Consider the following 72,089-nt stretch of genomic DNA (forward strand, 5'->3'; position numbering starts at 1 on the left):
CACGCTGGCCGGCTCGCGCGCGGGAGCCGTGTGGTTGCCCGCCGGCCCGGTGCTGATGAAGCACCACGTGCCCGGCCATTGCACGGAGTAGCGGCCCACGCCCAGCACCGGCAGCAGCGCGAAGGCCAGCACCGCCAGCCACACGCCCAGCAGCACCGCGCGCGTGGCGCGGGTCTTCATGTGGCTGGCGTACCAGTGAGGGGCGCGGATGGCCAAAGCGCGCTCCACCGCCATGGCGCTGGCCACCAGGAGCGAGGACAGCCCAAACACCGTCATGGTCAGCCCGAAGAAGGTGCACAGGCGCCCCGAGGGGTCGAGTTGCTCCCAGCGTCGCTGCGACAGGTACACGAGGATGACAACCGGGCTAGTCAGCAGCTGCCCCACCAAGTCGGTGAGTGCCAGCCAGCCGATGCACAGCAGGAAGGACTTCTTGCGCTTGCTCTCGCGGCGACGGTAGCTGCGCGACACGAGCAGCATGGCCAGCGCGTTGCCCACGAAGCCGGTGGCCATCATGGTGATGGGGAAGGCCACGGACACGGAGCCGCAGTCCTCGACAGCCCTGGACAGGTTTCCGTGCGCTTCGTCGGAGAGCCCCGGCTCCCACATGCCTGCCGGAGTGGCGGGGCCGAGGGAGGGCGCGCGGGGCCGGGGCCTCCCGGCTCAGGTGTGGGGCAGCAGCGGCGCGCGCCGGGGCACAGCGCGGGACCCGGCTCTGCGCTCCATCGCCCGCCGCAGCCCGCGCCTGGCTGCGGGGCCCGGACAGGCACCGCCCGCCGCCGCCGAGCGAGGCTCCTCCCGCGCCCCGGAGCCCGAGGGGCGGTGCCGCCAGGGGGCAGGCGGAGGGCGGTGTCAGCCGGGATCACCTGCCTGCCGCCACGCACCCTCGTCCCGCACTCGCCAGCTCCCGGCGCTGTAAGGTGCTCACAGCCTTCCGGTTATCTGTGTGACACCCGAAGAAAGTTAAGGTTGAAATCCCAGATCTTAGTATCTGCGTGAATCGCAACGTTGATTTCTTCCCAAGTTTGGCTTTCATTAATCATGTTGTATTTGTTTTACACACACACGCGCGCGCGCGCGCATTGCTTACAATGGTACCCACGGCTGGGAAAGAACAGGGATGTGTTTTAAGTTTTCCTCAAACTTGCCTTATTTACTTTGGACTAATCCCTTACTCATATTGGAAAAGAGTTTTTCTAGGATAATATCAGTTTAAAAGTGTAGCAACAGTTGACGTCATTTTTGTATGTAGAAGGAAGCAAGCACACGGGAGAGTACTTTGCAAATTCACGTTTTCATCAATGAGTGAAATTCTAGCGTAGTGAAATATTTAAAATTTAAGAGCATTTCAGAATCCCTTCGTCAAAGAAAACAGTGCAGTTCTCTAGTTCTATCAAACATTTCTATTTAGCTGTTGACCTGTTCGCTTTGAGGCTGCAAGGGATGCTTTCCCGCTAATCTGCAGGAGTCAACTTGCAGTTGGTCTGAAACAACACTCCCCTCTAGCGACTAAAAGGCTAACATGCACTATCCCATATTAAAGACTTTATTTTTTTTTTTAACCTTGTGTGTGTGGGTGCCATTCCCCTTGTGGGGGCGTCATCTCCAAGAATGCTGCTCATCTCCTTTGAAATGGAATCCTCATTTCCTGAAGCTCATGAATTGGGCCAGAATGTCCTCAGGGATCCTTGATTCCCACCCTGCAGTGATGAGATTGTGAATCCACACCCGTGGACAAAGCATTTCCACATGAGTTTTGGGGTTGAGCTCAGCCCTGTTCTTGCAAGGATCCCCCCCCCCCTTGCACTATTAAAGACAGCTTCCCAGGAGTCAGTCAGTCAGTCACTATGTGGTTTGCTCAGGGACTCTCAGATCTAGTCATTAGTAACAGTAACCATAGTCCACCTCTGCTTGAGTTCACAAAATTGCATGTCTGATTAAGCAATAAGCCAGTGGATACTCAAACCTTCATGTTTCAAAAAAAAAAAAAAAATTAAGCTTATATTCACCTATCACTATCTTAAATTCTTCTCTAAAATATTTTAATACACAAATAGTTTATCTCATTTGTGTCTTGTTTTTAGATTCAACCACATTTCAATATCTAACTAATGCATACAAATGTATTTTACCATATTAAACTTCCGCAAAAACTCTGGCCTAAGAATTAGACCTATTGTTGTTAAGAACCTGGCTCTGTTTCGTGGAACTAGTAGGGCTTCATCCTTCACTCGTTAGGTGAGCACTTGCCAAGTACCTGGTCTTTCAGACACTGTCTTAGTTTTAGAGATACCAATTAACACATGAAGCCTCTACAAGTTATCCGATTTATATTTTAATATTAAACTGGCACTTTTTGCATGTAAGGTTGGGCCTTCCTCACCCCTGCTTCCCGGAGTGTGTTCAAGGAAGTTGAGCAGTGCCTCGTTCCAACAACAGCTCTTAGTTCCAGGTTCCTTTTTTCTTTTTTAAATTAACCTCTGATTGCTACATGCTTTTGATTGCTTTCTACGGAGATTAATCCTTTAGCAGAATTTAGTTTTTATTATTTTAAAACTAACATTTATTGTGATCTTCAAGACAGTGTGATATCGGCATAGAGAGACATTGCTGTTCTTAATGTGTCCTTTCCAAAATCCAAGCATCAAAAATTTTCATGTCGGTTTGGAAGTAGAGTCTATACACCATTCACATGGAAGGAACTAAGACAAAGGTCAGTGAAAGAGAATGTTCTAGAATTATGCATATAACAGATACATGTATGAACTTTTTATTATATATAAACATACCACAATACACAATACTGTAATCTTAGCATTTGTGAGGCTGAGGCAGGAGAATTTCCATGAGTTTAAGAACCCTGGTGAAAGCCACATGGCAAGATCTTGTCTGAAAAAAACAAACCCTCAAATCAAAACAGGTTATCTATCTGTATGGAAATAAAAATAAGCATGACCTTCACCACACGTAGAATGAACTAAGATTTAAATGTGTATTTGAACTAACAGACTAACACAGAACATTTTTTATAACTCTTTTCTAACATTACTAGGGATCCCCCTGCAGCATATTTTGTTTAATAACATATGATCACCCCTTTGGTCAACATGCATGGAAGCCTTTAATCCTTCTTGAATGCTAGTGATCTAACCAATTATTTTGGAATGTACATTATTTGGTAGTTTATCTTCAAGTCAGTATGTCTGGGTTTATTAATCTAGGACACACATCTTTGGGTGTGTCTGTAAAGATGTTTCCAGAGAGGATTAACTAGGGGTGGAACACTCACCCTGGGTGTGAGCAGCTCCACTCAGTCGGCTGAGGGCCCTGACAGAGAAGGGAAAGCAGGAAGCCAGCTGATGAGAAGTGTTAATCTACTTCCTGATGTGCCTGCAATGTTACCGGTTAGTTGCCTTACACATCTGCCAGCATGGCTGCAATGCACAATGGCCTGTTTCCTTGGTCCCACCCCAAACTGTAAGAGGAACACTTGAATTGCTTTTGCTGAGTAATAACAATGAAAGGTAACTGATACAGATAGGTGGTTCTGAGAAGTGGGAGCATCATTACTGTGATTTAAAGATGGGCCCCAGCGCTGTGTGCTGGCAGAAGCAGAACTGTAGGGGGATTTGCCCAATCCTGCCGGGTGCCAGATGAAGACAAGTGCTTCCAATATTAGATGAGGAACTCTAAGATTCAGTGTTTGATGTGCTGGGTTTTGGTCTCATTTTTGCCCAGTTTTCCCATTCCATGCCCCTCTGCCTTTAGACTGTGAATGTTTACTCTGTGCTGGATATTAGAAATATTTGCTTTGGTTTTGTAGGGGCTCACAATTAAGACATTGTATTGAGTCTCAGAATAAAAAGGACATTTGTATAACCCTGTAATAATAGACTGGGAACTTTTAGAAATGAAATGTACTTTGTACTATGAGATGAACATGAGTCTTTAGGAGACAGGAGTGGAATATTATGACTTAGTGTATTTGGGATGTCAAGTTGACAAGGGGTAAGCTTGTTAGGATTAATCTTGTTAACTTGCCTGCACTTAGAATCACCTAGGAAAAATACTCCTGGGTATGTCTTTGGGGATATCCCAGAGAAGTTTGGGATAGCTATGCTGAGTGTAGGTAGTATTGCTCCACACACGGCCTGGGGGCCTGGAGTAAGAGAAAAGAAAAAAGCTAGCTGAGCACCACTATTCCTCTCCCAGGCTGAATGTATCTAGATACCTCAAGCTCCAGGTGTCTTAACCCATGATACTGTAATCTTTCAATCAGTCAATCAAACAGAAACTTCTAACTTAAGTTGCTTTTGTTATTTTGTAACAACAATATAAGTTATTTCTACATTTTGCTAAGAGAAACAAAGTTTCAGTGATACACACCCATGTATTTATGGGACTTTTTCAGGCAGTCAGTCTCTATGAGTGAGTGGCTGGCTGCTCTGGGCTGAAGCCTCCCAGATTTGTCTCTATAGCATGGACTTTGCCTTTAACACTGACAGAGTTCAAGAGACCTTCAAGATTCCTTCCCAAGCCTGTGTTTGAGTCTTCACAGTCTCAGTATTACTAACCATATAGCCATTCTTCAATCTTCCAGTAATAGTAATTCTAAGTTCAAAACAGATCTCATACACATTCATTTCTCACAATCTCTTTACCTACCATGCTGGCAAAATTTCAAAATCTTTTAATCTTTTAAAAATTGCCTTGATTTTTATAAAATCAAAGAATGAAACAGCAGTCTACAGATTGGGAAAAGATCTTCACCAATTCTACATCCGACAAAGGGCTAATATCCAAAACATATAAAGAACACCAACAACACCAAAAAATTAAACACCAACAAACAAAATAATCCAATTAAAATGGGGTACAGAGCTAAACAGAATTCTCAACAGAGGAATCTTGAATATCTGAGAAGCATTTAAAGAAATGCTCAACATCCTTAGTCATCATGGAAATGAAAATAAAAACTCTGAGATCCCATCCTACATCTGTCAGAATGGTTAAGATCAAAAACTCAAGGGACGACACATACTGGCGAGGATGTGGTCTGGACCACTCCACTGCTGCTGGAAGTGCAAATTTGTACAACCACTTACTTTGTATAATCTGACACTTTCTTGGAAAACTGGGATAGCTCTGCTTCATGACCCAGCTATACTACTCCTGGGCATATACCCAAACGATGCTCCACCATACAAAGATGTTTGCTCAACTAATAGCAGCTTTATTTATAATAGCCAGAAACTGAAAACCTAGAAATCCCTCAATCCAAGAATAGATAAAGAAAATTGGGATATTCACAGCATAGAATACTACTCAGCTATTAAAAATAAGGCAATCATGCATTTTGTAGGCAAATAGATAGAACTAAAAGATCATCCAGAGTGAGGTAATCCAGACCCAGAAAGACACACGATATTCACTTACAAGCAGATTTTAGCCATTATAATACAGGATAGACATATTACCATGCACAGACCAAAAGAAAATAAGTGATAAGGAAGGACAAAGGGAGGATGCTTAAGTCCTACTCAGAAGAAATAGAAGAGACAGTGGAAGTGGCTGAAGAGAGATAGAAGCCTAGCATGGGTGTCCTCTGAGAGGCTCCACCTAGCAGTGGATCCAAACAGATGCAGAGAGTCACAGCCAAACATTGGTTGAGCCATAGGGAATCTTGTGAAATAGTGGAAGGAAGGACAGAAGGACTTGGAGGTGCCAGTAGTTCCACAAGACAAACAGAGCCACCTAATCAGGGCCCAGAGAGGCTCTTGGAGTTTGAAGCACCAACCAAGAACCATGCATAGACTGCACCTAGGCTCTTGACATATCTGTAGCAGATGGGCAGCTCCGTGTGGGTCCCTAGTAAGGAAAGTAGGAACTGTGTCTGAAATGGACCCTATTGCCTGCTTTTTGATCACTCCCCTGGCAGAGGAGTGATCAATGGGCCACAGGGAAGAGGATGTACTCAGTCCTGATTTGACTTAATGAGCTCGGGTGGGGTGGGGTGGGATGGAGTGGGTGGGGCTCCCCTTATCTGAGGGATAGGGGACAGGAGAAGAGAGAGAAGGGGTGGGACTGGGTGGAGAGGAGGAAGGGGGTCTATGATAGGGATGTAAAGTGAATATATAAATTAAATATTTTAAATTTGATTATAAAATCATTTAAACGAATTAGGCAAGTTTAAAGGGCATTTAAGAGTATTTCACTTCCAAATTAAGCAACATGAAGAGATTGGGGCATTTTCTTTTACATTAGGACATTATTTCTCCTTTAAAAAATGCATGCTTCTACCTTTCTAGTGTTAAAAACACTCAGTGTAATCTGTGTGGTGTATTTTATTGTTGACTCTAGTTAAAAGACATTCTCCTCTGTTCAATGAGGATTTCCCTGTGGGACTGTCACTGTCCTCATCTGCAGAAACTCTGCAATAGACATGCCTTTTCTCAACTATCTGCCCTACCTTTTACCTTTTTCTTTGTGGTTTTGAGGAATTCTGGGTGAGGTGTTCTCTGAATTCCTACATGAAACTTAATTTGGAGTTTTTTCTTTCTTTGTAATACTTATGTACTAGGGGTGGAGTCAGCGCCTCAAACCTCACACATTAGGTAAGTGACTGGTTACTGAGCTATCCCTATCCCAGATAGGCTTTAGTCTCTCAAGTGGCTATAACCAAGGATTGTGCAGACAGGCCCAGCTCAAAATTGAATTTGAAATGTTTACTTCTTAGTAAATGGTAATGAGGTTTTAACAGGCATGACTAGCAGCATTATTAATAAAACATAATTTTCCTCTACACTGAAATCCACTAAATACTCATTTCACTTTCAGACGTTGGTTGCAAGTAAACACTCTTCAGTGGGAACAGTGGGGATCTTGGGAAGATGGGCACTCTATGACTACCATGTGCTCCAGTGCATAAGGATAGGATGGCCATGTCAGAAAGACACAAGTGTCAACTTTTAAGTGCTGTTGCCAGGGTAGTATTGCATTGTAACCTGTGTATAAGGTAAATAGATGTACATTCACATATTCATAAGTGATTGGAATACGAAAATTCACATATAACACCATCAGAAAAGTGCTCCTGCTCATCAGTGTGTGCCCTAAACCATTAATTCCAAATACAATGAGAAATTACTTCAGAGAAAGCTAACACAATCACTCATGCAATGGCTCTCATGCACTTCATGAGATGAGAAAATGACAAATCAAGACTGAGGATTATTCTAGATACAAGACCAAGGTCCCAAAAAAACCAGAAACTGTCACAAGTCAGAAGAGAACTAAATGTTTACTAAATTAGTGAAGTCTGAAGCTTAACAATACAGGTTTCTTAGACATTAATGTGTTTTATAGGGAAAACCTGTGAGTGCATAGGAAAGTCTACTGTCTTTGCGACCTTTCTTTGAGCTTGGAGTCTCCCATTATCTTCATATTCAGTTTCAATGTTTGTATTTCTAAGGTGGGTACTAACATCCAATACAGAAGTCCAGAAATATTAATCATATGTAGCTCATATTTTTACACAAGCACACACAACTGTCAGCCATCTAGATTGACATACAGTTCTGACTAAACAAGAGAATGTTTGACCTCAATCACTAAGCACTGCCTTGATTACTTAAGTAATCATTTTGATTTCTGCTGGTGTAGCTAAAATCAAAGTCCTTATATATGGTCTAAACACAACTCTGCAAAATCAGTTGGGTGAAAGGTGCTTCTGGGACATGCACATTGGGGATTACCCTGATATATTAACTGGGTGGGACAATTAGCTGAAGCAGAAATTACTGGACTGTGACAGAGGGAATGGAGCAGCAGTGTGCACTGTGGCTGTCTGCTGATTCTCAGTGTTACCAGCTGCTTTGCCTATAAATTGAACTGAGCCCAGCTAACCCATCATTTAAAGCTATTGTGCAGGTATTTTATCACAAGGACAGTTTATAGTCCTAAATATGTACTTGAAATGGCATGTAGATCCTTTTGCAGTGTTCTTTGGTAACTTGGGCCAGAGCAGGTGGTCAGTTTTCAAGTCTTGCTATTTTTCTACTTAATCACATCAGTTATGACAAGAAACCTGAACTTATCACCTTTGCAGCTCATTTTTGCTTTATATTCTCAAGATAAATACATGCAGTAATGAAAGGGTTTTCAACCCCTTGATCTTAAATCATTAGTCACAGTTTTCAAATACACCTCAGAGGCAAACTCATTTTTCCCCTCATATTGTTTACTCTTAATTTAGAACCTGTTTCCACTTAGTTTAAGCAAACAGGACTATCTTTAACGAGGGTGTTTGTTTGGCTTTAGTAAGAATACTTTCCAGTGGAGTATGCAATGACATCTTTCCCTTTCTCAGACTCACTTTTAGTTCCATCCATTTAGAAGCTGCTTTAGGGCTCGGTGTATAAATTACTTACCTTCAAGTGCAGAATACTGAACAGTACAACCATTTTGCACACGTACATTTCAGCTTCTCCCTTCTTCAACAGCAGAGTTACATGTGACTAATACATACAAGCCCCACCACAGATTATGCTTGTAAACATTAAATATATTCACAAAGATCTTGTCCTATGCCATTAAAACTAAATGACAAAAGCACATGTAATAGGCTTTGCTCATAGAAATAGTGAATTCTTTTAGCTCTTTAATATTGGTACACCTATACTCCTGATTTGTACTTTTATGTTGGCACACCTGGCTTGCCATTCATCACGACTTAATCTTCCATCTACTTTCTTTTCAGTGGCAAAGAGAAACATAAGACAATCTGAAGGAAAGCTGGATGATATAAAGCCATCTAAGGAGCAAAATAAGTAACAAGTGTGGGCAAATGAAGATATGACCAAATGAAAAAACAAGTATTAGGAAGAATTCCACACAGGTCTAGAGAACATCTCCAAGAGATGGATTTTGCATTTCCCATTCCTTTACTGGTGGAAATACTTAGTATTACTTATGAAGAATGTTAAGGATCAAATTGTTTTACTGTTGGGTTTCACTCTTGACAAGACACTGAAGTACTTACATAACATAAAAGCAGACCTGGCCTCCAGGATCTCTGACCATCCCTTAGTCCTTACCAGCCACAGGGGAAGGCCGAGATATCCTACCCTCTGTCCTGAACTTTTATGCCCCGGGCTGGGCTTCCCCTCACCCAGCTCTTCACTATATAATCCAGATATTTTCTCTGTCACCCCTTAGCTCCTGCTTTTGTCTCCCTGGTAACTTTCCTGAAAGACGTTCCCCCCCAACACCCCATCCCCGTGCTGTCCCCAATAAACCCGACTTTATACTTTCGTTGGACTTGAATTCGCTTATTTTATCATCAGAGAAAAACCCAGTTAACTTTCCCGGAATGTCATACATAGTAAGCTTCATAGATCAATAGGGTGCTTCTCCTCTGTGGCCGTCTTTGCAAACCACAGCTCTAGTTCACAGGGAGAAAAACAAACCTAATCCAGTGGGCATGAAATAGGCATGTGTGGTGGTTTGAATAAAAATGGCACCCACAGACTCAAAGAAGTGGCATTACTGGAGCTGTGGCCCTGTAGGAGTCACTGGGGGTGGGTGTTGAGGTTTCCATGCTCAGGAGAGGCAGTATTCTCTCGTCCTGCTGCCTGTTGATACAGATGTACAAGTCTTGGCTTCTTCTCCAACACTATGTCTGTGTGCTGTCAAGCTTCCCACCATAATGGAGTAAACCTGTAAACCAGCCCCAATTAAATGGTCTCCTTTCTAAGAGTTGCTGTGGTCATGGTATCTTCACAGCAATAAAAACCCTAAGACAGTATGACCTAGGCAGAATCCTTCAAGAGTGTCAAGTTAACAAAGACAAAGAAAGAATGACAAACTATCAGAGTAGAGATAAATAAATTATTATAATTAGCGTATCTAAGAAAAACTGAGAAAGATTAGGTTCCTGGCCTCCCTCCTTCTGACAAAATGTGACCTGGAAGTGTAAGATGGAGTAAAGTTCTTTATCCTCTGAACTGCTTTTGTGCATAATGTTTTATCACAGCAAGAGAGACCAACAGGGACTAGAATGGGGAGCCATTTTCTTCAGTGGTTTAGCTGCTGGTAGACTGCCCATGCTCATGCAGGCAGCATATACTGGACTCTGTGGGATAAAGAAAGGATATGAAGGCAGGAGGGACTCATGTTAGTGGTTTCCCAAGGGACTTGTACATGGACATGATCAAGATCCTTACATGCATGTATGAATACTGCGGGTGGAGGGAATACAAACAACAAAAGACAAAACCAGAATATAACTAGTATACCAGAACTGATTTCTTGGTTCTAACAACATGGATTCACAATGTTAACATATATTAGAGTTTATGTATAATCTTTGCAACTTTTGTATAAACAGCTATCCTAAAAGTGCTCACTCACAACTTCTTCATCAAGTTATGCCTAACAAATATTTGAACTAGGTCACCAACTGTAGAAGTTGATTTGGTTTTTATAAGACATATTACTGAAATCTGTCATAATACTGGGATCTTCTGGTTCCTGCAAACAAGTTTTTTACTGCATTGTGCTTTAACCTTCCATGACTGTGTAGTCTGCCTGGTGATATGGTTCAGTGTGTAAAAGAACTGGCCACCCAACAATGTAAGACTGATGACCTGGAACCACAATAAAGGTGGAGAGAAGGACTCAAAGCTAATCTTTGCCCTCCACTTCCATACTTGGTAAGTGTACACTAACCCCAACATCATATACAATAATAACAAATAAAAAAAAAAAAAAACAAGTGTTTTCTATTTTTAGAAATAATACAACTTCCAGGTCAAGAAAACCATGATGACACTCTCTCTTAAAAATATATTAACACCCAAGTCAAAAAGGGCAGACAGTAGAGCCCTCCTTAGACCCTACCAGGATCTACAACAGTGGTCCTGGACACCAGACAGCAGCTTTGTATGGACAGTTGTTCTGCCCAGCGGAATCCTAAGAAACCACTGAATGACAATCAGTATCAGCTCCTGAGCAATTTTAGGGGCATACTCCATAGTCTAACTGACCCCAGGGAGTGAGGTATGTAATGTCCTGGTAGCAAGCATATACAAATGAAAAGTGCAAGTACCCCAAGTTGTTGTCACTTTGTTATGTCTGAAAGTGCACGATACAGTGAACAGTAAAACAGAATTATGAACTTAGAACATTCCATCAGAACTTAAAAACTTTCTATTTTATTTCTAATAAACAACACCTGATGCTTGACTCACAGATTTTATTTACATTTGTCTACAGTATCATTTCCTTATGAAATGAACTAGTACAGCTCAATTAAACCAAATCAAATCATAATCATCTGAACTGTTTGTAAACTGTTAGCTAAATTTATAATCTTGTATTTGCCTAGTACAGCCCAAGTTTTAAATACAGAAAGCACAAGAACAAACCAAGGTTAACAGGTCGGATCTAGAAGATCTGGGCAACTCAGAAAATCGACTTTCAAGAAGTCTGAGGCACAATTACAAGAGAGTAAGAGTTCATGTGCAACCTACAGTAAATGCAGCAAGGAAAATAAGACAAAAAAACACAGGAAAGCTTGTAAAAATATTACCAAAATACTTCTACGTACAATATTTTGTTTTCATCTTTAGATCAGTTGAGGAGAAAAACACTCTAAAATAAAAACATTTTTTGTTTGATCTGTCTACTATACATCTTAGAATGCTTTATTTAAACTGCAGCAGACAAATACTAAAGGGGAGAAACAGGAAAAGTAATTCCCTAACAAGGAGCCCAGCACAACTGTCAGTCCCTTAGATACTTACCTTGCTTTGCTGCTGAAGAGACTGTTAAGAGAAACGTTTTAACTTTTAAACTAGAGAACAAAATGGATCTCAAGCGACCAGATTTTAATTTGAGAAATAAAACTCTGAAAGCATTTTAAGCCATATGTTTTTTTTCCAGGTGAGGAGAAAAATGATTTTGCTTAAATCATGCAGATATAAAAAATTCTTGTTAGATATCTACAGTGTTGAAAAATGAGACATCTCAAGGCAAATGTTCACTTAAATTCATGTCTCTATCAGCCTGTCACTGAAAACAGCCTTCAAAAGCTTTCTTCAATTTGCTCATTAACTATGATTTATCCTTTTTTAAACCTTTATTAATTAAATACAACATTTAGTAACTAGATTTAAAGGATATCCACATTTCTTAAACGTCTATCTCAGAGGCATTTTGCAATAAGATGTGGATAATCTTTCCCATCTGCAATTGCTAAGATCCTCTTGCATTAAAAGTGGTGTACAGCTGATAGGAGAGACAATGATTCTAAGGCACCCTCAGCACAGAGAATTTAAAGTTCTCAGTTGTCAGCTTTGCAACGTAGTTAACTTCTGGTGAGAAATTACTGGCCCAGGTAAACAACATAACCAGGTTGACTACTACTCCCATACGAACATGAATTGGTTGTTCCAACTAGTTTATTACTCTTGCCTATGTGTCTGAAGTTCAGGCAAGCCCAGGGCAACCCCATCTTTGTCAATAGCACATTTAGGAATGAAAAGGGTAAGGATTTAAATTAGGAAACAAAGTACTCTGTAGCTATGATGGTTTTAAACGAAGCAGATGTTTGTAAATAATGAACAGAACATTCAGCTGGGGAACAGTATGGCTTAAAATGCAATTTACTTTCAATTTCACAAATAAACAGTTGTATTGTTTTGAAAATCAATAAAGGCATGCACCTCTACTAGCAGATGTAGCACTTCTGACCAAATGAGACATCAACTTCCTAAAAAATATGCTTCATGCACTGTACTCAATGTTCTGTAAAGATGTAAATTTTAATACATTATTTCTTTTTTGAACTTGAACGGGAACCAGAATGGGTTGATCCGGAAGACGACCTGTGGTGCCTGTAAGACATAAGAGAGCAGCACAATCTGTCAATAGCACTAAGCTAAGCTTCTGTTTCTAAGACTGCAAACACCAAAAAGAGCAGAGGAAACACTAGGTACCTTGATGCTCGAAGGAGTAATTAAAACCTAAAATAGCTTACATACACTTTTGAATGTGAGCCCAGAATTGGTGTGACTTTAACTCAAAACTCTACAATTGAAGAATAGACACTCATTTCAAATATAGCCACCTCTCAATTATTCAAGATAATGAAGGAAAAGCCTTGAAAAAAAAAAAAAAAAAAAAAAAAAAAAAGCCCATACTGATATACACGTACAAGGTAGGTGTGTGATAAAATCCATGTCAGCTGTACCACAGAGAGCACACCAGGTCTAACACAGCATGGCTTCTGAGTGCATGAGAAAGTACATTCAAAGCAATGACGTTCTGGAAGTCTAGTTCACAGAAGGTGACTGTACAGTTAGCTAAAGTGCTAGAGTCATGCAGCCAATATGAGTAAGTCAGTATCAACCTGGGCAAAGTGGAGGTGTTCCGTAGGGGTTGGCCCTGGGCTCAGGGTTGTTTAGTACTTTCACCAATCACCTGGCTTATGGAATAAAGAACATGTGCATTAAGTTTAGATGACAGCAAACTAGGGGATTCTATGTGTCTAAGATAAAAATTTGCAGAAGTGGGTAAGAAGGCAACAGAATGAATCTCACTCAGTACAGAGTAATTTTCTTATAAACAATGCAGGGAAAAAAAGACTGGGTATAATCTTGAACTTCAGGTGTGAAGGACATCTAATTCTGCGGGAGTAGCAATGACATGATCCTACCCTCTGAACCCAGCCGTCACCAGTCTCTAACGATCATTCTTTTCTTTCACAAGCTGAGAGGATATGGAAAAGTTGCCAAGATTACAAACGAAGCCACAAATCATAATTAATACATTAAGAACCAAGAGATAATTAGTGAAACCAAGTAATCAAGTTTGTTGCAGAAAAGGCTGACACATGACTAGTGCACTCTAGACACAAGGACCCAGGGAGGGTCCTTTTCAAAAGGGAAAAATGGATCTGGACTGTAAGATAAAAAAGTACTGACTACAAGGCTAACCTCCATGTGAAGGGCATAAAGTAACTTGCTATGGTAACACATGTGTACGTACTTAAACAAGGACAGACCCCAGTGGCGTTGCAAGTTAATCCTGATCAAGTATCCTATCATTTCTAATATTTAATTATTAAAAAAACACATGTAAATTATTTCAACATACAGCTTTTGGGTTTCAATATTTAAAAACACAAAAATAACCGAGAGTTGGCTATAATAATATACATGGAAATAAAATTCAAACAATAAAATAACCAGAGAATAGTCTGTCCTGTAACTTTTTCTAAAGTTAATAAGCAAGCTAAACAAAGTAACCTGAATTCTGACGTTTAAAGATGAAAGGTAAAATTTAAAGAACAAAGTAGAAAGAAATCTAGCCCTCGCCTAGAAAGTCCACCTATTATATATGTAAGAACACCCATTCTTATTCTACAGAAACCCAAACCTTTCGGGTGACCGTGATCTCGTTCGTCTTTTTTTGCGAACAGCAGGTGAAGAAGGCCGAGAGCGACTCCTCTTCCTGTCTCTCTCGGGAGATGATGAAGAGCTCGAGTAAGATCTTTTTCTTGGGGAGGAAGAGCCCCTGTGGGACCTGGAGCTGGATCTTCATTGATTGAGAGACAAAGCAGACGCTTCATTAAGGGCAGAAGTGGAGTGTGCTCAGTTCCCAAAAGCAACAGGACTGTGACTACAAAGATCTTGTAAGAGGGAATACTTACTGCTTACTCAGCAGAAGGCTTCTGGTCAAGCATGAACATGTTCTATCTATGCACAACAATTTTAATTTCATCTTTAAAACATTCTAAATATCCCTTGGCAATTAAAAAGCAACTTACTGAATTAAGACAGAATATTTTTATAACCGCTTATAGCTTTCCAATTTAAAGTTCATAAGTAGTGAAATCAAGAGGTAACTTCAATTTTGTGACGTTGCAGTCACAGAGAAACAGAAAATTTGCCTCTTCTGTTTGTGGGGCAGATCCATGTTACAGAAAGTTTGCTGAGGACAATGATGACAACTTCTTACAGGTAAGGTGCTACAGAGAACTGAAGGACACAGCCCAGACAGAACAGTAAACTGCAAAGCCTGGCAGCTTTAAAACTTGACTTGTGCTTAGATCTGTGCCTTGAAGTATGAAGTGGCCACGTTCACGTGTTTTAGGTGGAAGTAAATGTGCAATTTAAAATGAAAATTTATCTTCAGCTACGGATTTTGGTTGAAGGAATTTAGCTCAAACTTCCCAAAAAATTCACCTTTGGGCTTAAAACAAAATGAGAAAGCCCAAAAGGAGAATTCTTTGGAAAGTTGCAAGCAATTACAATGTTTGGGAAGGATATGAAGGCTGTTCTGTATACTCAGTACCACAGTTCCCGAAGGGAGCACACTGAGATTCAAGGGCTGGAAGTGAGCACCAGCGTGGTAATAACACACATGAGCACCTTTGCACTGCTGTGCACTGGCTCAGCGAGCGCACCACCACTCTTCTCAGTGCGACTCAACGGGATCTACCCTCAACTGCTAGAATGGGCTCAACTAAGTGAGCCTTTCTCCAGGAGAGCGGCTCGGAAACGTCAGTGTGAGCCCACAGTGAGATTTTAGAGGCTTTCGTATTAATGCTGCACGCCTGTGGTAGACAACAATACAATGACGTAACAGAAAGGCAGCATATTCTGATAAAGTACAGAGTTTTCCAAGAAAGTAAAAAGCTAGTGTTTCAGTTGCTTCTTTAACAATCACTCTCCTTTGATATTTGGCTAAACACAACCATGTTCACAGCATGGATTATATTAAACCCTAGCTGATCTAACATCCTACTTGACTTAGTTTTAGGAGGAACGTTTGTTACACGGATAACTTGAAATATTCTTTAAAGTCAATGAAATTGATTAAACACACACAGCACTCCATAGAAACTCTAGATAAAATCCACCAAGCTACTTCTGTAAGCATTTGCTTGAAAACAAAATCTACTTTGAAGATGTATAACGGACTGTTTGGTCTTCCTTTCAGCAGTGACTTTTCACTTGCGTATCATATTTAAATTAACAACTGAAATCATAGTATCAATATACTAGCTATCTGAAGCACAAGTTGGCTTCACCTTCCTACATCACACATCTTAGCTATGGATACAAAGCTGCCCCTTTTATTCAACCATGGAAATGTCTTGGCACACTACACAATGGAAACATTTTGTGGTGAGTTTCAGCTGAGGCAAGTATATTAGTTTCCTAGTGCTAATGAAACTGACAAACAGAAGCAGAGTCATGAGGGAAAGCAGCGGTGCCTTCTGAAGCCTGTAAGTACTTTCCTCTCTGCTTTACAGAGAGGTGCTACCTCATTCACCTTGATTTCGAACCACGGGATCTGGAATGTTCTCTGGAGCCGGAGTGAGACCTTGACTGGGAGCTGGAAGAGCTTCTTGAACGGGACCTGGAACAACACGGAAGCATTTTTTTCCCCTAGGACCACATTTGTGAACTTTGTGATATGAACACTGAAAGAAAGACATATATTAAGAGTGCACTTTTCACATAAAAAGGGCCTCTGCAAGATACACATTTTCTAAGCAAAAATACTCAAAGCTTCTTATTGTAATAAAAATTAAGTTAAAAATACTCAGTGACCATTTTCGAAGCCTGATTAAATTACCAATTGCCCCCAGATTGTAAGCTACAAGCACCACCAATTATTAGACAATGTTACAGTTTACACTTAAATTCTCCATAGTGCCTTATTATTTTCATCTGAAAACTCCTGTTTCCAGTGTCTATTAGGCAGAAAGTCCTAACTGCTGCATCTTTTGATGTTCACTCTTCACTTGCTTGTCTGAGACAATTAAAGATATAACAACCAGGGCTCCACATTAATCACATTGCTGATACACTGTGGAGCCAAGAGAAATAGAACACTTATACTCTGAAAACCACAAATGACATCTCTGACATAATCTTTACTTTGTTCTCACAGAGAGAGAGACACACACTTTTATCTCAGAATTAAGGGTTTTTTTTTTTGTTTTTTTGTTTTTTTTAAGCGATGGAGGAGAGGACTAGGTATTGAGCCTAGGCTCCATACATGCTAGACAAACTTCTATCACTGAGGTATATTCCCCAGCCCTCAAAATTACTCTAAAAGTAGTAATTTTAGGCTTTACAGTTCTAATATAATAGCTGGCAATACATTTTATTTTTAAATACGATTAAAACAATTGGTCATTAATTCTGAGCTGTATGAAGCATTATTTACTTTTGATCATGTTATCAAACACACGTTCACAACAACTGAATATCCTGGACTCTTTAGATGCATAAGCATCCACGGCTGGATTTCTTCCTTTATTCAGAAGACTGATACCAAAATAAATTATCAAAAATTGTGCAAATATCATTAATGCCCAGAAAAATGTAAGAGCTAATCCTCTAAACAAATAAATAAGTCTTTACTCGACAACATCTGATCATACACTACCTACTTAGACATACATCCTTACACAGTACTTTTATACATAAGTTACTCTAGTCTAAGCCAAGAGGATGACACAGAACAAGCAACTTCTAAGGTGTAGAATTTCTGAAAATACAGGGCAGTATCTGTAGGACACAAAGACAAAGTCTAGCTAACATAACTTGATTGAAATATTTGAAATAAAAAGCTTATTTAAGTTAAGTAGTAAAATAAGATTTATAAGTAAAAAGTTAGATACTGACATTTTGACTGGTGTTACCCTTCGCCTGTACCCGTTTACCTGGACCTGGACCTTGAACTTGAGGGGGAGGATGAACGTGATGAAGATCTTGAGTGAGATGACCGAGACTTTGAACGACTCCGTCTATTGGTTTTCTTTTTGTTACTATCTTCTTCTTCACTGGCATCAAGATTATATTTTGAGAGATCAGCATCATCTTCATCCTCGTCCTATAAAATTTTAATCCTATTTAGACATTTATATATTAACAATACTCAACAAAAAGGATAGGAACATTTTTCAGATGGATCTGTTACCAAATATTTAAAGGCAAGCTTATTTTCAATTTGGGAGTTCACCCACCAAAGTCATCTGACAGAACAGACTTGTGAACTGTGTGGACTGTCCACATAGGATCCTAGGAGCTATCCCACTGGTTCTCGTAACATACACCAAACTAACAACAACAATTTTCAGTTCTGTCCAGACTCCTTGGTCCACTATGACCAGCCTTGTTTAGAATACTGTTTTCTCTATATTACAGTAACGTTTGTGTGTTTCTGACAGTTAATGCCTTAGTGTGCTGACATAACATTGAAGAATAGGCACCTAGCTCCTGCATGAGCTTGAGGGTTAAAAACACGTAAGGAAGAGGTAAATACACCATTTGTTTCTTAAAACATTCACTTTCCAGGCCCGGAGAGCATCTCCACCGAGTAAAAGCTGTCCTCCTCATTCCCAAGCCCTGGTGAGACAGTAGAATATGGCCTCCCTTCTCCTCACCTGGTGGAGATGTATGGCCACCAATGCTTCAGCTGTCAAAAGCACCTTGTGCTTCAGAATAGTGACAGTAAGAAAAAGAGGAGCAAGAACAGGAGATATTACCTCATCCAGCTTATATTTAGACAGATCTTCATCCTCATCCTCTTCTTCTCCCTCTGATTCTTTATCTTCGACTTCCTTTAATATAGACGCAGGACCAACTGCCTTTCCCCTGTATTTTTTCTTTTTACGTCCAAACTAGAAAAAAAAAAAAATTCAATATTTCCTTAGGCTGAAAACACGAGTTATTTTATTTTCAAAACCTACTCGGATCCATGTAGAAAGGTAGCATGGAAATCTTTGCCTGTATTCCCTGTACTTGCAAGTGGAGATGGAGGATCCCCCATTGGTCAGCCAGTCCAGCCAATGGTTAAATTATAGCTTCAACAAGACCCCATCTCCTAAAATAAGACAACCAGTATCAACTATAGCCTCTAGAGATGCACAAAGGCATACATACTCCCTCTTCTATAAGCATACACACACATTCACAGTTGTTTTGACTCTAGGTATTTATTAAATTTCTCTAACTTAAAATTTAGTCTGCCCACACCCACTGAGAGCTTACCTCATCATATTCCCCATCAGATTCTTCTCTTTCTATATATTCAACATTTTCTCTTTCATTAAAACCACCTCCATATCCTTTAAAGAGAGGGCATAAATTGCTGTAACAACTCAAGTAACAAAATTATTATGCTCACTTTTCCTAGCTAACAGAAAATGAAAATCTAATCAATGATGGTTATTTATTACTAGTTTTTTACGAGTTAAAAATCATGATAGAGAATAAGTCAGATCTATTTTAGCTGCACAGTTATAGCAGTACTTACAAATCTTTATAACTCAAAACTTTTCCATAAGTCATTTATGAAATATATATGCAAAACATCTTTATCTTCTGCTATGACAAAGTTTTAAAGGGAATTTCCTCTCCATTATAATTCTTCAAAATCTGGGCTTATTAGAACCATAGGTTAAACTTATATTTTATATCAGATAACACAAAATTGAAGGTAGAGTTGAAATGAACAAAGAGCCAGGAAGCAGCAAACCAAGGGGCACATCCTGATATGGGCAGCATTAATGACAGACACACTCTTCAAAAAGTGAGGTCTTAGGAGAAAATTACAAATTCAGTTAGGATATAATGAATCCCACAATTACACGACACTGTAAGATAAGGAGCTCTATATAGGTAGTTCAAAGAAATCTGATCTGGAGATACAAGTTTGGGTAATATAGTATATCTACTGATACTTTAAAACTTTGGTTTTAGAAGAAATTATACAGAAAACAAAAAGGAGAGAGGGACCGAGGAAGGTCCTTGAAGAATCCGAATACTTAGTGGAGATGAAGTCCAGACTAATCCAGGGAGAAACACAGAGCACCGAGGGAGGAGGTGGTGACAGGGCGGCACTTGCAGAAAGCGAAGGTGTAGTTGAGAGTTAGAGCTGTAATCCAAGGGATGGAAAAGAACATCCAGGATGGTAGGTAATAAGGCTCTCACACATCAAGAATTAAAAAAAAAAAAAATAAGCAGGTAGACAGGAGGGAGGGGAAGGAAGCCTGGTAGGACTTGATCTAAAAGGTCTCCCTACCTCTAGGTCTCTGATCTCCAGAAATCAAACAGGGACAGTGCTGTGCACTCAGGGAAAAAAGGCAAACAAGAAAAGCAGCTTTACCAACTCAGGAGCCTCACATGCATGTTGAGTATGTGCACTGTCTGTTACATAATCACATTTCAACAAGATAATGGTTTGGTTAATTGCTGGCAATGGTAAAACCATATTCTGCCATAGGCTCACCATCGACAGAAACCACAGTGATCACTTAAGTCAACAATTACCAAATACCATCCACACAATTACTAGAGTTTGGGACCCACTCCCAAGGAAGCCCAAGAGCTGATAGAGTATCAAGAGTTTACAGACAATATGATACTCTCATGAGAAGCACGGCATACTTTAATCACAGGACATGGAACAATCAAGCTGGTATCTGGAAGCTTTATCCTTCCTACCTAATTTCATAGTGCTAGAAGATTCTAGGCATAATACCAAGGGAAGAAAAGTAATCAAAGTCTTGACTAAGCTGCAAACCCTGCTGGTAATAAGGAGAGGCCTTTCCAGATATGCCAAAGCTGTTATGGAAATAACTAACCATGTTTTGATTGGACTTACAGCTCTCTCCAGAAGACAGACTCAAAGATGGGATTAACAGGGGAAAAATTCATGGCTGAGTAAGCACAGGCTCTGGGGGAGCCCAATACAATGGGCCGGTAAACAGACACAGGTAAGGAGCACACACTGCCTGTGTTCTTTTTGTTTGTTTGCTTGTTTGTAGACACAGAGTTTCTCTGTGCAGCCTTGGCTGTCCTGGACTCTCTCTGTAGTCTAGGCTGGCCTCCTCTACCTCCCAGAGTGCTGGGATTACAGTTGTTTGCCACTAGGCCTGGCACCGACCGTGATCTTACCTTTATACCCATCTCTTAACCATCACTAGAGAAGCCTCTTTTGTAATAGATGAATACAGAAGTTGACAGTCAATGTGCAAGAATGTGTGAAGTGCTCAGCTCTGAGTGGCAGGCACATCTATACCACAACCTTTCCTAAGACTCAGTGACCATCAAAAGGGGATTGAAAGACTGTTAGAGACATCGGGAGTGGAATACACTGTGGTAAAATGGTTATTTGCTGTACTGCACAGATAGCATGGGAACTCACAATGGCTGTGGACTGTGTGCACAATACTCTCAAAAGATCAAGCTGCCAAAGTCCCAGCATGGGGGGAGGGGGGGGCAGCAGCAACTCATGAAGTCCCATCCAAGCTGGGATGTTCTTCCTGTAATCTGCATGCCCACGGATGCTACCCCACAATCTAGTACACAGATGATCCCATACACATACAGCCACCACTAACTGTACTCGGTAGTTTAAAGAGGTTGAAAGGGAACATGATGAAGCTGTAGGTAAGGGAACATCTGTCCTGTGAATTTGATCAAAACACACATTCACATATACAGTTCTTGAACAGTAAAAAGAAAATGCAAACGAAACAACAGCAAAAGAATTACAGTTTTATGCTTTGTAGTTTGTAGTTTCTCTGATAATTCTAAAATGTGGCTAACGTTAAGAAGTATTTTTTAAGCTTAACAGGATGCCTTTAAAAGTACCCTTTACCTTTTTGACACACTAGGTATATGCTATCGTTACCAACTACAATCCATCAGCAGAGGGAGGCAGAAAGGATTTATGCAAAGTATCTTAGAAACCCAAATGCTAGTGCTGAGACTAAACCCTATTTGGTAAACTAAAATTATGAAACATTTTTTTTTTGAGTGCTAAGGGGAAAAAGAAAATAGTAAATAACATAATGTGTGCTAGTACACACTTGTAATATTAGTACACAGGAGAATGAGGCAAAAGCTGAGGGGTAAAAGCCATCCATGGTTATACTGAGTATGAGGCCACAGCAAGGGCTTACATAAACAAAACACACAACAAAAACAAACTAAAGGAGAAGATACACATTCTCTTTTTTTTCCCTGTCCTTTCCTGAGAAGGCAGTATAATAACTGAGTCTTTAGAATATTGCTCTATCTTACCTGTTCTTTCTTCTAATTTAGCATACTTTGGAGTATTACACATGTTACATTCTGATCTTCTGGCCCAATTCACATTACTGCAACTACAATTGTAAAAAACAAGAAATCAGAAGATCCCCAAACATTGAAAAAATGTTACTCAAAAATTTGCAATGAAAAATTAGTACAAAGCAATGTTCATTAAGTAATCATGTTAAAAACAAACAAACAAACAAACAAACAAACAAGGGAACAAAACATTGTTCTAAAGAACATATATTCCCAGAACAGACACACCTATGCACGCAGAGAACAAAATCTACTCAATGTAAATAATACTTTGGGAAGTGACATAACTAGAAGTTCTGCTCCTCAGGGGGAAAACATAGCATTTTAATTAAAAGTTCTACTACTTGTCATCTCTGAATCTGCCTTAGAGAGTAAGGTCTCACCTCCAAACATGCTTGCTGTTTAGTGCCCTCTAAGAAATCCTCTGCAGTACACTAAATCCTGTAACTTACGTTTGTTCCAGATGGGTTTTCTGTACAGAGTCAAGGTCTACTATAGGACCAGGACTTTACCTAAGACGACTTTCTGATCCAGTGCTCTTTCATATACGTAGGACTTTTTTTTTTACATAGCACAAAATGTGGAGATTGGGAAAATCATTACAAAATGAAATATAAACTTAAAAGGCAATAAGATTAAGAAATCTAACGTGAAACACTTTTTTTATGGAACACAACTTAGGGTTTCAAAGTTACTTTCTTATAATAAGAGACAAAACAAAACAATCCCACAGCAAAATTACGCAATTATTTAGTAACAAGAAGTAGACTGCAGGACCTTCAATGTCCCCATCTCTTGGTTATCAGCTCATAAACATCACAGCAACAACTGGTAATGATAAAACTTACAATTTCCATTTCACTATACTTAGACTAAGGCCAATAAATGTTTGGCTTAAAAGGGCGTATAACATCTTGTCACGTAAGAAAGAGTTCACCATCTTGCTGAGTGGTGATGGAAACAGTTTTGTTGCAGTAACACACAGCAATCTGAAGCACATACGTTTTGCATTGCCAGTCATTCGCACTAAATAAGCCCCGGCTCTTCTCTGCCAGCGTCTTTCCTATTTCTGTTCCCCCAGCTTTCATCATCTTGGCCTCAGTGGTCTTCTCTGAAAACAGACAAATTGTGCAACTTAAATCCTGGGAAGAAATGGTCTGCATACACAGCAGGAAAGAACCACCCTGAACACTCACCCCGGCCACATCTGTTACAGCTGGTTCTCCTAGCGAAGTTTACATTTCCACACCTGAAAACAAAACGAGAAGCACTTAAAGTAGTGTTCTAGATATCTAAAATGTTTACATTTTACACTGTCTTCACTTCACTCTGGAACACAGAACAGGCTTACCTCATGTTAACACCAGTTATCAGCAGGGAGAAACAAGAGCCAGGTAAAAATCTAAACCTTGTTTTTACAGCTATGGTAACCATTTCGGTAGCTGAACCTTGCTATCTTCAGATTAGCATATATCACTAGTTACATTAAATTCCCTTGTTCCAAAGTGTCATCAGATTTCCAACAATTAGACAAGATATCAGAGATTAAAACAAACAAACAACCCACCAAATTAATTTTCAGGACAAGTTAATAAATTTGAGTTTTAGAAGAAGCACAAAAATCAAAGCTGGTTGGTGGTGGCACACACCTTTAATTCCAGCATGGGGAGGCAGAGGCAGGCAGATTTCTGTGAATTCCTGGACAACAACGGCTACACATGGAAGCTCTGTCTAGAAAAACAAAACAAAACAAACAACCCCAAACAAAACCAAAAAAACAACTCATCTCCTTCCAAATCAAGGGATAGATCCACCAGGCAAGAACAAGTACTGAAGGACTCCAAAGAACTGATGAAATGCTCTTTTAGAGGAAGGAAGTGGGGTGGTAACAATGCTTAAATAAAAAACGAAAAAAACGCCACCACCGATTAAAAAAATTGACTGAGGTAAAGAACTGAAAGGCAGTGTAACGACTCCATACAACTTGCTTTTCGTGTATATATATACATACATACATATATATATATATATATATATGTATATATACACACATACGATCCAAGCAACTCTGAAAATATATTCCTAAAAACGGTCTCCTTGACTTATATATTCAGTAGAAATAACATTGTTTCTGCCGAGTTTAGGTGTTCAGGACCAGGAAAGAAGAGTCCTTCCAAAATATCTGGGTGTTTTTAGTAGGAACAGAGCACATTTCTTAATCTCTGGCCAGTTCCAAAGTGTCACAGTTCCCTGCAGTGACAGCCCAAGAGGGCCTCGCTAGTGCTCCGCTGACTTAGTGTGCTGGAGTCTGGTAACACCGACCGACCCAGGCGGTTACCAACCGAGTGAATAGGAGCGGCATCATTTCCTTGCTCTCCACACGCTGTGCCATTTCGGTGTTAACTGTAAGCAAACAATTATTTCCTAGCAAAGACATTCCAAGTTAGGCGCTCTGCGGGAAACAGAACTGGCAGCAGACCCGGGCTTCCTCCAGCCAGCTTTGGCTCTGGCTCTCTAAGAACGCGAGCTAGTGCATCACGGTTTCTTTTCTTCTAAACAGGGACACCCATTCAGTGCGATCTCCGTGGCCACCAGCCGAGCACACCGGCTTCCCCGCCACGTCCGCGCCCGGGCTTCCTGCCTCCCGGCAGCAGGGTGCGAAAAGCCAAGTCACTGGGGAGGGTCAGCAGGCCTGGAAGGCCCGGGGCCGCGGGGAGGGGACGCAGGTCTCGGCGAGCGGCCGCCGCAGCGCTCCGAGCCGGGCCACCGAGCCGAGCGCCGAGCTCCGAGCTCCGCGCGGGGTCACGTGCAGGCCGCCCGCGACCGCTCAAGGCCGGCGGCGACCGCCCCGCCGTCCCCACCAAGGCCGCGGCCCCGTCGCCGCCGTCCCGAGGGCCGCCCCGCGCCCCCGGCCCCCCGCCGCCCCGCTGTGCTCACTTCTTGTCAGGGCAGATCCAGTCCCCGTCACTGACTCGGAAATTCTTGGTCGACATCTTGGACGCCAGCAGCACGGCCGCCCGCAGCGACGTCCCCCACCGGAGCCGCGGGGCCTCGCGCCGGGCTGTCCGCGAGCCGCCGGACCCGCCCTCCGCTGGGGGTGGGGTGGGGGGGGTCTCAGGCCTTCCGACCGCGAGCCCGGAGCCGCCGTGCGGAGACGACGTCCGAAAACCGGTCGTCCGACCTGAGGGTCTGCCCCGATGCGACCTTACCGCGTTTCCGAGCAGGCGCCGTGCGGACACCCCGGCCCGGCGGCCATCATGGCGCCGCAGGCGCTGCAGAGCCCCCCGCGGACTGAAGGACCCCAGAGACCTGAACTTCCGTTTCCGGGGCGGGGCAAGAGGCACGGAGGCGGAAGTGACTCCGCAGGACTCGGAAGCATGGGCTTCCGTGTTGCCTAGGGTTCACTGGGGCGAGTGAAAAGGTGGGCGGTTCTAGTCTTTGGAGATTTTATTTTGATTGTTTTGGGCAGAGTCTGAGGCTTAGCCCAGGTTGTCCCGGACTTGACTGTTTCGTCCAGACCGACTTCGAACCTCTGTCAGGTTTTAGTAGGTTACACGAAAACAGCAGACATTTCCCTGTGAGAAAACAGGGTCTCACATTTGGCTCCAGTTGGCTTAGAAATCCTTGTGTAGCCACGCTGCTTAATATTTGGATGGAAAGGTCATACTAATGAAAGAAGACAATTCACCTTTTTGGAATGTTGTTTAAAAACGTAGCTTTAAAAATGTATGTGTAAGAGTTAAGCCCTGTACTCCAGGGAACATCCAAAGGTTTTAGAAATAGGACATTGTCAGTATTGATACAATTACTGGTGTCTTATGATTCCAGTTCACTGCCTTTCCGAAGATTTAACGCTGACACTTTGAGTTTATAAGATTTAGCTCATGTACTGCATACTTATTTTTTAAAGTGAGAAATAGGGATAATTTGTTATTGTAGACGAGTTGTTTTCAGTTCAGCTTCATTTCTGAGTTTGCAGGTAATTCCATGTCGCTCACCTTTATATCAGTTACACATATGGTTAATAATTCCTGTGACAGTTGAACATTAAATCTTGCACTTTGTCACAACACCCATGCAAACATTCTAAGAGTTAATCCTCATGCTGAGTTTTGTCATTGTGATCAATATGTAAGTGAACATTCTTGCACACAGGTTCTTGCATATACGTGAGAAACGTTTTCTAGCATATGACATATCCAGGAGAAAAATTGTTAAGCTATATTTTGGTTTTAATATCTAACACTTTAAAAATTATAACATCTTGGTCATCTCATTTGGAAGCTCTTGTTTGTATTTTACTTTGAGATAGTTGTCCATGCCTTCCCAGTTATTTTGTATCCTATAATCATTAATGTTTCCCTGGATTTTTATCTTGGATAATGTGCAATTTTTATTTTCTTTTAGCAAGGAATCCTTGGGTTGGCATCACAGGCTCAGTCTTGCGTGTGAGTACTGGTTCTATATCAGTTAGCTCCTGACTATTTGCTGTGCTTTAAAATAAATTGTATATGGGTGTTTTATCTGCATGTACCTTTGTGCACCACATGCATACTGGGTGCCCTTAGAGGCCAGGAGAAGGTGTGGATCCCCTGGAACTGGAGTCACAGATGGTTGTGAGCTACTGTGTGGGTGCTGGGAATTGTTCCAAGGACCTCCAGAATAGCAGTCACTGAGTGCTTCTAACCACTAGAGCCCACTCTCCAGCCCCAGCTGTGCTGTCTTGAGTCTGTCCTATAGATTAAACACTTGGATTGTTTTGGTACCTTAGCAGTACTTTTAATTATAGTTCATTACATGAATTATTTCCATTCTGCTTTGATTTGTTTTGTACATACTGAGTTGATAAGTAAGCGCAGAACTTGTGTGGGTTCATACTAGATTTGGAGGACATGTGTCTCCATCCATTTTTTTTTTTCAGATTCTTCTCACATACTCTACTATCTTGCAGTGTTCCTTTTCTTGGTTCTTTTTTGAGAAATATGAAGTTTCCCTTGGAGCTTTATCAGCTTGTCATAGCTATAGGATTTGACTAGGGCCCTAACATAAGGTGAAGTGGTGAGGGAAAAGAGACTTCCTTTCCTTGTCATTATATGGAAGTACAGTTTCTCTAATATTCTCATTCTGGTTGGGAGGGAGCAGTGATAAGTATTTTCTCACAAACTGATAGCTCACAGATGTCCTTTTCCTCAATTCTTATGGCTAGAAACCTTTTTAAAAATTAATTGAATTATTACTAATTGTGATGTTACTTTAGATTTACCACTGCCCTTCCAGCTACAAGAGATAATAGCAAAACAAAATGAAACAACCATCAACAAACCTACACCACTAAGCTTTGACTCTCTGCTGCAGTTTGCCTATAGATAAGGGTGTGTTTTATCCAAGTTTTCCTTGTGGTCAACATGAAAGAGAAGCAGTAATGAACCTGCTGCCATCCTCTGTTGCTGCAAGTTAGGGAAGTGCAAATTAACACCAAAATGGGATGCTACTGCCTGTTCATCAGAGTGAACAAAGAGAAGCTCAGACAACCGGAAGTCCACATCAGTTGCAGGCAGTATGTCCTCAGCTTCACATGGTTTGACTTAACATGTTGCAACTGTGATACCCAGGAGACTTCATAGTTTGTATTGTGAACTTTTCTAAGTCAAGTGATATCTGGTTTATGTGAGATTCTGGATAGTAACAGTGAGCTATCATGAAGGTGAAGGACTTATACTCTACAGAGTCAGAAAGCTATTATGCTCAGTCAGTTCAGTATATTTTTTGATTGGTAATTTTGTCCTGTCTCCTGGGTATACTTAACCTATCATGGTGAAATATTCAGGATGAATTATCCATGCAAGTTACTTTTTTTATATGAAGCTATATTTATAGATTGATAAGTTATCATGCAGACAAGAAAATCTTGGTCTCTAAGAGGTTAATGAGGTATTGCCAGTATATTTGAGTTTTTAAACTTACATATTAAAAAAAAAATCTGTCTTGTAACTCTACAAGGAGAACAATAGAGCGAAAATACCTGGGCCCAGTGGGTCCTGCAGAGACTGATACTCCAACTAAGGACCATGCATGGAGAGGACCTAGACCCCCTGTTCAAAGGAAGCCCATTGGCTGCTCAGTTTCCAAGTGGGTGTCCGAGTAAGGGGTACAGGGCCTGTCTCTGACATGAACTCAGTGGCTGGCTCTTTGATCACCTCCCCCTGGGGGGTGCAGCCTTACCAGGCCACACAGGAAGGTCCTCCCCTATTAGGGGACTAGGGAAAGGGCAACTGGGGAGAAGAGGGAGAGTGGGTGGGACAGGGAGGAGACAAGGGAAGGGGCTACAGCAGGGGTACAAAGTAAATAAATTGTAATAAATAAATATATAAATAAAAATATATTAAAAATCAGAATATCAAAGATTAAAAAAAATCTTTGTTTAGCCACTCTGTTAGAGCTCTCTGTACTTGCAAAGAACTAACATTAAAATATATACTTTAAACCCTCCCACTAAAGCCAAACCAAAACAGACAAAAGAGGAGAGTGGGACGTATACTATGAAGAGAAGCCTCATGGAATGCTGGGTAGGAGCACACTTAGGTCTGGAAAGGGGGCTAAAAGAAGCTTCTGTGCTTCAGTAGTACACTGTCACTTAAGAACAACTGCCTACATCCTTAGTTTGCAAGACAGTCAGAGGCTATAGGACCATGCTTAGACCTGAGCAAGCAGGCTCTTAATCTGGTCTGGCTCAGCTGTGTTTAGGAAACCTTTGTAGACATCACAGTCTCTTGGGCTATTCCAAACCTGGTCCTGTGTGGGTCCTATGCGATAGAAACCCTGGGATGTTTTATTGATCCCTGATGTTAATGATGGGACACTTAGGTTTTGAGGTTCTCAGGATGTTCTCTTGCTGCATTTGATGTCCCATAAAAGCTCTAAGGTTGGCTTCTGTGAGATGAGCTGTGCTGCATGGCCATGCCAGTCTCTGGAGGGAGGCTTGGTTAAAGTTCCCACTGACCAGGACAATATATTTTTAAATGGGATCATACGAGTTTGAACCATTGAAGTGGTATTGACAACTGATTAAAAGGTGATTTGTGATAGCCCATGATGGCTTCAGGGTTCTGGCCTGCCCACTCTACACTGCTGATCGTTGGAGAAATCACCTTTGTGTAGTTGTGTGTATATGCTCGCTCTCCTTTCTCCAGGTACAAATAGTTACAAGTTCCTTCGGTTTTCTTTGCCATCCTGGGCTCCAAATAGTATATTGGGTAGAATTGTTACAGCTGCTCTTGTCTCTTCCCAGGGCTTTTTCCATGGGAGTGCCAAGCCAGCTTTCCATTTCCAGCCATGTCTTTTCTTGCTTTTAATTGATGCAGCATCACCCTGCTCTCTGAGTGGTTGAAAGTCTTGTTTAAATGATGGGCATTGCTTACCCTAATAAGAGACTGCTTTATGATCTGCCCAGGGCTCCTCACTTGTCCTTACTGCTGGTAACAATGGGGAGAAGTAGGTTCCAAGTTGGCATTGCAGTGTTCAAATTCCAGAGTTGCATGAGTAAGGCCAAGAAGGGTCAGAAGAAGCTGTGGATAGAATATGGGTTGCCTTGTAAATGCTGCTCATTCTATAAATGCTACCATATACCAATAATTATTTGTTTTTGTGTAACATAACATAACATAACATAACATAACATAACATAACATAACATAACATAACATAACATAACCACATAACAACACAACGTAACTTGCTTTTTGGCTAATACTTGTGTTTGGGTCTTTTTCCACAAACACACTGAAAGTGTTTTGAGGGCCATTGGAAATCAGCTCACAGACTGCACAGTGGATGTTGTGGGATATGAATAGTGACACAGTAGGCCCTGACTAGATGGTATCAGAGAGCCAGAGGCAAAACATACAACTAAAAAAGACTGCAGAGAGTATGTCACCATGAATAGCAGTGCCACAACCTTTTCTTTACAGTGAGATCTATGAGACTTACCAGGAATGGCATTTGTGACAAAAATGCAAACAGGTAAAATTTTTTCTTATGCACCAACTGGATGATAAATAGCCATGTAGCATACTTTCCTTACCCCAACTATTTATCAATAAGTTACTACACCTCAGTGGACCCATAACTTATAATTACTTTTACAATCAAATTGTTGCTAGAGAGAGATCCTCCCTAGTCACCTCTAAATGTTTTGGATATCCTCAAAACATTGTTGGGTAATATGCTTCTGCTAAGCACTCTACACTCTGTTTTCTGCAGACCCCATTGTAATATCTTAGCTTTAACTTTATATTCCCAAAGGTTCTAGTGTGCTGGTGCATTTGCTACTCAGTTGGTTATGTCAGGTATAGAGCCATGATGGCTGCTAGGAGGTGCCATGTGGGAAAATCACAAAGGAAGAAGTAGCTTGTTTGTTTGTTTGGTTGGTTTATTTTTTGTGCTGACTAGCAATTTAACACAAAATTAGCAGCACAAACAACACATTTATAATCTCCCAGCTTGTGTGGCTGAGGCTGGGAAGGGTCTCACCATGCAGATATCAAGGTGTAGATTTCTATTTGCAATCCCAAGTAAGCTTGGAGTCTTCTGAGCTAGTCTGCTTGCTGGTTGTACAGAGCTCACTCCTTGAGTACTGAGGTCATCATTTTCTTCACAGATGTTGGCCAGGGCTTTCTCACAGCTCCTGGAACGGACCTCAGACATGCATCACGTGGCCCTCTGAAAACATGGAGCTTATTGCTCCGAAGCCAACAGGAGAGCTTCTTCCAATCCTGCTGCTGCTGCTCTTACAGCTGCTTACAACAGCTATTATTGTTGCTAGAGTCTTATATTCAATGTGAAACCATAGTTGAAATGATCCCACCACTTTTGCTGTATCACATAAATAAAAGGAGGGAAATCCCATTAGACTCCCAAGCCCTGTCTGTACTCAGGGAGAGGTTATAATCCAGTGGTTCAGGAATCTTAGAGTGATTTTTAGGTCTTGTCAACCCTGGCTCTTGAATGGGTAACTGACAACAGGTGAAATCTTTCTTAACCAATTTTTCACTTTTTTTTCTTTGACATTCTCTTGAGAACAGCCACTAGTTTATTATTGTGCATAGAAAGTGTGAATCTACAAGGACACCTATGTCTCAAGATACACCTGGGAGCATATTGTTTCACACAGAGTTTTCTTTATAATTTAAAATAAATGCACTGTGAAAATGATCAAACTGTGTATTTGGTATAATTTATAATTGACATTTCTGGAAGTCATTGGATAGGACATAGGAATGCACACACACATATGCACTTCATAACTCTTCAATGTAACTGCTCTTTCTCATTTCGTAGGAATCATTGGTGGAATTTATTTGCCACCTGGTGTTTCAGAGTCCTTTATAAATTAATTATAGTCTTTACTAGCCATGTGGAGGTAGAGAAATCTAATTAGGTCAAGGAGGCTGGCCCTGCTGGAGACTGAAACACAAAGCTGGGATAAGGTGTCAGCTGCAGATCCCTGTTGTGCTTCTTGAGTATATGGGCAGGGGTAGTGGAACAACAGGAAGGATACATAAAAATTTACAGTAAAATCAGAATTTTGATGAAAATGATTGAGGTTGTCCATCATAAATGAATGAACAGACAGACAAAAATCTTTTAGCTAACAAAGGCCTTCTCAGGTATTTCGTTACTGTGAAAGAACTGGGTGGGAGATGCTGAAAGCACAGCCCTCCATGGACTCTCAGTCAGTAAATGCAGAGCTGACTGCTCTAGGTAAAGATAACTGTACCAGTCTCCTGTAGGTGCACAGAGGTGTAAACACAGCTGTGTAAGTATGACAAGCTGGATTTTAGGCAGATTTGGGGGTAGGGAATGTAAGTGCATTGATGTTAATTCACCACAAGTGTCAGAAGTTGATTAAATAAACTTTATCCTTAATGGGTTGGGAAATGAATGAGGTCACCAAGGACACAGAGTAGATATGAGTGTCAGGCACTGAGCTTGGAGATGTTGTCTGACAGTGACTCTCCATGATTGCTGAGTCCTTTCCCACCCCAGTCACCATATCCTGTAATACTTTCCATATTCTCCTTAAATAAATAGATAAATAAATAGTTTTATAAAGGACCTTTGAGAAAACCCATTCACACTGATGTAAATAATCTAGCTTAACATTTACATTTCTATAAGGAGGTTATTTTATTTACCAGAATTAAAATCTTAAAATCAGGGGTCAAAAACCTCAAATTTGCTGGGGCCAGGCAGTGGCATAAATGAATGACTGAAGGCCAGAGTAAGACATTAGGGAATGAGAGAGACTGTGGCAAACTAGTTGAAGACATGAAAACCTGAAAATAAATGCTGTTTTGGCCAAAGAAAAGGTACTACATCTGGCCAGAAGCTGTTCCCGCTTCCCGCCTTTAAAGTCCTTTTGTTTAGAATTTTGTAGTAGAGTTTAGCAGAGAAATGGATCTAAGAACAGGAGCCGGTGGGAAAGCCTGTATGTACAAAATACTCTTCCTTCACCGGAGTCTATTGGGGTGGTCCTGGCCAGCATTCCTTTGGCTAACTGTCTCATAGGTCGCACCATTTGGCCTGCCTTTTCCTGGTCTATCACTGTGTAGTCCAAGCAGTGGAACAGTTGGAGACTTTTACAGCCAGAAACTAGAGGCAAATAGATGAACTGTAGGAGTTTCACCATTAGGACGTTTCAGCTTCTTGTCCAATATGGGAGCAGTGTGGTCAGCTTCCACTGGGACCATGACTGTTCTAGCACATCCTATGCCAGGTGGTTCACACTTCTTTAGCCTCAGGCACAGGTTTGGATTCCTGTCCTAAGCAACAGTCAGAAGATCTAGTCTCCTGATGAGAAAGAAGAAAACTAGCTGCCTTTGGGGTATTCACTTCCTTTCCTGGAAGGGAAAGAAAAGCAAGCTGGCAGCCTAATTAAACCTGCTGGTCAACAGAAAACCCTGCTACGTGGAAGGATAGTTTTTGTTTGTTTGTTTAAGGAAGGATTTTTTTTTGTAATTATAGTTGGTATTAATTACAAATCACAAAGTAACTGGAGTTTTTTTCTCTGCCAAACTTGGCTCTCAAGCTCATGTAAGTAGAGATTTGATTTTCATAGCAGCCTTAGGAAAGAAGGATTGTTATTCTCCTTTTCAAGATGAAGGAATCCAGGTTCAGGAAAAGATTTATACAGCTGGAATGCAATAAGAGACATGTTCTCAACATGTAACTCAGACCCAGTGCTCTGTAATAATGCTGGACTGCTGTTCGACAGTTATAACCTGTATCTTCTTTGGTGTCCTTGACCCCTCAGGCTCCTCCAGTCCTTCCTCTCACTCTTCCACAAGACTCCCTGAGCTTGGCCGATTGTTTGTCTGTAGGTCTCTGCATCTGTTTCCATCAGCTGATGGATGAATCCACTCAGAAGACAGGTATGCTAACCTCCTGTCGGCAAGCATAGCAGAGTATCATTAATAGTGTCAGGGGTTGGTTCTCTCCTGTGGAGTGAGTCTCAAGTTGGGCCAGTCATTGGTTTGCCATTCCCTCAAGCTCTCCTTCATTTTTATCGCTACACTTCTTGTAGGCAAGACAAAGTTTGGGTCAAAGGCTTTATGGGTGGGTTGATGTCCCTCTCCCTCCACTGGAAGTCCCACCTGGCTACGGGTGGCGAGTATGGGAGTGAATCCTCCACTTCTAGGATTCTCAGCTAGGGTCACCCCCATAGACTCTAGGGAGCTTCCACTGTCCCAGAGATGCTTTTGCACATATTTCCATTCTCTCTCCTTCTCCCTTTCCCTGCTCTCCCCACACCTGATTACCACCCGTTGCCCTCCTCTTCGTGCCACCCACACATTCCCTCCATCTACTTCAGATGTCTATTTTATTTCCTCGTTTGAGTGAGATTCAAGGATCCTCCCTTGGGCTCTCCTTGGCCTCTTTAGATCTGTGGACTATAGCACGGTTAACTTGCACATTATGGCTAATGGCCACTTACTTTACCTTTCTGGGTCTGAGTTACCTCACTCAGGATGATCTTTTCTAGTTCCATTCATTTGTCTCTAAATTGCATGACTTTTTTTTTTAAATGCTAAAGTCTTCCAGAAGGATTTCCCTGGGGCAAGGGTTAGTTCTAGTAAGTTTGAAATCTGTTTTCTTATGCAACATGGCTTCCCTGGAGGATGTTATGGAATGTTACTCCATTGTACAATTCTGAGGAGTAAAATGGAGATGTATCAGAAATCACATGCCCCCACTTTGTGAAATAGCATGCAAAACTTCTTAGAAAACTTGTACATTAGCATAGATCATAGAAATATAGGACCTAGAAGCACCTGCATTTTCCAGAACTTTCTCTGCTCTGTCTTTGTTTCTTGACTGCCTGCACTCCTGAAATGATTAGTGAAGTTTGAGGCTATCGTTGATTTTGTAGGACTGGTTTGAAGGCTAATCCATGAAATATCAGTCATAATGTAGCATTCCCTAGAATTTAATTAGGGACACTGGGAGAGTTCTGTCTTCAGTGGAGTTCCAAAACTGATGTATAGGAATGTGAAACCTACTTTATAGAGAGTTTACCCATGGAAGTTATGCAGAAATTCTAAGAGCTGACAGATTAAATCGAGAGATAGGAGTAGGAAGGGGAAGGAGAGAGAGAAGTTGGAATACAAATTTCTGAATTTAGTTTTGCATAAGTCACGCCTGTATATTGGATGTTCTAGTCACATGAACCAAGTTAGGGCATTTTCTTTTGTCTTAAATGCAATTGCACAGGATTTTGTAAGTTGGAACCACAAATTCTGATTAATAGCATTTTGTAGTGGCTGCATTGGGAGGGTCTGAGCACTCAGGACTCAGTAGCCTAATAGGCAGGAATGGTTCTCAGTGGTGACTTTGATTTGAGGAATATACATATTGCAAGTCTTTCTTGAAACAGTCAACACATATCATATCTAATTCACATATACCTATTACTAAATTTTAAATAAGATTACAGGCATTATGGTAATATTTTAAGCATCTTACTCTATCTACTTAGGAAGGAATATTCTGCCTTATTCTCTTGCTAATGTTACCTAATGTGAATTCATCTGGGGCTGTGTAACCAGGTAACATAAGGAGTTTAATAAAATTGGTTTTGATTTAGGAAGCAAAACTCTAATATTTTATTTTTATTTATTTATGTGTACTTTTTTAGTTCTACATAGACCTGTAATAAATGAGGATAATGATAATATCCACTTCCTAATGTGGTTTGAGGTTTAGTTGCTGAGGTCCTCCTAAAGTAATAAAGGCAGCAGCAGATGGACAGCATGCAGCGAATAAACCTGAGCTGTCATTACTGCTCTGAACCTCAACAAGTGCCAGTGGTGAAAGTGATTGTGTCTGTGTGTCCAGGCTGCAGTGCAGATAAGATGTGAGAGTACTCATGAAAGTAGCTAGTGAGTGGTGGGTATGTGATCAGGGCCAGCCTTCTTTCCCATTCTTGTAATTCAGGGGACAATTTACAATCTCACAATGCCTTGGGGCAGTGTGTGGCTACAGGACAGAGAAGATCAGGTGGAATTTCACCAGTGGTACATGTTAAACATTGTTCATTACACAAATACCATTAAATGGATTGATTTAATGTCTGGTTTTCTTCTAAGAGCAGTTTGGTCATGAAATACCCAATACTTCTTATTCTTTAGATTCTGGTCACAGATATGGTGGTTTACTCTCTACAAAGAAAGATAGAGAAACAGGTTATTATTTCAAGTTTTGAGGGGGGAAACCTGGCCCACAGTCTGCAGGAGCTGCTGTCAAAATCACAGGGTGGACAAGGAGCTCAGGAGTTCATTCTTTCTATTTTACTTCCACAATTTATACCTGAAGCACTCTAATGGGCATACCGTTTGGAGCCAGCTGGCACTCTGCAAGGTGCAAGCCTTGTTGAGCCTGTTCTTGTCTCCAACTGACTTGTCTTCATGGCTCTGTTGGTCAAAGTATTTTTTTAAGACTGAATAAGTCTTTTATAAAATAGAGTTATCTGAGACAAAATGAAATGAATCACTTGTGTGTTAGAGTTTACAGAGAAGAGAAAATGAAAAATAGATCAATAATAATGTGAAGTCAGTGTGACCCATGTTTTTCCAAGTTTGATGGAAGATATAAAAGTAAAAACTCAAGAATATAAACCAAAGCAGGTAATCATAAGTAACACTGTAAGAATTAAAGGCGTATGGATGTGCGGACAGTCATAATTTCAAATGGGCAGCTAGTGTTGTTATTGTGTTTCTTAATATAAATAATGCAAGCAGGTCTTAAACAATTTGAGAGGCTTTGGTAAGACTGTAACTGGTTGAAACACTTATCTGGTCTACTGGAGCACACATTGCTAGAAAAAACATCATAGTATTGGGGGTGATCTTAACAAAGAGTTGGGGAATCTTCAATGCCTTCATTGAAGAGAAATCTATAGTAGATAAGATGTGCTAGGCGAAAAGTCCAGCAGATGGCAGCTTAGTAACATATAATCACAGGTCACTGTAGGGTGCTAGCGTTCAGGATCATCTTTTAGAAAAATAGGAGTCTGTGTATCTTAAGTGTTATGTATTTGTTGTCAGGGTTGTGTGTGTGTGTGTATGTGTGTGTGTGTGTGTGTGTGTGTGTGTGTGTGCATGTATGTAAAAGTTAGCCCATACTATCTCTGCCTGTGATCTGTGCTAGCATAGACAATTAGAATTGTTATGTGAAGTTACCCTACTGAAGGGATTTTTCTACTGGACTTTACTAACACTTCATTATTTTCAAGCACATATTTTCCATGTTCAAAGAGATGGAAGATGTGAAATTATTTTTCAGGTAAGATGACATTGCACCAACTACTGATCACTTTGAGAAGTTGCCTGAAATTTTAGCACTTTTCTTTAACAGGTAAGGTATTCAGGAAACTTAGGGAGGCAGCAAAAGAAGCTGAGATGCTCATGGCAGCAGAATGAAACTGCAGCATTTCCAGCAAGTTTTGAAACAAACAACAAACAAGAAAATATACAACAAATAAAACAAACAAACAAGCAAAAAATAGAAAAAGCCAAGTATTCCCAAGATACAAGCTCAAGGATTAAGCATCTTTTTATGTGGATTTACCAAAATGTCCACTGCTGTGGAAGTTTTTGTTCATGATATGTAAACTGATTTTTGTTTTAATCCCAGGTGTGGGATATGGGACTGATTCATATTGTCCACAGCAGCATACTGTTTGCCTCGTGTGGGCTCTGAGATGGGCTCTTTGCCAGCTGCAGATAGTTTAATTCTGAGGACTCTGAGAGGGAATCAAGGCCAGAGCCTAGAGAGAAAGGTGGCTCCGAAGAAGAAGAAGGCTGCTGGTGCTTCCCCCTGGTCCTTCTGGTTGCTGTTGATGCAGTGTGACTAGAAGAAGTTGGAGATGTCCTTAAAGGAGATTGGACTTGCCCCAAGGAGCCAAAAAACCCTAAAGAGTAGGAAGTAACCAAGGAAAACTATGCCCCCTCTTCCTGCTAACCTTTCTCTGCTACCTGGTGTTGGAAAGGTTTGGGGTGGAGAAGGGCAAAAGAGGCATTAAGAAACTGAAATAAAAGAGATATAAAAAAGTACACCAACAGTCCAGGTGTTGCATGGTCTTGCTTCCTGAACAGAACTCCGGCAGTGCTTCCAGAGACAGCATCAGACCATTCCACACTGCGTTTGTTTAACTGAGCATATTGTTACACCCTCTAGCAGCAAATCTTCACTGTACCCTATTTTATCAGGTGCTAGGGCATGACATGTTTATCACACAAGTAAGCAGTCGAAAGTGATACAGTTTTGATATGAAATGTGTTTAGATTTTGAGAGCCATCAAACAAGGCTTATTTGCTTATAATTTCCTAATAAAATGAATGTCTTCTGTGGAAGATCATTTTGAAAACACATAACATTTTAAGTAGGTTTCATGACATTTGTTACAGTTTCCTGGTGATAGACACTTAAAATCTTCCTGAGAGATGTGTAGTTCTGGGTACTCACATGTCACTCAAGCTGACAAAGGTTTAGAACCAACACTCTCCTCATCATCTTTTTATTCTCACGGGTCAGCTACTAAATGTAATTCAGTTTTGTTTAATTGAAAATGCTAAGATTCTCAAAGTTCAGTTTATTTCAGTTAATATGATAGAAGAGGTTGGTATTAGCCTTCCAAACAGCCCACTAAGTCCTATTCTGCCAATTTAAGTCAGTCCGAGCTGTAGATGCCTGCAGAAGAGTCTTCTGCTAGTTTTCAAGAAGATCAGAGAATTTGGGGGTTAGAAGTTGTGGTGGTTTTAATAAGAATGACTCTCACAGGCTCATATATTTGAATGCTTGGTTATTAGGGAGAGGTATTACTTGAGAGGGATTAGGAGGTGTGGCCTTGCTGGAGTAAGTTTAGCCTCGTTGGGGTTGGTGTGGCCTCATTGGAGGAAGCTTTGTCACTGGATGTGGGCTTTGAAGCTTCAAAAGCTCAAGCCAGCCTGGCTACCTGCAGATCCATGCTCAGCTGCTTCTTCAGCACTGTGTCTTCCCACAATGACAATAACAGACTAACCCTCTGAAACAACAAGCAAGCTCCAATTAAATGCTTTGTTTTATAAAAGTTGCCATGGTCATGGTGTCTTTTCATAGCATAAAATCACTGACAAAGACAAAAGTGAAATTTAAAGGTACTCTATCCTGAGTTAATTTGCAGGGATTTTCTTTTACCTGCATCTGGATTTCATTGCCATTGTTTTTGTGTGACATAGATTAAGAACAGTTTTCTTTATTTAAAATATTTTTATTATTTGATAACATGCATACAACACATTTTTCAACATATAGTTTTATTGATTCTTTGGGAATTTCACATCATGCACCCAACCACAGTCTTTTCCTAGAACTTCTACATCTGTCTCCACCCTTGTGACCCCCAAAATAAAAAGTAAAAATTAAAATAAAAAAAACACATCCAATTTCTGGTCTCTATATATTCACTGGTGCATGGTCAAACTCTTAGTGCCCTGTCCCTTAAAACTGAATCATTCCCCTCTGGAATCTCGACCAGAAGGCATCAATTGTGGATAGCCAACTTTAGCATCCTTATCACACTTTTTTTAAATTACTTTTTTTCCACAATTTATTCATTATATATCCCAATTGAAGCTCTCTTCTTCAACTCCCCCTAGTTCCACCCTCTCTGCCTCTTCCCCCTTCCCCTAGTCCATTGAAAGGGGGAGTTCTCCACTACTGCCATCTGCCCATAGCTTGTTAAGTCTCATCAGGAGTACCTGGATCCCCTTCCTCTGTGGTCTGGTAAGGCCACATCACCAGAGGCAAGTGATCAAAGAGTAGGCAACCGAGTTCATGACAGAAGCAACAGTCCCTATTTTGGCTGCTTTTTTTGTGTGTGTGGCGGTAGCAGAGGTTGGAGTAAGGGTAGAGGCTGTTACAGAAATCTTTCATGCACCTTTTTCTCAAATATGCATCTGCAATCATTGATATCACTGCAGAAGTAGCTTCCTTGCTGTTTACAATCAGTGGGAGCAGGGAGCATGGGATTCCATATGGTTTCTGGCAGCCGCACAGAGCACAAACAGGGCCATAGCTGTAATAGGCCCAGGGGCATGTCTTGCCATGCCAGTTATTGTAGCTCACAAGTTCACATTTGGTTAAGACGGTTGATAATTTTTTTTTTCCCTCTCAGTAGCAAGCGTAGCACCTTCCAGTCCTAGGAAAGTTAGCCAGCAGGGAGGAAACTTTTTGGTCAGCACCAAATTGATTTTTCCATGTCTTATAACCACTGTGTATGACATCTTCAGAAACAGAGCCTTACCATTGAGTTCTGGTGGGTAACCAAAAGCAATGCCAACAGCCTGCATTGATTGGGTGATCTCTCAGACACCTGTGACTAACAACCTGAGGGGAAGGGTATCACAATGGTTATGAGTCTTTTTATTTATCAAACTAAGGTTACTGGGAGGAGCACTGTCACATGTGAAAGATTATTCTAATTAAACATATGCACGTATGTACATGTGTCATGCGTGCACACACACACATACACACATATAGAACAGTAGTTTATAGAACAGTAGACTTCCATGTGGCTTTAGTGTTAGTAATCTCCCTCCCTTCCCTCTGCACACTTAAATTTCCCTCCCTATTATCATCTCCTTTACCCTTTGTATCACCCGTTTTCTATTCTCCATGCTCTGTTAAGATCTCTGTGTTCCAAGTTACACCGACAGATCTAACAATCCATGGTATAGTCACATGTGAGTAATAGTCACTGTTGATGTTTCATGGTAACAGGGACCTTTCTTCATTTGTTCAGTAATCTCAGCAGACATTTATAAACCGTCTCTCATGCATTGTAGATTCCAGGAACAGTGGCAGGGGCTGTTAATGCACAATGAATACTTTACTATGTGTAGCTCTTAGGAGGAGCTTGGGCCTGATCTGGGAAAACAGACAAGTAAATAATTATTAATAATTATACATTAATTATTACACATAGAGTGATAAGAGCTCTGAAATATTTGCATATGATCTGTGGAAAAACCTTCAGGGAACAATACGTGTCATGTGTAACAAATTAGAAATCACATTTGAACCAGGCCTTGGATTTGAGCAGGACTTCTCACAAGAAAAGAGACAACTCAGGATGTAGGAAAGGAAACAGTTATAGAGGCAAGAAAGCATTGTGAAGAGTGACAGTGTAAGACAAGGGGAGGCAGCCAGCAGGACCATAGATACCAGACACTGAAGAGCTTGCAGGAAGTCTGCAGTAGGTAAGGAGCTCCTGACAAGCTCTGAAGGTGTTTCAGAGGATATGGCCTGATACATACGCTAAAGAAGTGGTCCCTGGGGCTAATGTGAAAGCCAGACTAGTCTAGGAATGAGCAGCATGAGGTGTGTGCTGCTTCTGTAGGATCGCTGTGGAGTGACAATAGAGAAAGACATATGCTAAAACGCATTTTAAAAACTGAAATGACAAATATTGATGGTTAGTTTCTAGGGAGAGACAGAGGAAGGAAGAGAGAAGTCAAAGATACCTTAGATAGATCTCGGTCACATGATTAATACTGAAGTGTAGATAGGCATTTTACTGGATCATCTTCAGAAGTTTCTGAAAATCATAACACAAGAAAAATTGAGGCTGTCCAAAGTCATCATTGCTAATGTGAATGTTATGAACTATTGTGTTTCCTTGGACCAGATGCTTAGTTCCAATCCCAACACAGGTGTTGGGGATTAGACTGTAGGAGGTAATTAGGTTTAGATATTGTCATGGATTCTCCTGATAAGATTAGTGTCTTTATAAGAAGAGGCCATCTAGCCAGCTCTCTCTTTAACATGTTAGGATCCAGCAAAAAGGCAGCTGTCAAAAAAAGACACTCACCAGAGCTGGAGTCTGTTGGTACCCTACGCCTTTGTGTCCAGACTCCAGAACTAGTATCTGTTGCTGAGGTAATGAGGTGTGTTCTTTGGTCACAGCAGCCTGAGAAGACCAGAGTTACAAAATTGCTAGTAATTTATGGAGGCCACATGTTCTCTGACTAGTTCTGAAACCTAATCTCTTCACTCCTCTGTGTTTAGTTCTGTAACTGGTCCAGGAAATAGAGGAGGAAAAGCACATTTTCTATGGAAGATAATTTGTTTTCTAACATCTTGAGTTTGAGGGACCACAGGTTAGACACTAGATATATTCAGAAGAGAGTTGGAAATAACAGTACAGTTTGAAATAAATAAGAGTCAGAAAGTTCAAATTTAAGTCATAGTTAATAAAGTCAGAATAGCAACCTAGAAGGCCCAGGAAGTAGGCATATAGATATAAGGGAAGAGAATTGTGCTGAAAATTTCCAGAGGCTGTGGCATAGGATGGATCAGTGGAGGAGGCAGAACAAAGGCAGCTGGAGGGAAACTCCCTGTAGGTGTGACACATGTCTACACAAGACTGGGAAGATTTACTTTTTCTCCCTTGAGCACACGTTAAGCAGAAGGCTGAGCCAAAATCTTAATTGTCTACTATTTCTAGAGGAGCCTGATTATAACTTTAAACTCTCACTTGTGTTTCTTCTTTGTATTGAGCCTCACTCCATATAGATCATGTTTGAGGCCACAAGTCCACACCATTGCAAAGACCTTTCAGCCTTCACATGAATTCCTTGGCTATATATGAGCTGGCTTCACTCCTGCTGCTTCCACGTCCATATGAAGTCTCCACTTATGAAGTGTGTGTCTTTGAAATCCCTGTGACAAAGCATGGCACATTCTTCCCCTTCCAGCTGACTCCATTCACATTTAATGTAGTTTAGATGAGCTTTTGATATCCTGTCATTCAGCAGTGCCCCTCATTAAGACTCTCAGAAGAGAAAACATGTGCATCTATGTGATTCATAAAATGACAGTGGTGATTATAGGTGCCATGCTATGGAAAGTTTGAGCAGTTATACCTGAGGTAAGATGGAGCCATACAATTTAAAAGTCTATGACCTAAAGTTTAAGTGAGAATTTAATGGCTTGACTTATTCCTGACAGTTTTGTAGCTGACTGGGGTCATCTTCATGTGCTAGGTGTTGTTTTGGCACCCTGTGTAGAATTCCTGCATCTTCCTAATGGCATTTCTCCAGATATGGAACCTGTACATCCTTACTGAGTTAGGCTGGAACTAGAATTGGGTCAGTTTTACAGTGCTCTGTCGGTCTGACCAGAACTGTGATTTTAGTGTGGGATATAGTATGTGTATAGGAATGGGAAGGGATATTAGGAGCCTCTCCTCTCCATCCTCCCTTCTTCCCTCCCTTTCTGTTTAATGGAGGGTTCCAGTTAACCACAGGGGCCTTTAATAAGGGAGGTCTTAGGTGAGTCTTGAAGGCTGAGAAAGGCAGTAGGGTTTTGGGTTAATGGAGAAAGTAGCAGAGCAGTGGGTTTGCCAGGACATAGAGGGCATGAAGGGGAAGGCTGGCCATGCCCTCAAAGAGGGCATCCGTGGGAAGGCAGCTGCTCCTCACCTGAGTCTCCTCATGTTTGGTCTTATTTTTAATCAGCGAGTCTGCTTTTGTTTCCTTTCTTTTTCATTGCAGAGTAATACTCCATTGTGTAGATGTATCACAATTTCTGTATCTATTCTTCAGTTGAGGAGCATCTGGGCTGTTTCCAGCTTCTGTCTATTACAAATAAAGCTGCTACAAACATGGTTGAGCAAATGTCCTTAAGTGTACGTGAGCCTCTTTTGGGTATATGCCTAGGAGTGGTATGGCTGGATCTTGAGGAAGCACTATTCCTAGTTGTCTGAGAAAGCACCAGATTGATTTCCAGAATGGTTGTACAAGTTTGCATTCCCACCATCAGTGGAGGAGGGTTCCCCTTTCTCCACAACCTCTCCAGCATGTGTTGTCAATTGAGTTTTTCGTCTTGGCCATTCTGATGGGTGTAAGGTGAAATCTCAGGGTCATTTTGATTTGCATTTCCGTAATGGCTAATGATGTTGAACATTTTTTAAAGTGTTTCTCTGCCATTCGATATTTCTCTATTGAGAATTCTCTGTTTAGCTCTGTTCCCCATTTTTTAATTGGATTACTTGGTTTGCTGCTTTTCAGCTTCTTTAGTTCTTTATATATACTGGATATTAACCCTCAATAAAGGGTTGGTGATGATTCTTTCCCAATCTGTAGACAGTCATTTTGTTTTGATGATGGTGTCCTTTGCTTTACAGAAGCTTTTCAGTTTCATGAGGTCCCATTTATTGATTGTTGCTCTTAGAGCCTGTGCTGTTGGTGTTCTGTTCAGGAAGTTGTCTCCTGTGCCAATGAGTTCAAGGGTATTCCCCACTTTTTTTTCTAACTGATTTAATGTGTCTGGTCTTATGTTGAGGTCTTTGATCCACTTGGACTTCAGTTTTGTGCAGGGTGATAAGTATGGATCTATTTTCATTTTTCTACATGTAGACATCCAGTTAGACCAGCACCATTTGTTGAAGATGCTATCTTTTTCTCCATTGTATGATTTTGGCATCTTTGTCAAAGATCAGGTGTCCATAAGTGTGTGGGTTTATTTCTGGGTCCTCTGTTCGGTTCCATTGATCCACCATTCTGTTTCTATGCCAGTACCATGCAGTTTTTATTACTGTTGCTCTATAGTACAGCTTAAGATCAGGGATGGAGATACCTCCAGACGATCTTTTATTGTAGAGGATTGTTTTAGCAATTCTGGGTTTCTTGTTATTCCATATGAAGTTGAGAATTTTTCTTTCTAGGTCTGTAAAAAAATGTGTTGGTAATTTGATGGAAATTGCATTGAATCTGTAGATTGCTTTTGGTAAAATGGCCATTTTTACTTTGTTAATCCTGCCAAGCCATGAGCATAGGAGATCTTTCCATCTTCTGATATCTTCTTCTAATTCTTTCTTCAGAAACTTGAATTTTTTTATTTTTCATATAATTCATTGACTTGCTTGGTTAGGGTCACACCAAAGTACTTTATGTCTTTTGTGGCTATTGTGAAGAATGTTGTTTCCCTAATTTCTTTCTCAGCCCTTTTGTGTTTTGATTACAGGAGGGCTACTGATTTTTTTTTTTTTTTTTTTTTTTAGTAATTTTGTATCCAGCCACTTTGCTTAAGGTGTTTATCAGCTGTAGGAGTTCCCTGGTAGAATTTTTGGGGTCACTCATGTATACTATCATATCATCTGCAAATAGTGATAATTTGACTTCTTCCTTTCCAATTTGTATTCCCTTGATCTCCTTCAATTCTCTTATTGCTCCAGCAAGGACTTCCAGAACTATGTTGAAGAGATATGGAAAGAGTGGGCAGCCTTGTTTTGTCCCTGATTTCAATGGGATTGCTTTAAGTTTCTCTCCGTTCAGTTTGATGTTGGCTATAGGCTTGCTGTATATCGCCTTTACTATGTTTAGGTATGTGCCTTGTATCCCTGATCTCTCCAATACTTTAAACATGAATGGATGTTGGATTTTGTCAAATGCTTTTTCAGCATCTAGGGAGATTATCATGTGTTTTTTTTTCTTTCAGTTTGTTAATATGGTGGATCACATTGATGGATTTCCATATACAGAACCATCCCTGCATCCTGGGATGAAGCCTACTTGGTCATAGTGGATGATATCTTTAATGTGTTCTTGTATTCTGTTTGCAAGTATTTTGTTGAGTATTTTGCATCAATGTTCATAAGGGAGACTGGCCTGAAATTCTCTTTCTTTGTTGGGTCTTTGTGAGGTTTAGGTACCAAGGTGACTGTGGCTTCATAGAATGAATTTGGTAATGTTCCTTCTGTTTCTATTTTGTGGAATAGTTTGAAGAGAACTGGAGTTAGCTCTTCTTTGAAGGTCTGGTAGAATTCTGCACTGAAAACATCTGGTCCTGGGCTTTTTTTGGATGAGAGACTTTCGATGACAGCTTCTATTTCTGTGGGGGATATAGGACTATTTAATTGATTTACCTGGTCCTGATTCAGCTTTGGTAAGTTGAATCGGTCAAGAAAATTGTCCATTTCATTCAGATTTTCAAATTTTGTGGCATATAGACTTTTGAAGTAAGTCCTAATGATTTTTTGGATTTCTTCAGTGTCTGTAGTTATATCCCCCTTTTCATTTCTGATTTTGTTGATTTGGGTGGTGTCTCTCTGCCTTTCAATTAGCTTGGCTAAGGGTTTGTCGATCTTGTTGATTTTCTCAAAGAACCAGCTCTTCGTTTCATTGATTCTTTGAATTGTTTTATTTGTTTCTAATTGATTGATTACAGCCCTGAGTTTGATTATTTCCAGCCATCTACTCCTCTTCGGTGTGTCTGCTTCTTCTTTTTCTAGGGTTTTTAAGTGAGTCATTAAGTTGCTTGAATACACTGTCTTGAATTTCTTCTTGAAGGCACTTAGTGCTATGAACTTTCCTCTTAGCACTGCCTTCATTGTGTCCCACAAGTTTGGGTATATTGTGTCTTCATTTTCATTGAGTTCTAGGAAGACTTTAATTTCTTTCCTTATTTCCTCCCTGACCCAGATGTCATTTAGTAGCAAGTTGTTCAGTTTCCATGTGTGTGTGTAGGCTTTTTGCTATTTCTATTGTTGTTGAGGTCCAGCTTTATTCCATGCTGATCAGACAGGATACAAGGGATTATTTCAATCTTCCTGTATCTGTTGAGGCTCGCTTTGTGACCAAGTATGTGGTCTATTTTGGAGAAGGTTCCATGAGGTGCTGAGAAGAAGGTAAATTCTTTTGTGTTTGGGTGTAAAGTTCTGTAAATGTCTGTTAGGTCATTTGATTCATGACCTCTGTCAGAGACATTGTTTCTTTGTTTAATTTCTGTTTTGTTGACCTGTCCTTTGTTGAGAATGGGATGTTGAAGTCTCCCACTATTAATGTGTAGGAATCTATATGTGGTTTAAGTTTTATCAATGTTTCTTTTACAAATGTGGGTGCTCTTGTATTTGGGGCATAGATGTTCAGGATTGTGATGTCTTCTTGGTGGAATTTTCCCTTGATGAGTATGAAGTGTCCTTCCCCATCTCTTTTTATTAATTTTGGTTGAAAGTCTATTTTATCAGATATTAAAAGCAGGCTACTCCTGCTTGCTTCTTGGGTCCATTTCCTTGGAAAGCCTTCTTCCAACCCTTTACCCTCAGGTAATGTCTATCTTTGTGACTTAGGTGTGTTTCTTGTATGCAACAGATTGCTGGGTTTTGTTTATGCATCCATTCTGTTAGTCTGTGTCTTTTTATTGGAGAGTTGAGTACATTAATGTTGAGGGAGATTAATGACCAGTGTTTGTTAGATCCTTTGATTTTGATGTTGGCTGTGGTCATAAGGTTGTGTGCTCGGTTGCTTTTTGTTTTACTGTAGTAAGGTTAATTATTTCCTGTGTTTTTTTGAAAGTAGCTAGTTTTCTTGGGTTGTATTTTCCCTTCTAGTGTCTTCTGTAACGCTGGATTTGTGTGTAGATATTGTTGAAATTTGTTTATGTCATTGAATATCTTGTTTTCTCCGTCTATGAGGACTGAGAGTTTTGCTGCGTACAGTAGCCTGGGCTGACATCTGTGTTCTCTTAGGGTCTGCATGATATCCGTCCTGGCCCTTCTTGCTTTCATAGTCTCTGTTGAAAAGTCATGTGTGATTCTAATGGGTTTGCCGTTATATGTTACTTGTCCTCTTTCCCTTGCATCTTTTGTATTTTTTCTTTGTTCTGTATACTTACTGTTTTGATTATTATGTTGCAGGAGGATTTTCTTTTGTGGTCTAATTCATTGGGTGTTCTGTAGGCCTCTTATATTCTTATTGGCCTCTCCTTTAACTTGGGGAAATTTTCTTCAATGGTTTTGTTGAAAATATTTTCTGGGCCTTGGAGCAGGGAATCTTCTTTTTCCTCTATTCCTATTATTCTTAGGTGTTTTTTTTCTTTTTATGTTGTCTTGAATTTCTTGGATGTCTGTGTCAGGAATTTGTTAGATTTAACATTTTCTTTGACAGATACATCGATTTCTTCCATTGTATCTTCCACACCTGAGATTCTTTCTTTCATCTCTGGTAGTCTATTGATTATGCTAACCTCTGTAGTTCCTGTTTTCTTCCCTACGTTCTTTCTCTCCACAATTTCCTCCATTTGTGTTTTCTTTAATTTTTCCAATTCTATCTTCAGATCTTGAGCCGTTTTGTTGATTTCCTTCACCTGTCTGACTGTTTTTTTCCTGTTTTTCCATCAATTCTTTCAGCTGTTTGTTTGAATAATCCTCTTTTTCTTTTATTTCATTCAGTGATTTAAGCATTTCCTCTCTAAAGGCCACAAACTGTTTGGCTGCAACTTCCTCTATTTCTTTACGGATGGCCATAATCTGTTTTGAGTTTATCTTCCTCTATGTCTTTACATATTTTATTTGTTTCTTTTGTTATCCTCTTCAAGGGCATAGTTGTTAGGTCATCTTCTTGGATTCCAGTTATGCTGGGGTGTCCAGGGCTACTTGCCCCTGGATAACTGTGTTCTGGAAATGCCATTTTGCTCTGTCTTTTGTTGGTTGAGCTTTTATGCTGGCCTCTGCCCATTGGCCTATCTTAAGTGTTTGGAGTTAATTTCTGGTGGTTCCAGGGGATCTTGTGGTGGAGAGAATCCCCTTGGCAGGAAGATGGTTTTTCCTGAAGGAGGCCTTCTCAGCTTTTTGGGTATAGTCACTGGATGGCTGGTGTTTTTCAGGAGTTGCCACTGCTCACCTCAGGGATAGAGACCTGAGTGGTAACTGTGGTCCTTGTTAGTCAAGAGGGTTTCCCTCTTACCTGGAGAAGTCCTGAAGACAGCTTCCCTGCTTCTGGGATTCTTGCTGTAAATTTAATGATCTGCTGCTGTAACCTATGTGTCTCATGGTTTGGTCAGTTTTGTTAGGGATAACTGGTTGCCCCTTGGAGCAGTATCTAGGGGTTGATCTCGGGGATTCTGGGCTTTTGTAGGTCTGAGGTTGATTCTCTATGTCCCAGTACCCAAGTGGTAATCTGTGGTGAGTGGGTACTACTCTCCTTGTAGCAGCAGGCTATCTGGTGCACAGCGGGTCCTTGGGTTGGGCTGGTCTGCGGGATCTATTCCAGGGATATACTGGGTGGCCTAAGTCAGTCCCCTTTGCTTCGTTCCCTGTGAGGATTTCTCCCAACAGTGACGCCCAATCTCTGTTGCCCTGGGGCACACAGCTAGAGAGCTAGCGTGCAGCAGCTGTCTGTGCCTGTGGCTGGAGCCCAGTTCAGTGATGGCGTCTCATAGCCAGAGGTCTGCGAGACTTTTTCCAGGGAAAGACTGGGTGACCCAAGTCAGTACTGTTTCCTTCTTTCCCTGTGGAGTTCTCTTGCAACAGGGACTCCCAGTCTCTTTTTGCCCTGGGGCGCACAGCTCAGTCTGTGCCAGATAGCTGTCGTGCAGTGACTGTGGGTCTGTGGGTGGAGCCCAGTTCAGTGATGGTGGCTCATGCCCGCTGGTCTGTGAGACTTTTTCCAGGGAAAGACTGTGTGATCCATGTCAGTATCATTTCCTTCCTTCCCTGTGGAGTTCTTTCGAGACAGGGACTCTCAGTCTCTGGTGTTTTTGTGCCCACCGATCAGCCTGGGAAGGTGATCAGGACACGCAGGCGTGTGGCTCTGGTCTGGGGACCTAGTGTCCGCCCGACCCAGGATCTCTTTTGGGTTCTGGCTGGGGGACCTGAGAGTGGACCCAACAGATTCCCATGCTGTGGGGGTTTCCTCTCACCTGGGAAACACCATTGCTGTTGTTTTAGGGCCCAGAGTTCAGCCTCTTGGTCGCTGTATGGGAAATGTGGTCCTGCTCCTCAGTCGCAGTGTTCTCCTGGCGCCGCCATCTTGTAGTCTCTCAATGGTTGAGATTTTGAACTTCATAGATTTCTTTCAAAACTTAATTGCATTTCATTGGCTTTTGATTTTTGAGCCTGTGCTATGTCATGGGTCAGTGAATTGAATATCTCTATCTCCCTCCATGCTTTCTCCTGCTTCTCTTAGCATAGGCATCACTTGGGATGCCTACAAATCATCATTATTTTATGCCCTGCATGAAACTTGGTGCTTAGTTGAGCCTTGTGAATCAAAGCTGTTTAGCGCCTAGACTTTCCCCTACAACATACAGACTTCCAAAGCAGAAACTTAGCTTCCAGATATAGCGAAGGTGATAGACTGTAGAGATGGATCCTCCTTATTGGTGACACAGAGAAGACCTTGCACACACACAACATATATTTATGATATTAAAAAAAGATATTTGTTATTACTTCAAAAAATTTTATGTGTCTGAGTGTTTGTCTGAATGTGTGTCTGTGCACTACCTGTGTGCCTGGTGCCCAAAGAGGCCACAAGAGGAGTTGGGTCCCCTGGAACTGCAGCTAAAATATTTGTGAGTCACCATGTAGTAATCCTTGAGAACTGAACCCTGATTGTTTGGGAGAGTATCTGTGCTCCTTGCTGCTGAGTTATCTCTCCAGCCCCCATTTTGGATATTTTAAATCAAGTATACAATCCGTTGTTACACCTGAGGATGGTCTAATCTCCTGACTATTGTGCCATTGTTATTGAAAGGAAAATATAGTCTACAAATCAAGACAGAAATTCACAGGACTTGTTTTTTTTTTTTTTTTTCCTGGAAAATCTCATAGAATGTTGTTTAAATAGAGTCTTCCCATAAAAACACATAAACTCATGAGGGGTGTGAGCCACAGCAATAAAACTAGCTCCCAACTGGCCTTCAGTTTATGTAACATGTAGCCTGTGAGCTCATTTAATAGTTGAGGGGCTTGGATTGCACCCTTCTCTTGCATCCTTGCAGGGGCTTGCTTTATAATGCTGATATTCAGTCCAGAAATCTGACACTAAAACAAGATATTATCCAGCCCTGGGCAGCAGAGGAGGCACAGTGTCTTTTGCTCTTCTCAAAGCTGGCTGATGCTTCCTTTGGTGGAACACACACGGACACTTCATCAACAGTGTAACACGTTTTCTGTTAAATTGGCTTTACTCTTCTTATAGGAGTTCCCCCCAGGAACTTTTTTTCAAATAATACATGAAATATTTGAGGTGAACCAAAACTTTTTAATAAGAAAGTTTGTGGCTATAAAAGCCAAATAAAAGGTCTTCTCCATGTGTAGTCCTTAGTTGGAATATCAGTCTCTGCAGGGCCCCCTGGGCCCAGGTATTTTGGTTCTGTTGTCCTTGTGGAGTTCCTGTCCCCCCCCCCCCAGGTCTTTCTATCTCCCTCTTCTTCCACAAGGACCTAGACTCCCTGTTCAAAGCAAGCCCATTGGCTGCTCATTTCCCAAGTGGGTTCCCTAGTAAGGGAAACAGGGGCTGTCTCTGTCATGAACTCAGTGGCTGGCTCTTTGATCACCTCCCCCTGGGGGTACAGCCTTGCCCACAAATGAGATGATGCAGCCAGCCTTGATCAGAGTTGATAGGCTAGGGTCAGATAGAAGGGGAGGAAGACCTCCCCTATCAGTGGACTAGGGAAAGAGCATAGGGGGAGAAGAGAGAGGGTAGGTGAAACTGGGAGGAGACAAGGGAGAGGGCTACAGTGGGGATACAAAGGAAATAAATTATAATAAATAAATATATAAATTTAAATTAAATTAAAAAACAAAGAAAAGACTATTGAGGCCCTTAGAAAAAAATTGATGAAGAAAAAAGTATGCATATTAAAACCAAAATTTCTAAGAGCCAGTGTTACTTAAATGGGATTTATATGAACTTCTTTGGTACCTGCTCCATAAAATGTTACCACCAAGAGCACTAAGCAGAGGAGATGGGGAACTGGCTGGACTGGTAAAGTGCTTGCCATGAAAGCAAGAAGATCTGAGTTCATATCCCCTGCACATCCCTGAAGAGTTGGCTAGAGCACTGCTTTCTCATCTGTCCAGGGTAGAGGAGGCAGAAACAGGAAGGCCCTTGGAGTTGTTGTTCAGCAAGTGTAGCCAATCAGTGGCCTTCAGGTACAGGAAGATACCTTGCCTCAAAAAATAATTTACAGAAACTGTTGAGGAAGCTAAACTGACCTCTGACTTCTATATACATGCTACCCAAACAGACTTGCATGGCCACACACTGAACAAAGAATATTAAAAGTAACAAAGAATAAAGAAAAGTTCTTTCTAAATTATAGTCCTTGCAAGTTCTGTCTCTTAAAACACACACACACACACACACACACACACACACACACACACACACACACTCTCACTCACAGAGCAATGGTTTTGGTCCTGGATATTTCACTTTTTAAAAATAGACATAGGCTGTGACTATTATGCTTTTTTACTTATAATTTTTACTGAAATTAAGCCTTCCTTTTCAGGCCTTATTTTGTTGATACTGTAGAATTCTTTAGTGACTAGGTAGGTTTAAGGGAAATTTCAATTCAATTGAAAGACTTGGGTATTTTATATTATAGTACTAGCTTAATTTAATTTTCTAATGTTTACAATTTGATGAAGTTTTCCCCGTAGGTCCTTGATTCTTTTTTATAATTTATTTTCCATTGTTCGATGATTTTATAGATATAATGAATGTATATAGAATGTATTAGACTATATATATCTAATTTCCACCCCCATCACCTTCTGTCTTACCCCCTTCTGCTGTGCATATCTTCTTCCCAAGAAGCCACCCCCTTCATGTCCTCTCATTGTGTGTGACCCACTGAGTTTATGTTTCATTTACTAATCAGTTAGTTTAATTAGGGTTGTCTGTGTGAGCATGGGTGGGAGGCTGTCCACTGCGCTGAGTACTTTCTCGGTATTCTCAGGGCGCCACCACTGAGGAAAGCTTCATGACTTCCCTCAGCCACCATTAACTGTCAAAGGTCCCCAGGAGGGATGCTTCCTCATGAGCCTTGCCTTCTGTGGTGAAGTGTTGGGGGGCTTCATCTTGCCTGGTAGCCAAGCTGCAGTAAGTTCATGAGAGCAGGGGCCATGCCACATCCAGAAGAGCAGACTGTACAGCCCGGCTGAGCCCCGGCTCTTACATCCTTTGTTCTGCAGTGCTCCCCAAGCCTTGCAAGCGGGTGATGTCATCAGCCCGTTTAGGGCTGAGCACTCCACTGCCCCATAATCTCAGCACTTCAACTATACTCTCTCTATACAAGTAAAAAAAAAACCCTTATAGAGACTAGTAACCATACTGTTACTATAAAGACTATACTATATAATATAGATAATATATAATATTATAATTTATAATGAGATTTACTGTTATTATTGAAGCGGGTGTTTCAAAGTTTTGCTGAAGTATTTAAAATACAGGATATTTGTGAATATTGCCCAAGCAGTGTGTGGAAACTGCATGCTATTATAGATTATAATGAGATTTACTGTTGCAAGTGGCATACTATTATAATATAATATAGATACTATATAATATAAATACTAGATGACATAGAGACTAGTAACTATACTTGAGTCTGTATATTAACTGCTCCCACAATAATAAGCGGCTTCTTTGATGAGGGATAATAGCTTCATTCTGAGGGCATCCAAAGTTACTGTTTACTTTGATAATATATTTAAATCTTTGTCCCTGCGAACTCTGTCATCATTGTTTTAAGGTTCCTATTTTCTTGAGTGATATCATTACAGTAAGATATGTATTCATAGGTTTCTAATAGATGTGTATATACATTATTTTATATAATTTATTATATATAATATGTTATATTATATATTATATTGTGTGTATGTGTGTGTGTGTCTATCAATAAGAACTGGAATCTTAGCTAAGGAAGAGACCAATAAGAAAGGGTTTTGGTGGAAAATTGTAGCAAAAACATAGTCAGAAAGGCACATAATTTTCTGAAAATGGCTCAGCTATAAATGTGAGGAGATGGCACTGCAAAACCTTTCATTTTCATATTCAGAAAATCCAGATGGAACGTCTAAGGGGAAATGGTAAATGTTGTTTCTTATGGCCGACACTCACAGCCTCTGTGACAGACACCCCTTCCTGCCTCTTACTGCCCTTACCCACCCTCCTGTGTATTCCATGTATTCCCTTAGTGTGAAGGCAGGCTTCTGAGAATCGCCCTCAGGAGAGGGCACTACAGGATGTTCCCTAGGCGGGAGCACTGCAAAGTCTGGCTGCAGGGCCCTGGTGCAGTGAGATATGAGGACATCCGCTGGAGCTCTGCCTGTGCTGTGTACTCAGAACTGACCCTTCCACAAGCCTGCAGGGGTGCGCTGGGGATGCCCAACCTGCTCTGCTCACAGCGTGGAAACTGTCAGTCCAAAGGCTTCCAGTCTTCATCAATCCCACTCCTTCTTAGATCTCTGTGGCCTGCATGTGCCCTGGAACCTTCCTACCATGCCTTCTGTAAGCCCATTTACCTTCTGTAGCGAGAAAGGCCTCTGCCTTGCTGTACACTCTCCTATTCATGGTTGCTCACTTCTGATCTGCCTTGCTGTAGGACTGCACAGCAGTTTGGCTTGGGAAAATCAGTCCCTTTTATGACCACATCCTAAAGGGTCTTAAACACAGCCTTGAAGCAGAGGACAGTTTGTCCTTGCTTAGGCACTCTCCTTCAACCCAAGAGCACCAATGGAGTCTGATATTTCATAGTTATTTTCTTATCATAGTTGAGAATTTGTTGTGTGACGCTCTGTTTCTCAGTGTGGCTTGTTTCCAGATTGGATCTTGACTGACATATTTGGTGCCAGGCTTCCAGATGTATTACTGGGATCAGTGTCCTGGCTGTGTCTCCCTTGGGTGGTGGCCAGCTTAGCCAGCCTCCCCTTCTTGTGGATTCACACTTATTTTATGCCTTAGATGGGGTCAACATTCATTTTTCACAGAAGCCACACATGCCAGCAGTTTGTCCTGTGCTCTCTGCATACTACACATTCACTCTGTGGGCTGAGGACTGTGCTTTTCTGTTTCTGCTTATCTGGACTCTTTGATCACCACATTTCAGGGTGTGTTACGAGCATCACATTTCACATCAGTTTTGAGATTTACTGTTGCAAGTGGCATTAACTAACCTTGAATCAAAAAGAATGACTGCTTCATGACCCTGAGAAATCCACAGGTGAGCCTGTATTCATGCTGTGTGATTCTGAGCTCTGATAATATGCACAGGCTCCCCCAGGCTGCCCCTCTTCACATGCTGACTTTCCACAGGAGCACAAAGGACAGAACAGCTCCAGGCAGCTGAGCTTCAGGTACAAAAGCAATCACATCAGAGTTCCCCTTTTCTTGAAGTGGTTGTCTCAAAGGGTTGCTGCAGTATTTAAAGTGTAGGATATTTGTGAATATTGCCCAAGTAGTGTGTGGAAACTGCATGTGCCGGTGTGTTGGTGTGTGATACCCACGGCCCCTTTTTTTTAAATTTTTTATTAATTACACTTTATTCATTTTGTATCCCCCCATAAGCCCCTCCCTCCTCCCCTGCCGATCCCACCCTCCCTCCCCTTTCTGCATGCATGCCACTCCCCAAGTCCACTGATAGGGGAGGTTCTCCTCTTCTTTCTGATCTTAGTCTATCAGTTCTCATCAAATGTGGCTGCATTGTCCTCTACTGTGGCCTGGTAAGGCTGCTCCCCCCTCAGGGAGAAGTGATCAACGAGCAGGCCAATCAGATTATGTCAGAGGCAGTCCCTCTTCCCATTACTATGTAACCCACTTGGACACTGAACTGCCAACCCACGGCCACTTTTACCAATGAACGTTAGCTTCTTGTCAGTTTGTGTGCCAAGCATTGTGGTCCATGAGACAGAATATCCAAACTATTTTGGAATCTCTGTTTCAGTCGAAAGAGTACTGTGATGGCCAATTTTGTGTCAGCTTAACTCTACTGTGGGCATCTGGATATCTGGTCACATGCCACTCTTGGTGTGCCTGGGAGGATGTTTAGTAATAGCTTATTTCGAACTGGGGTGCTAATAAAGCAGATTGCCCTCTGATATGAGCAGCCCCGATACAGGTCTCCCATGGGAGAAAAGGGTGGCTCCATTCTAGTAGGAAGGAACTCTTTTCAGCTGATGGCTTCTTGGGGACATCAGCTCCCAATGTCTTCGGTCCATAACTGAAACCAAACCTGAGTTGTTGAGAGCAAGCCTGATCTTGATTTGTTTCCAGGCTCAGACTGGAACTTCTATCTGACTCTCTGGCTGGCTATCTTGGGATTTCTCAGCATCTAGAATACTTGATCCAGTTTCTCATAGTTCATTTCTTTATATACCGATAGTCACATGTGCATGGACATTGCACAAATATACCATACTCCTGAAGGTTCTATTTTTTCTTGAAGAATCTTTAAAGACAGAAAATCAGTAAAAGCCATTTGTAACCTCCTGAACGTGAAAGGAAAGGAGAGAGCTAGAACAGGAATGGTGGTACAGAGACACACGGGGAAAATGAGGAAGAAAAACAAAACAAAATTAGTAATTTTGTCTTGTCCTTTGTATACTCCCAGGCCCAGGCTTTCTATCTTTTCTCTGTCAGTCAAAGGATCAGCAAGATGGAAATAACTGTATAGTTTTCCTCTACTCAGCTAATGGTTCATAGATCAGAACCAAGAAGACACTGGAGGAGGACAAACTTGCACTCTTGGGCTGGGATGAAATTCAGCCAAGGGGCCCTAGCGCTGTATGATGTCATAAGGGCACACAGCCTTAATTAGCACCACCTACTTCGGATCCTTTCAATAGACAATGTATGTTGTTAGAAGCTATGATCTATATCTGAGAAATGATATACAGCATTTGTCTTTTCAAGCCTGTTTCATTCCAGCTAATAAAGTGTTTTCAAGCTCTACCCATTGTTTTTCTTAGAACTTTGTATCTTTTAGTTGAAAAATTCCATACTGTGAATATACCAGATTTTTATTATCTTGTCTGTTGATGGACATGTAGGTTGATTCATTTCCTGGATATTGTGAAAAGAGCAGCAATGAACATGGATGAGCAAGTGTCTCTGTGGGACTTTGGGATGTGTTATTTTGTGTCATTGGTGGTTAACCTTGGATGTTAATGTTATTGGATTGAAAAGTGCAAAAGGTTAGCATGTGTAAGAATGCATTTGCAGAGAAGATTAACTGAGAACAAGGGACCTGCTCTGAGTAAGCATGCTACCATAAAGTAGACTGGAGTACCAGCCAGACTGGAAAGGTTGGAGGCTGTTTCAGCACAGGCTTACTACTTCTCTGCCTCTCGTGGCATGAATTGCATGGACCCAGCATACCCACCACAGCACACAGACATCTCCAATGCTTTGAGCTAGAGCAAATCTTCCCTCCTTCATGTTGTTTTGACAAAGTAGTGACACAGTTTTATTTCTTTCAGTGCATATAGATTTCCACATGATCTTGATGAATCTGTAAGTTCACTTGTTTTGGTTGTTTTAGACTATTGTGATAAACAGTTTACACCACAGTTTACTTAATCAGTGTGTGTGTGTGTGTGTGTGTGTGTGTGTGTGTGTTTGTGGATTATAGAATAAGCACATGGTAGATACCTCAAATCCACTTTCTAAAAATAGCCTATCCATATACCTCCACCAGCAGTTCACATGGATTCTTATGCTTTATGAATCTTCAGCATATTATATTTTCAGGATTTTAATCTTAAGGCCAAGAAATTTGTACTAGATCTTGTCTCCAACACTGGAATTTGAGTTGGATGAACATGGCAGGGCTGCATTGGCGTGGAGGGAAGCAGGTTTGTTGGAACACTGTTAAGGTAAGGTCATAAGAATAATGCGACAACAGACAAGCATTAAACAGAGGGTCTGGAAATGGTGGAGTTGAGATCTTACTTTGATAGCACGCACATACAGACAGCAGGATTGTCAGTGAGCAGTGTGGAGTTGAGGAGGTCATCATGCTTGTGCTTAAACAGAGGCTGGAGGATAAAATCTTAGTTGAACTGAAAACATGGAAGAAAGCTCACAGTGACTGTTTTATTTCTAAAATTTATTACTTGGTTTATTAAACCACTTATAAGCCTAGTGTTTGAATTTGTGTCCCTCCTTTTTTTTCAAACTTTAGTTTCATAGATGTTGGAAGATGACTCTTGGGGTCTTTCTGGGAAGAAGCAAGGCAGTGATGGGCAGTTAAGGGCCCCAGTCCAGTAAAAAAAAATCCACAGAGAACCCCTTCTGTAAGCTAGACCCAGCAGCCACAGGCAAGAGGTGACTGAGACTAGGACTCCCCTGGTTTGGGGTTCTGAGGAGCTTCAGTGATGCAGTTGTGGATATGGTTCTGCCCTGGGTGCTTTCTTCTTACACTCACTGACATGAACTGCAGCTTCTCCTGTTTTTGCAGAGTGCTCAGTGCTTAGAGACAATGGCAGGGTGTTTGGGGACCCAGATCTGCCTAGAACCAGCACCCACCTCTCCCTTGAATCTCAGCACAGCACAGTGCTAGTGCTCTTGCTGCTTGGTTTGTAACCCTCCTGGACTTGCTTGTCTAGAGGAGCCTATGGAATCATCTTGCAGGACTTCTATGCATTTCACTACAGCCTTTTTAGGTAAAGGCTTGGTTTAATATCTTTAGTGATATTTCATCTGCCACTGTATCTGGAAACATATGACTACTCATTAAATTGTTTATATTGCTTCTTCCAATGGGATGGCTTTGACAAATGCTTCATCTTAAATTTGTACTTTCCAGCACTGTGACTGCCTTCATAGTTCACAAGTGACACTAACAAGAAACAGAATTAACAATATTTTATATTTCTAGATACTTTAAAATTTATAAAGCATTTTTTACATCTATTACCCTCTATTGCTTCATGAGTGAGGTGCTATTACTATTCACAGATCAGGAAATGCAGGTTCAAGGACACACAGTGTCACAGCTACTGATTTGCGGAGATCAAATCCTATATCCTAATGTGAGGCTTGGTGCCATCTGGCAGTGGCTCTGCCCTGATTGCCTTTTGCCTCTGGATGCCGATTCTCCTATTATCCCTCAACTGTTAATCAGAATTATATTCTTGCCAGGTAAGGATTATGTGTATATTGAGCAAATAGCATTCAACAACAACAGAAATTCTCAGAATTAACAGGTTAATTTACTAGCTGAAAACAGCCATGCGTTCAGAAGTTCATCTTCTGGCATAAGCTTTACCTCTTATCATTGTCTTTCCACTTGCTTCAGTAATCCTTAGACAGCGCCAGCAGAGCTCCCTGGGCACTTGGGATTTGGACAGTGCCAGCAGAGCTCCCTTGGCATTTAGGATTGGGACAGTACCAGCAGAGCTCTCTGAGCAGTTGGGGCAGTGTTTAGGCAGTGTCTCTGAGAGCCTGTCAGAGCTCTTATGCCACTGGTAGGAGCTATAACTACGGCAAACTATGTCATTCAAGACTTAGTCCTTGTCCGAGTCCAAAGATGGACTCAGCACATATGTAACAGTTTTCTTTCTATTTTTTAAAACTGAAAATAGATTCTTTTCTTATACAATACATTCTGACCACAGTTTCCCTCCCCAGCTCCTCCTGGCTCACTCCCATCTCTCCTCACTGTGGGGTCTACTACTCCTCAGTCTCCCTTTGGAAAAGAGCAGGCCTCCAAGAGACAACAACCAAACATGGCAAAGCAAAATATAATAAGGCAAGATGAAAGCCCTCGATGCCGGTAAAATCATTCTGTTGTTTTTGTTTTGTAGATCATGATATTACATGAGCTTTTGAAGAGGCTTCCCATTAGTAAATGTATTGATGAAATAAACAAACCAAAGACATAAGATATCAATAGATGTCAGTAGACATTTAATGAAGAGGAAAGAGTGAGATACAAGTAAAATAGTATAACGTCTGTCACCTTATCAGCAGCATTTGCTTCTGTCACTCACCCTTCTGAGGCTTTTGATTAAGAACAATGTAATGGAACAGTGACTTCCTCTTGCACTGTTTGAGCCTCTCCCAGTGAAGGGATAGTTTTAGACAATACTCAGATTCAGAACTAGGTAGTGGGTAATGATATGTCCTTCCCCAAACACTGCTGTGTCCATCTGAAAACACGGTGACATGATGAGGAATGGATAGATACACACTCAGGCTCTCAGCAGTGGCATGAGCTTGCAGGTCTCTGTTCATTTGGATGCTTGCCAACGTTTACTTCTTGGCTAAGTGGGAGCATCTTCAAGCTCAACATTCATTCTGAAATTGATGAATGAAAGTAAATTTCCTCACTTGTATAGTATTTGGAAAATGATCCAGCCAACATTAACCAAGAGGAGAAGGGGAGCCCTTTATGAGGCCCAGGACAGTGACAGTAAGGCCATTCCTGCCCTGGACCCTGGACAGCTAGGAGCTTGGAGTGGCAACAGTAGACTTAAACACCTTTGAAGAACTAGGGCACTAGGCTGGTTAAACCAGGAATCTAGCAAGCCAAGCCATTCCTAAGGTGAGCAGTTGATCACTGTACCACCTCCTCCTTTGATAGTGCTGGGCAACGAGTCAGAAAGTCAAACAGGTAGGCATTTAACCCTGGAGTTGGCTGCCTGGAAGGTCAAAGCCAGGCAGATAATTGCTGAACATTCCTTTAATAGACATTACCTAGTGTTCTGTTATCTGTCACAGTTTAAAATGTTTAATAGCAAAAATGTCACAAATGAATTCAGTTAATTTCTCTAGAGGATTCCACACAATATTCAATAGACCTTTAAGTAGTTAGACCAAAGATTTTGGGGAATAATTTGGTAATAAAATAAAGAAGGGTTTCAAGGAGGTCCTGCTTTTCTGGGCATGGGAATCCTCTGTGTCTTCTGTGATATAATGGCCAGGTTCTCTGCTGTATGCTCTTGGGACAGTAGCCCTCATTTATGTTTATTTCTAGTAGCATTTTGCTATTTTCTCTACAACTTGCAGCCTAGAGTAACAGCCAGTCAAGGTCCTGGCCCCATCACCAGTGAGAGTGCTGAGACCCACCCACCCTGAGAGATTGCCTGTATTTCCTGCTTTCCTATTCTTTGAATGAATTGTCCTGAGTTTTCCAAACCCATTCTTCATCCATTCTGTGCATGTCAATCAACGGGGGAGCAGCTTTAGGAATGAGGATTCTTAGATGCATCCCTTTGAAGTATGTAGTTTAGCCCCTGTAGGGGGCTCAGGAAGCTAAATTACAGTGTAATCTAGGTGGTGTGGATGCAGTCAGAGTCCTCGCTGACCTGAAACTACTCTTTAGACACCAGGACTCAAAAATAAATTGGCACCTTACTAAGACTTACTGAGTGGAGAGGATTGCTGAGTGACTCAACAAAGGTGTGATTCCCAATTCCTTCCTTCCTTCAGCAGCACCCTCCTCCCCCAGACATTAAGATCTACACTGTGCTCACTGGAGTGATACTGTCCTCAACACTAGTTTGAGGAGGGTAACGAGGCAGAAAGCTCCCATCTGATTTTCTCCCCCAATTTTCAATTTATTTATTTAATCAATTTAATCACTTTACAGCCTGACACCAGCTCCTTTCCCTCTCCTCCGAGTCACATCATCATGCTTGTTTCCTCTTTCTCCCCTCTCCTTCTTCTCAGAGAAGGGGTGGGAACAAGGAGTTCCAATATACCCTGGCACCTCAAGTCATAGCAGGCCTGGGTGCATCATCTTCCACTGTTCCCCAGCTAAGAGAAAGGGATCCAAAAGCAGGGAACAGAGTCAGGGATGGCCTTTACTTCCACTGGCCAATCTGCATATCTGGGGTTCTAGGTCCAGCCTATGCATGCTCTCTGATTGGTGGTTCAGTCTCTGTGAGCCTCCATCGGCCCAACTTAGTTGCCTCTGTAGGTCTTCTTGTGGTGTCCTTGACCTCTGTCAATCTCTGAGTTCCTCCCTCCCCTTTTCCACAAAACTCCCAGAGCTCAGCTTACTGTTTGGCTATGGTTCTCTGCATCTGCTTCTATCTGCTGATGGATGAAGCCTCTCAGAAGACAGTTATGCTATGTTTCTGTCTCCAAGCATAGAAGAGTATGATTAATAGTGTTAGGAGTTGTCTCTCTCCTGTGGAATGGGTCTCATAGTGGGCCAGTCATTGGTTTGCCATTCCCTCAATCTGTGCTTCATCTTTATCCCTACACCTCTTGTAGACAAGGCATATTTTGGTTCGAAGGGTGGGCTTGTGTCCCCCTCCCTCCACTGGAAGTCCCACCTGGCTACAGCAGGTGGCAACAGGCTCCATATTCCTCAATGTTAGGAATCTCAGCTAAGGTCGTGCCCATAAACTCTCAGGAGCCTTCCCCAGAGATGCTCCCACACCTATTTCTGTCCTCTCTCCAGGTCCTCCGGTCCCATCCCCCACTCTATTCCTCTCCTCACACCTGATCCCCACACCAGTTACCCTCCCCACTCCCTTTCCCAATCAGTTCCCTTCCTTCATCTATTTCATATGTCTATTTTATTTTTCTTCTGACTGAGATTCAAGTACCCTCCCTTGGGCCCTCCTTGGCTTCTCTGGGTCTGTGGATTATAGCATGGTTAACTTGTATGTTATGGCTAGTGTCCACATATAAGTGAGTACATACCATGCTCATCTTTCTGGGTCAGGGTTACCTCAATCAGGATGATCTTTTCTAGTTCCTCCAAATTGCCTGAAAATTAGATGATTTCTTTGTTTTTAATAGCTGAGCAGTATTCCATTGTGTAAATGTATCAGTTTTCTTTATCTGTACTTTGGTGGAGGGACATCTAGGTTGTTTCCTGTTTCTGGCTATTATGAATAAAGCTGCTATAAACATAGTTGAGCAAGTGTCCTTGAGGTATTGTGGAATGTATTTTGGGTCTTGAGGTAGAGCTATATCTAATTTTCTGACAAATCTCCAGGTTGATTTCCACAGTGGTTGTACAAGTTTGCACTCCCACCAGCAATGGAGGAGATTTCCCCTTGCTCCACAACTTTGCCAATCTTAGCCATTCTGATGGATGGCTAAGTAAGTAACTTTAAGATGGAAACTCAGAGTCATTTTGATTTGCATTTCCTCATGACTAAAGATATTGAACATTTTTTTTCTTTTTTATTATTATTAATTACACTTTATTCATTTTGTATTCCCCCATAAGCCTCTCCCTCCACCCCTCCCGGTCCCACCCTCCCCCCATTTTTCTGCATGCATGCCCCTCCCCAAGTCCACTGATAGGGGAGGTCCTCCTCTCCTTCTTTCTGATCTTAGTCTATCAGTTCTCATCAGAAGTGGCTGCATTGTCAGGGTTCTAGGTTATCTCCATGGATAGTCCTTGGTTGGAGTATGAGTCTCTGGGAAGTTCCCTGTGTTCAAATTATCTTGTTCTGTTGCTCTCCTTGTGGAGTTCCTGTCCTCTTTTAAAGTGCTTCTCAGCCTTTCACAATCCTGTATTGAGAATTCTGTGTTTGGCTCTGTACCCCATTTTTAATTGTGTTATTTGGTTTCTTGGTGTTTAATTTTTTTTGTGTGTGTTCTTTATATATTTTAGATATTAGCCCTCTGTTGGATGTAGGGTTGGTAAAGATCTGTTTACATTCATGTCCTATTGACACTGTGCCCTTTGCCTTACAGAAGCTTTTCAGTTTCATGAGGTTCCATTTATTAATTGTTGATCCTAGTGCTTGAGCTATTGATGTTCTGATCAGAAAATTATCTTTTTTACCAAAGAGTTCAAAGCTATTCCCCATTTTTCTCTTCTGTTAGATTTAGTATATGTTTTTATGTTGAGGTCTTTGATCCACTTGGACTTTACTTTTGTGTAGGATGATAAGTATGGATCTATTTTCATTCTTCTACGTGCAGACATCCAGTTAGACCAGCTCTGTTTATTGAAGATGCTTCCTCTTTTCCATTGTGTGGTTTTGGCTTCTTTGTCAGAAATCAGGTATCCTTAGGTGTGTGGTTTATTTCTGTGTCTTCAACTGTGTTTCATTTATCCACCAGTCTGTTTCTGTGCCAGGACCATGTAGTTTTTATTGCTGTTGCTCTGTAGTACAGCTTGAAATCAGGGATGGTACTACTTTCAGAAGTTCTTTTATTGCATAGAATTGTAATAGCTATCCCAGGCATTTTATTTTTCCCTTTGAAGTTGAAAATTGCTCTTTCAAAGAATTTTGTTGGATTTTTGATGTTAATTACATTGAATCTGTAGATTGCTTTTGGGAAGATGGCCATTTTTACTATGTTAATTCTTCTAACCCATGAGCATGGAAGATCTTTCCATCTTCTAATATATATTCTTGGAATTGGTTTGCGAATATTTTACTGAGGATTTTTGCTTTTAAATGGCTAGTATGAGATCTCTCCAATTTCTTTATGAAAGCACTTGGTGCTATGAACTCTCCTCTTAGCACTGCTTCCATTGTGTCCCATAAGTTGGGTAGGTTGTGCATTCATTTTCATTGAATTCTAGGAAATCTTTAATTTCTTTATTTCCTCATTGACTCAATGCCACTGATTAGAGAGCTATTCAGTTTCCATGGGTTTGTAGGCTTTCTGTTGTTTTTGTCGAAATCCAGCTTTACTCTGTGATGGTCTGATAAAATACAAGGGGTTATTTCAATTTTCTTTTGTATACAGGAGGGCTACTGATTTTTTTTGAGTTAATTTTGTATCCCGCCACTTTGCTGAAGATGCTTATCAGCTGTAGGAGTTCCCTGGTAGAATTTTTGGGGTCATTCAGGTATACTATCATATCTTCTGCAAATAGTGATACTTTGACTTCTTCCTTTCCAATGTGTATCCCCTTGATCTCCTTTAATTGTCTTATTGCTCTAACAAGGGATTCAAGAACTATGTTGAAGAGATATGGAGAGAGTGGGCAGCCTTGCCTTGTCCCTGATTTCAGTGGGATTGTTTAAGTTTCTCTCCATTCAGTTTGATGTTGGCTATAGGCTTGCTGTATATTGCCTTTACTATGTTTAGGTATGTGCCTTGTATCCCTGATTTCTCCAAGACTTTAAACATGAATGGGTATTGGATTTTGTCAAATGTTTTTTTTTCAGCATTTAAGGAGATTATCATGTGGTTTTTTTTTTTTCAGTTTGTTTCTAGGGTGTATCACATTCATGGATTTCCATATATTGAACCACCCCTGCATACCTGGGATGAAGCCTACTTGGTCATAGTGGATGATATCTTTGATATGTCCTTGTATTCGGTTTGCAAGTATTTTGTTGAGTATTTTTGCATCATTGTTCATAAGAGAGATTGGCCTGAAATTCTTTGTTGTGTCTTTGTGAGATTTAGGTACCAAGGTGACTGTGCCTTCGTAGAATGAGTTTGGTAGTGTTCCTTTTGTTTCTATTTTGTGGAATAGTTTGAAGAGTATTGGTGTTAGCTCTTCTTTGAAGGTCTGATAGAATTCTGCACTGAAACCATCTAGTCCTGGGCTTTTTTTGGATGGGAGACTTTTGATGACAGCTTCTATTTCCTTAGAGGATGAAACAAACAAACAAAAAAGGACTAAGTGATTTACCTGGTCTTAATTCAGTTTTGGTAAGTGTAATCGATCAAAAAAATTGTCCATTTCATTTAGATTTTCAAATTTTGTGGCATATAGGCTCTTGAAGTAAGACCTAATGATTGTTTGGATTTCCTCAGTGTCTATCTTTATGTCCCCCTTTTCATTTCTGATTTTGTTGATTTGGATAGTGTCTCTCTGCCTTTTAGTTAGTTTGGCTAAGGGTTTGTCTATTTTGTTGATTTTGTCAAAGAACCAGCTTTTGGTTTCATTGATTCTTTGAATTATTCTGTTTGTTTCTAATTTATTGATTTCAGCCCTGAGCTTTATTATTTCCAGCCATCTACTCCTCTTGGGTATGCCTACTCTTTTTTCCCACCCTATGGCTTTTAGGTGAGCCACTAAGTTGCTTGAATGAGATGTTTCAAATTTCCTATTGAAGGCACTTAGTGCTATGAATTTTCCTCTTTGCACTGCTTTCATTGCATCCCATAAATTTGGGTATGTTATGCCTCCATTTTCATTGAACTCTAGGAAGACTTTAATTTCTTTCTTTCTTCCCTGACCCAGCTGTCACTGAGTGGCGAGTTGTTCAGTTTCCGTGAGTGTGGGTAGGCTTTTTGCTATTTCTGATGTTGTTGAGGTCCAGCTTTAGCCCATGGTGGTCAGATAGGATACAAGGGATTATTTCAGTCTTCTTGTATCTGTTGAGGATTGCTTTGTGGCCAACTATATGCTGTTTTGGAGAAGGATTCAGGCAGTCCTGATGAGACTTGATAGGCTGGTGTCAGATGGTAAGGGAAGAGGTCTTCCCTCTCTGAGGACTAAGGGAAGGGGATGAGGGAAAAGGGAGGGAAAGTAGGACTGGGAGTAGAAAAAATAGAGGGCTAGAATCAGGATGTGAAGTGAATAAATTAAAAATATAAGTTTAAGTAAAAACAAACAAAACCTCAAAAGAATGCTACTATTTTAGGCTCTACTTAGCTGGACATAGGAATATAAGATTTAGTCACACTAATCTACTGGATTTGAAGGAAGATTTTCTTTCTGTTTTGTGCTCCACACACAGCTTACAGCTGCACACACATACAATAGGGTGGCTGAGGGGCTGAGAAGTATGTGAAAAAGTTCAGAAGCATCTTCCAAGAGAGAGCAGTAAAATATATATCATGTGACCTGGCTAAAGCTTCATGCTTTCGAATAATTATTTTAATATAAATACATGGTCTTAAATTTGAAGTTATCCCTTCTAACCTTCTTATTAATCTCTACAGTTTCTTACTCTAAGCTTAAATAATTATAAAATATATTTTTTACAACTTTTTTTTAACTCTTAACACATAAACTTGATTATCTCTTGAGAAGTGTCTGTTTTGGTTTCCATCAAAGTCCAGATTAAAACACTTTGACAGATTCATCAGTGACAGGCATTGTATGTCTACTCTGCCTAAAACTCCTTTAGGGATGTTCTCTTTCCTGGCATAGAATATGTACAAACATGAAAAAGTAATTAAAATTTGTGACCATGAGAATGTGGATGCTAACATTTATTCTAAATCTTCAGTATACTTAAGCAATACACAATCTAAACCACGTAAATACTTTTGCATTCAGATGAACATAAAAGTTTATTTCAAACATACATCTATTGTTCTGACAGTTGGGCTATTTTTGCTCAATAAACATATGCCTCTGAATATTACTTATTGCTAGAAGGAGACAATGACAGCATCAATCTATTCTATTTCTTTTTCTGAGCATGTAAAATCTGAGAAGATGCATTTCTATAAATACGTGGATAGGAGTGGAGCATTGGTTTAGCACAGCCACTCAAACTGTTGAACTCCTTCCAAGTTATATGCTCACAATCAAATCACTGTCTATCATCAACATTATTTTTAATGATCTACCAGCTGTCAGCTCAATTAGGACTTCTTTCAACTTTATTAAAGACAAAGAATTGAAACCAATTTCAGAATCATTATTCAGTTATTAGAGTCATTTTCTTTCTCAGAACAGCTCCAATATTTGGAACTGTGCTACTGTTTGCAGCCAGAAGTTTTTCTTCTTATATCAAAGTCCACAGTAAAGTGGTAAGTGAATGCCAGGCTCTACACCCTGCCTTTTTTCTTTAAGTGTGACAAAGACAGGAGCAGCTATCATGAGTGTTCTTACGAGCGGATTTTAAGTTTAGATTGTCGAAGTTATTTTTTGAAATTATTCACACACACATAGTATACACATTACAGTTTGAAATATACTGGTCTGAGTTTAGCTCCTTAGAAAATAATTATTACTCAAAAATTTTTAATTTTTATTTTTTTATATTAATCACAGGTTATTTACTTTGTATCCCAGCTTTAGCCCCCTCCCTCATTCCCTCCCAATCCCACCCTCCTTCCCTCATCTTCTCCCTGCTCCTTTCCAAGTCCACTGCTAGGGGAAGTCCTCCTCCCCTTCCATCTGACCCTAGCTTATCAGGTATCTTCAGGACTGGCTGCCATGTCCTCCTCTGTGGCCTAGCAAGACTGTTCCTCCCTCCGGGGTTGGGGGGAAAGGTAAAGGAGCCAGTTGTTGAGTTCATGTCAGAAATAGTTTCTGTTCCCTTTACTAGGGAACACACTTGGTTACTGATTTACCATGGGCTACATCTGAGCAGGGGTTCTAGATTATATCCATACATGGTCCTTGGTTGGAGAAACAGCTTCATAGAGGGCCCCTGTGCCCTGATATATTCTGTCCTTGTGGAGCTCCTGTCCTCTCTAGGTCATATGACTCCCCTTTCTTTCATATGATTCTCTGCACTCTGCCCAAGGTTTGTTTATGAGTCTCCGCATCTGCTTTGATACACTGCTAGGTAAAGTCTTTCAGAGGCCCTCTGCAGTAGGCTTCTGTCCTGTTACTTGTTTTCTATTACTCAAAATTATGTGAATGAAAGTTTTTCCATAGTGAAACACAGATACCCAGGAACCTATCCGTGTTTCAGGAGAGTCAAAGTCTTCTTTCCCAGGCCCCTCGGCACACACTCTTGAAAAGTCAAACCCATACTTCTCTGCTTTAGATTTGGGTGTGTGCTGTTTGTGAGGAAGTGATGTCTACTGACTGGTTTATGAGGCCATTAAAAGAAATTTTGTCTAGTTTGGGAGCCACACTGCATGAAAGCCAGCTTGCAAACAAAGGATGTGAATAGGTCTTCTAAGTGATGGTCTCATTTGAGATCCAACACAAAGCATCCTCAACAACTTGTCATGGATCTCCTCAGTCCTCTGAAAGGGCCTGAGTAAGCACCTCAGAACTAAAACAGATGATCATAAAATGATTACATTGTATGACATTATATTTTATCATGCTTTATTATTTAATTATAACAAAGACTAGACTTAACAGAATAAACACTAACCAACATAATTCAAGGTCAACTATATTTTTATAAAACTTTCTTCTGCTCTTGGTTGAAATTTATTGAACATTATATAAACTGTAGGGTACAGTGGTAATGCATGGGAGCAATTGACTGGATGTTTTATTTCTAAGAAAATACAGCTTAACCTTTACAAATTTCAGTTTATTATTATCATTATTTTACTGATTCTGCTAATGTAATCCAGGACCTCACACATGTTGTCCAAACCTTCTGTCACGGAGCTACACTTCTGTATCCTCCACTTGCACCTGTATAAAATTATCTGAACTTCTAGTGTTTAATGTCATTTACTTTTTACTTTTAATTTTTAAGCAATACTTGTGCTTTATTTTGGAAGCCATATAGTTCTTGAACAGTAAGCAAGTAGTTGAATAAACAATAGCAGCTCCAGTGCACCCCTCGTCCACACTGTTCCCAGTGCTTTAGCCTCACGCTAACATGGACTATTTTTTTTTTTAACGTGCTTAGTACTTATTCTATGGGTTTTGTTTTGTTTGTAAATTTTAGACATTATCTTTTAGCTATGGCAAAACTCTGCATGTTTGGGAATAATTTGGATTACCCTGATCAACCACTGAAAGTGATTTCTTGTGTCTGGTTCTGAGGTTTGCATTAATCAATAGTTCTTGGAAGGGAGCATTGTCAACCCAGTGGCATAACTGTATCAAAATATATTTATACATACTTATGTATAGTATATGAATTTTAAGGTAAATAAAAACAATATGATTCCTTATGTTTTTTTTTTCAGATATCCTGAGTATTATTTTTTCCTCCTCTCTCTCCTATGTTGATGGTTCCTTCCCTCTCCTCAATTAAAAGTTCCCATGTTCTTCTTCATATCACTTAAATCCTGTTATTCCTCTCTGTCTTCCCAGGATCCCTTTTTACTTTCTTGGTTTCTGTCATTCTTCCAGGTTATATACTCTCATCTGAAGATTTGGAGCTAGGAGCCACAGATGAGAGAGAATGTCCTGAATTTGTCTTTCTGCGTCTATTTGTCTGCACTCAAAAGTGTGCTGTTTTCTAGTTCCATCCATTTACCTTCACAGTTCATGATAGTCAGCTTTGTGTTCCAGAGTGGCTGCCCAAGTTTGCAATCCCACTAACAGCAAATGAGGGTACCATTATCCCAACATCCTCTTCATCATTTGTTGTTGGTTGTTTTGTTGATCTTAGACATTATGGTTAATTTTAAAATTGTTTTGATTGTATTTCCTCAATTGCTAGGGATGGCGAATATTTTGTGATACATTTATGTGCCATCTTTTTTGAGTAGTCTTTGTTCAGATATCAGGACTATTTTGTTAATGGTTCACTTTTGATTCTTTGTTTCTTTATATATTTTGGTAAATATATATTTATCAAATAAATATTTGATAAATCTTCTGTCAGATGATATGTAGCAGGCATGGATTCTCTCTCATTTTATGGGCTTTCTCTTCACCTCATTGTTTAAAAATCTTTTGCTGTGTAAAATATTTTTAGTTTTATGAATTTATGAATTGTTGGCCTTAATTTCTGTGCAAATGGAGTTCTATTCAGGAGGTCTTTTCCTATGCCTATTTCTTATAGGGTATTGCCTATGTTTTTTTTTTTTTTTTTCTAGAAGCTTTAGGCCTTTGATTAATTTAGGTCTTTGATTAACTTAGAGTTAGTTTTTGTACAAGGTGATAGATACTAGTCAAATTTAATTGATTCCACATTCACAACTTAATTAAATGTAGTGGGGGATAGAGTTTTACAATACAAATGACTTTCTTTAGAATTTAGAAAGCCTTATCTCTTTTTTCAATTATTTTTATTATTCTTTTTTATTAATTAATTTATTTATTCACTTTACATTCCACTCATAGTCCCATCCTTCTTCTTCTCCTGATCCCACCCTCCCTCCATCTTCCCCCATTCCTCCTCTCCAATTACTCAGGAAAGGGGAGCCCTCCTTTCTCTACCCACCCCAGTTCATCAAGTCACATCAGGATTGAGATCATTTTTTTCTCCTAAGGCCTGTGGAGGCAGCCCCACCAGGGAGTAGTGATTAAGAAGTAGGCAACAGAGTCCATGTCAGAGTCAGCTCCAGCAACCCCACATGAACCCTGAGCTTCCTATCTGCTACATGTATGTAGGGGGCCTATGGCCAGACTATACATGGACCTTTGCTGGTGCTTCAGTCTCCAGGAGCCTCTCTGGGCCCTGGTTAGTTGGCTCTGTTGGTCTTCTTGTGGAGCTCCTGTCACCTTCAGGTCCTTCTATCCATCCATCATGGTACTGGACAAGCCTCTGTCACTTTAATTGATACATAGGCCATTTGGAATACTTCCTGCTATAATTTATCCTTCTCAGGTCTTTGATATGTTTGAGGACTAGACTAATAAAAGAAATAGCTCTAACTACTTACTGTTCTTTTATGTGAAAGAAACTCATTTCTTATTTTTAGTTCCCCTTGGAGATATATATATATATCTCCAGTCATTTTAGGAGAAAGGAACATAGCAGGGCATTGTGATTTTGTTAAGTACAAAATATATCATCAATTCAAGCAGATCATTCAATAAGTATTGAATTGTAAGTAAAAGTCTATTCAAGTTCCCAGGCAGGTACCTGATCTTAACTCCAGCTTATGATCAAAATGGAGACTTGGAGGCAAAGTGGCTTCTGATATGCTCAAGGTGACAGCAGGTATTAACAGAGGAGCTACAGTTATGCTAAGAACTAAAGGAGGTCTCAACAGAGAAGCTGGAGTTGTAGCTGTAGCTTAAGCAGATTATAAAATTTCCCTGTTTGAGTTTTGTCCTAGAGTCTAATCATTGACTCTAAATCATCTCTTGCATTTAGAGATTGTGAAATGATTGTGGTACATGTAAACCAAGTGTCTTTAGGGGACGTTGAAAATGTTAGTCTCTTTGATCCCAAAGGAATTAGACAATTTTATCTGGGACCTAAAACAAGTTTTATTTTTCTGTTGGTCTCCTAAAGATAAAAGGTAAAAGGTTGTGTCATGAAGAAACTTAACCATTTGTCCCTTGTGCTTTTGACTTAGCTTTTCAGCCAACATTAGGACAATGTAATCGGGGCCCAGGAAGATTGAAATGCTCGCCAAAAGCTAGGCATGGGATGTTTATCAGAAGCATCTGATTAGCAGATCTAACTAAAAGATAGGGAGCAATCATATCAGCTGGACTTATTTGCATCAGCTTTCAGGAAATCTGGAGTTCATCAGCTAGATGGAGTCTGTTAGCCAAGTGAAAAAATTCTGCTGGTACAGAATTAACATTTTCTAGTAAATGGGGAAGGTGAAGAATCCCAAGACCAGGGGGAAATTTTTGTTTTTAGGAACAGGTAGATGTAGTTATTTGGAATCCTTATAAGAATGTTTTTAAGTTTACAAAAAGAGACAAATTGGCTTGAGAAACAATTTAAAATCTGATTATTGCTAACGCTCTGAAAAGCCCTAATATAATAGTACCTCAAACTATTTATTATTGTTGAAGTTTTCAATGTCTTTTAACCTTTAAAACTTGCATTCATCAACATTTAAATATCTTCTTAGTTATTAACCTAAAATATCTTTTTAGAGTCTCAAACATTTTTAAATTTCTCTAACCTTTCTAAATTAT

The 72,089-nt window shown here is 40.7% G+C and overlaps 2 protein-coding genes and 1 long non-coding RNA gene across 8 annotated transcripts in view; 1 reads left to right on the plus strand and 2 right to left on the minus strand.

Annotated features, from left to right (window-relative positions):
• Ptger3 (prostaglandin E receptor 3) overlaps positions 1–846 on the minus strand; it is a 59,560-nt gene extending 58,714 nt beyond the window's left edge. Inside the window, exon 1 of the mRNA XM_055614443.1 lies at positions 1–846. This exon is cut by the window's left edge and continues 213 nt beyond it. Within this exon, the coding sequence (XP_055470418.1) occupies positions 1–606 (606 nt within the window). The 5' untranslated portion in view covers positions 607–846.
• Positions 847–11,237: 10,391 nt separating this feature from the next.
• On the minus strand, positions 11,238–25,440 carry Zranb2 (zinc finger RANBP2-type containing 2). 6 transcript variants are annotated; one of them, XM_055614334.1, is made up of 11 exons: positions 25,095–25,440; positions 23,354–23,406; positions 23,160–23,268; positions 22,110–22,192; positions 19,071–19,147; positions 18,566–18,700; positions 17,741–17,910; positions 16,339–16,425; positions 14,437–14,595; positions 13,409–13,483; positions 12,818–12,893 (listed from the first exon to the last, which is right to left on the minus strand). In XM_055614334.1, the coding sequence occupies exons 1-10, from the start codon at positions 25,148–25,150 to the stop codon at positions 13,450–13,452; spliced, it is 963 nt and encodes a 320-aa protein (XP_055470309.1). In that variant the 5' UTR covers positions 25,151–25,440; the 3' UTR covers positions 12,818–12,893; positions 13,409–13,449. The 6 variants fall into 6 exon arrangements, 4 of the variants coding, with proteins under 4 accessions (XP_055470307.1, XP_055470308.1, XP_055470310.1 ...); XR_008720935.1 differs by having other exon boundaries at positions 11,238–13,483; positions 13,715–14,595; XM_055614332.1 differs by lacking the exon at positions 13,409–13,483 and having other exon boundaries at positions 11,238–12,893.
• A 96-nt stretch (positions 25,441–25,536) lies between these two features.
• On the plus strand, positions 25,537–31,314 carry LOC129682191 (uncharacterized). Its single transcript, XR_008720941.1, has 3 exons — positions 25,537–25,578; positions 26,565–26,605; positions 30,814–31,314. It is a non-coding gene; the product is annotated as an uncharacterized LOC129682191 (long non-coding RNA).
• Positions 31,315–72,089: the final 40,775 nt, after the last annotated feature.

Source organism: Psammomys obesus, unplaced genomic scaffold (assembly GCF_907164565.1).
Source record: "Psammomys obesus unplaced genomic scaffold, mPsaObe1.curated_primary_1811, whole genome shotgun sequence".
In the NCBI taxonomy this organism is placed as follows: Eukaryota; Metazoa; Chordata; class Mammalia; order Rodentia; family Muridae; genus Psammomys; species Psammomys obesus.

Bases quoted from the DNA above. Each gene is read 5' to 3' on its own strand.
- Zranb2 (XM_055614332.1), bottom strand. From the start codon at position 25,150: ATGTCGACCAAGAATTTCCGAGTCAGTGACGGGGACTGGATCTGCCCT. The intron at 22,193-23,159 runs GTATGTGCTTCA...TTACAATTGTAG, and splicing joins AATGACTGGCAATGCAAAAC to TTGCAGTAATGTGAATTGGG. The intron at 12,894-14,436 runs GTTTGGGTTTCT...TATGTCTTACAG, and splicing joins AGATCACGGTCACCCGAAAG to GCACCACAGGTCGTCTTCCG.